Raw genomic sequence first — 72,089 nt, 5'->3', positions numbered from 1 at the left:
TACGCTCTGGTCACAATCAACACATTCGAAATGTAATTTCCCGCTTTTCTTCCCTAGGTTAACAACAAAACTCGAAATATATAGCAATAATTTGTAGCCTCCAAATTAAGGGTATTTAGCCATGAAATTCGAACCACACATAGTTTAGCAAGCCTTTAAGATTTTTCGTCTGGTGCTGATTACATCTGCGACTTTAGTAAGACTTCAGATAATAGTACATAGAATTAATTGTGAATGGGCATTCATGTCATTCTTCTGTGTACGGTTCGTTGAGGGCACCAAACACCTCAACTACCCATATTATAAAGCTAGGGGATGCTTAGGAATGTTACTTTCATGCTAGATATTGAGGAAATCCTATACAGAATCTGCTCTCACTGGTTTTCTTGATGGAAGGCAAGTACGGTACCAGTGAGCCAACCCGTTCCTAAGAAAATAAGGAAATATAGTGAAACAAAAATAAAAGCCTTCAAAACAACGTAGTAGTTATTATCAGATTATTTGCGAAAATGATGTATAATTCAACTTGTAAATCGTAACTCGTAACTTATAAGTAAGTTTCGAAATAAGTACAGATGTTATAATTCTCTACTTACAGTGTATTAATTTCTAGAAATCCCACATGGCTGAAGTGAAGGGAGCCTAATGAAATTCCAGTCACTAGACGACAAAACTCGTGTAAAATAGCTGTCAACAATTCAGAAATATTAAAAATATGATGTATTGTGTATATACATTGAATTAATTGGATCCAGTCAATGATATTTTGGTGGAAATTTGAATTTGCCATGGTATGGTAACATCGATGACTTTTAAAACGTTTAAAACTCTTAAAAAAATGTCAAATGTGTTTTTTTATGAACCAACTCCATATCGTAAAATTTAAAAATTCCAAGAACCTTCCACCCATTTCATCTCCGTTTACGAAAGCCACGCATCTTTTCCATTGTTCAAACACATCTACCCCTTTGACTTACATTTTTGTGTCACTTTCGGCCCTTGCGCTTCCATTTTTCAACTTTCGTCCCCAGTAGGCAGCATATAATAGTTATTTGTGTATCTGTTTTGGACGATCGTTTTTAGGCAATTTCGCGAATTGTAGCCCAAACGAAGTGAGGGCTACATGCGAAAGTGCCTAAAATCAATCGTCCAAAACAGATACTCAAAAAATTGTTCATGTAAGAACGGTCGTACATTTTTCAAAGAAATTGAAACCCATGGCACCGGCTGTCAAAAAAATGTAGTTATGTCATGATGTATGAAATATGTAAAAAATAATTCATTTTCGACTGATTCAAGCCAAACCAAGTGTAATTCTTTTTTTCTCCATGTCAAACTGACAGTAACGAAATTTTTTCACCAATGGGATCTTTTGACATTTTTTGTATTTATATTAAGAATGTTATTGTAAACAAAAAATTGTTCTACACTATTGCCGAATTTTCAAGTTTTATACTTTTAATTTATATTTCAATTACGACTACGACCCAAATTCAACCTAAAAGCAAACCTTTTTCGTGAGAGAATTAAGAAAAAATGGCATGAGAAGAATAGAGAGGCATATAATGGACATATGTTTGACTGATCTTTGAAAATCAGAAAACAATGTAAATGTTTATAATTTTACGATGGTGTAGAATAATTTTTTGCTTATAATAATGTTATGTTGTCTATCGTAATTATTGAAACTTCAGTCCCCCATTGGACCAATACTCTCTCTAACAACCAAACTCTCAGTGTTCTATGTCAAATTCACACCTTATTTCTTTGTATTATACAAACACCAATTTACATTTTGACTGACTGACACTGTAATGTACATGTAAATTCCAAATGCTACTTGATTCTTTCACCACCTTATAATAAAAGTATTTTGTTTGCTAGAGAGAGTATTGATTAGCCCCAAAATTGGAAATGTCATCGTATGAAATTTAAAAAAAAAATCGAAATAGTGTCAAATTCATCTGGCATGGTGTTTATCTGGTCCGGAAGGCTAAAATATTGGATCCGTATTTGTTTTTAGAATTTAAAAAAATAGTTTAGATCTGGGGAGCGAAGCATTTGTTCAAATGTATGAATGCGTTGGTTAGAAGAGTAAAAAAGATATACACCATCATTCTTCTCTCTTCTAACCAACGTATCGTACATTTGAACAAATGCTTCGCTTCCCAGATATAAACTATTTTTTTAAATTCTAAAAAAAAATACGGGTCCAATATTTTAGGCTTTTTTTTCGGACCAGATAAACACCATGCCAGATGAATTTGAGACTATTTCTCTAAAATGAACAGGCTTCAAGCATCCCATATGTAGACATCTATGTTAATCTATATACAGCTATATTTAGCTATATATAGCTAGTTTGAGCTATATAATAGCATATTTATCTATAATGTCATCATTTATAGTAAAATATAGGTCATTAAATTTGACTTCGTACGGGGCTGTCGACATTGCCTCCGGCAATTTCCTTGTACATGATAACAAGGCAAAGAATGGGTAATGTGCTTTTAGAGCTCATGGCTTTTGAGCAGAGAAGAGAATAGCTCCTTTGAATTGTTAACACGTTACTGGTTATTGTGACTTGTCAACTTTAGGCACACCGAAAAGTGCTAAAGGAGTCAGAGAATACCTCCTAATAAATTTCTAAAAATCAAAAATTTGACTTATGATTTTTAGAAATTTATTTGGAGGTATTCCTTGACTCCTTTAGCACTTTCCGGCGTGCCTAAAGTGCCTGTTCGAGCATTATACCCTACGTGTTAATCAACATACTGGAGCTATGCGGTTCTATGTTTTAGATTGGATTTTTTGTTAATAAAGAAATTTAAAAAAAAGAGAATGAAGTGAGAGAGATGATGCGTTTCACATTAAAGACTTTCGATCCGAAGGTGTTTCGTACGGGTCGGCGTTAGCTTATGTTTTTATTGGTATAGTGGTACGTCTATCATTTGCTGTTTCATTTTCACTGGAAAAATCGAAAGAAAGCGAGTTAATCCATACGCCATTCTTACATTTACATATTTATGATTCGTCATCTCTAGGCATAGACCAACATGGATCAATTAGACTTCAGCACCGAAACATCAAAGAAAACATTCATTAAAAATTCATTTGCACAAAAAATAATTTTTTAAATTTACGTCTTCATGACATTGAGCATTGCAAAAAGTGTCGATCCGCATGTGTAGAGTGCAAAAAATATATATTGTTTCAACAACTAAAGCTAAGGCTGCAATTATTTGATCAGATGGTCGAGACAACTAACATTTATTTTTTCGGGTACGCTTACGCATTTTCAAAGGCAAATACAAAAATTTAAATAAAAAATAATTATTTTCTTCAGTCAATGCAAACAAATATGTGGCCGAAATGCATTCAAGTTCTCGATATAAAAGGACCAACAAATTTTGGATCATTATCAGTTCGATTTGCAATCTGCATTGAATAGTACAATGAAGTTCTTTATTGCTGTCGTCGTAGTTGCATTCTTCGCTGTAAGTCACCGAAAAAATTGATGATTTGATCAACTTATCACTTAAATCTTCCATTTTGAATTCAGGCTGTCAGCGCTACCCCATGCGGCGGTCGATGTAATGGAGGCGGTGGTGGTAGCGGTGGTGGTGGCGGAGGACTTCTTGGTGGACTTCTTGGTGGATTTCTAGGAGGCGTTGGATGTGGTGGTGGAAGCGGTAGTGGAAGCGGTGGTGGAAGCGGTGGTGGAAGCGGAGGTGGACTTCTTGGAGGACTCCTTGGAGGAGTTCTAGGGGGTGATGGTGGACTCATCGGCACCGTGACTGGTGTTGTTGGCAATCTTGTTCCAACTCTTGTTGGAACACTTGGTTCAACTCTCAGCAGTCTTGACGTCACTGGACAACTCACTGTAGTTATTGATGTTCTTGTTGGCGCTGTTGGCAGCCTCACCGGTAGCTTGGGTGGTTTAACTGGAGCAGGAAACGGTAGTAGCTGCGGAAACGGTTCATTCGACTTCCTTGGAGAAATCTACTATCAACTCGATGTCGTCCTTCAGCTTCTCCTAACCTTTACATCTATCGAAACCTTCGATCTTGATGCAATCATCGCTGGTCTCAATAATGTTTTCTCTCTATTGTCAGCTGCTTTCGGTGAAGAAGTCATCAACATTTTCATTCAAATCGTAGGACAATTACAAGGCCAGATTGAAACTCTCTTTAATGCTGTCTCTAACCAAGCATTCCAAGTAATTGGACAAATCACCGCTCAAATCAGTGCCACCTTTACTGTTATCGTCGATTTGGTTGCTACTGTCTCTCAAACTGCATCTAATGCTGCTGCAGGTGCCACCGACGCTGCATCCAACGCTCTCAATTCTGCAGTTGCTGGACTTACGGGTGCCTTTACCGTGCTTACTACTGTCCTCGAAACCGCTACAGTTGCTATTCAAGGAGCCGTTAATCAAGCCATTCAAATTGTTGGTCAGCTTACAGCTCAAATTGAAGGTTTAGTCAAACTCGCCCAGCACGCCCTTGGACAACTTACTGCAGCTCTCGAAGGTGTAATCCAACAAGCGACACAGGTCCTTGGTCAAATTACCTCTACCGTCCAAGGATTTATTCAACAAGGTGTCACTGTCGTGGCTAGTGTTACTGTCCAATTTCAAGCTACCATTTCTGGTGCTGTTGAAGTTATTTCAGGACTTGTTGGTCAAGTCAGCGGTACCCTTAGTGGTCTGACTGGACTCTTGAGCAGTGACATCGTTGGAGAAATTTGCGGACAGATTCTCGGTTCCTTGGACATCGTTGGATCTTTATTCGCTCAATTCTCCGTTGTATTCACCCAAGTTACATCTGTCGTCTCTGGTCTTTCTGGTCTCGCTGGTGGACTCGGTTCAATCGGTGGAGCAGTCGGTGGAGCAACTGGTGGAGCAACTGGTGGAGCTACTGGTGGTTCAGGTGGCCCATGCCCATGCAGCGGTTAATTGACTATTCTTTGATGGTAAAATTTCAATGGGAATATGGCATGACTTTGGAACGTTTAGTTTGTAAGCGCATTTAAAAAAACGTAAAAAAAAATAAATAAAAAGCAACAATTTTGTCAATGTAAAATTTGTCTTTTATTCAATCCTTTGTCATCTGACATTTGTGGCAGAATTTTTTTTAGTAAGCTCCACCTTATTGGCGGGTCCGTTCCGTACTGATGAAGTTAGTTATAGTTAGTTCATTTATTGACGTTATACGCATAAGGCATTTTAAATAACATATAAACCCGTAGTATAAAGTAAAATATAAAGTTATCAAACGATGTCGATCCAATCTCTTATTTTAACTTTAAAACACCAATCTCTAAATTAAGACTATAAAATACACAAGCCCAAAAGCGCTTCATTGAGTTAAAAACTAGTGTAATAATTTTTTTTTTAACGTTTAAATTTTTTTTATTGTCGGAGAAAGCGTCCTCTCCCGCACTAAAACTCCGAAAAAAATATAATTAAATATTACAATTAAGTTTCATTACAAAACATTTCATTTAAATAATTAAAATAAATCTAAAAAAAAAAAAACTAAGTAAAAGTAACGAGTATTGATTGAATAAAAGTTCTTCATTGAATTTAATATCTTGTGCTCGAGTTAATTACCGAAAAACATGAAAAAGAAAACAAAATGATTAGTATGTTTCCAGACAAAACAAAAAGAAATTATAGCTAGAGCAAATAAAAATCATCAACTCTCTTTTCAAAAGTTCCTAATATACAAGCCGCATTGCGTCTCTGTATTGATATGGAAACCTTCTGAAGCAAGTAATCTAGACTTCTTCTCTCCCGAAGCCTTCTTCATCATCTTTCCTAAACTTACGAGAAAAGCTTTTGTCTCTTGACCACAACTACCTAAACTTTCGAATGCTATTGGCTTAAACAAGTGATTCTCTTTCAGACTGACGTAATGATTATGTTTCCTACGCTCTGCCTGATCAGCCACAGCTCCAGCTTTAGTTGTCGAAATAGATAAGTAAGACTGAGCTAAAGTATCTCGAACGGTCACGTCCCATATCAGTGATTTTCCTCTACTCCATGGTATTAACGTCATTCCGTCTGGCCTTTTTCCATCGTCTCTCGAAATTCCTGGCGGTTGCAAAACATTAGGGATACCGGCTGAAGAAAAAGCATGTGAGAATATATTGTTGATATCATCGTGTCCCGGAACCCATCCCTTACTATTCTTACAAGACAGCCCATGACGACCATATTCGTCGACTAGTTTCCCACAAACACAACGGTGTTCTTCACATATTTTGCAGCCCAACCTAAGTGCTACGGCTATTCTTGCCGCATTATTGTCTAAAAGCAGCCCCAGATTACTTGAAGGTACTACTTGCAACCACTTTGAAGATTCTTTTGTTGATGATGCAAGCAACCTAGCACGATCCACTGGAGAACTGGAAGCCAATAACCCGTCAAAAACCTTTCGCACACCTATTAAGTCCCATTTCTTTTGAATACTCTTATCTTTTTCACCTAACAAAGAGTATTCCGAAGGAAGACTTCGTAAGATCGACAAAACGTTATCGTTCAACACTTTCAAACCAAACCTGCTTAGGATCTCATCCGACAATTTCGAAGACTGATGGATAGACGACAAGTATGCAGGATAGGCCAACTCTGAGGATTTCCTAATTCCAAGACCACCGAAAGAAAGAGGGAGAGATGCCTGATTCCAGGAAACATCTCCGAGTTTCGTGTTCGTAATAACTTCAAGAGTAGCGCGAAACGATTCGTCTACTCTGTCTAATACCTCTGGTACTAAGAATGACTTGCATGTACGCAACAGATAATTGAACCTAGGAGCTGAAAGAGAACTCTTAAAAATACACAGAGCAGGATGAACGTCCAAAAGCTGTAAACGCTTGGACAACAGCTCGACGCTTTCAACCTTAGTCGAAAACATACCATAATGACGCCTTCCTCGAAAATAGGAGTACCAAGCAATTCGAAATTAGTTTTGTCAACTTTACGGGTTGTCACACAAAACATATTTGTGTTTATCCAGGGTACCTTTTACCTCATTGACCATATCATTCAACGGATCATTCAAACATTCAACACATTGCCCTTCGTTAATCGTTTTCAGAGCAATTCTATCATAGTCATCTCTCTCCATTACTACAATATTATTGCTTTTATCAGCTTTGGCATAAACCACACCTTTCTCTCTCAAAGATTTTACTGCATCATACAATCTCTCGACGCTTTCTCTTGGTTTGTTAGATTTTGGTGCCATTTTATTTTTAATCACTGACATCTACACACATGTTTTCAACCGGTGACTTTCTTGGGGGTAAAACGAGTTTCAAACCTCTGTTGAGCAATGCCATTTCGTTAGTAATACAGAAAATATCTACATTGTATGTACTGATTTAAACAAATTGATCTAAAATTCATAAACCCTAGAGCCCTATTTTCAATATTTTCGGGAGACGAGATTTTATAAACTTACGTTTATTTTACAAGATATTTTCTCCCCTTGTGAATTTTTTCTTTAAATTCACCTAAAACTTAAGTTTCAATTATCGAGAGATATTTAGAGAATGGTGAAACAAAATATGTTTATGTTGAAAAGAAATTACGTGTGTTTTGTTTTAAATATCGGTAATGAATAAACAAAATTGTAAAGTTATCGCACCCTTATCGATTCACGTAATGTATCATTTTGAATTAATAGTTATTAATAGTTAATAAAAAGTTGAAAAGTAGAGTTTTCGTGTGAATTTTGTTGATCCGATGTCAATAAACACATGAAAACGAGACTTCGCCTTCGGCTTAGCATACAAACTCCACACACTTCAAAACAACGATTTTCCGCACAAGTATGTAATCTACTATTACATGATTTTGAAACCTAAATCAAATTTCTTGTTTCCCTAGGTGTGTAATAAGCCACTTTTGACCCTAGGGAAAACAAAAGCATGTAAATTAAATTGTGGTCGCACAACAAATTATGTTAATGAACTGTGAGGCAGTTTTTGGCGCATATTGAAGAGTTCTGTATTTTAGCAAACAACGGAATCTCATATTTAGGATTCCATATACTATACATGTCGTAATTCTCTTCTCCACGTCTAGAAGGTTCCGTTTCAAGTGGCTTCGGTGGCAAAGGTCGGTTTTCAAAATTCCGTGTGTGTCATAATTTTTAGCCCCGTACGAAGTACTGGGGGCTTATAAGATTAATATGCCGTTTGTAACACGTCGAATTGGAAGCAGACAGTAAGGGCAAAGCATTTGGTTATGTTCATAGATGACGAATCCGCAATAAAAAAAATGTCCGTCCGTCCGTCCGTGACCCCGCTAGCTAGAGTAAATCACAACCTTTTTTCAAAATTCTTTTTTTCCCCGATTGGTATCGACAAAAGTAAGGTCAAGTTCGAAAATGGGCATGGTAGTGTCGGCCCTTCCAGAGCTAGGGCCCTATAGGTGTTTTTCAGTCTTTCGACGATATCTACCGAAATACGCACGCAATAGCTGCTTGTGATATATCAAATGAAAGGTATTGACGAGTAGAACAAAGTTGCTGAACATTGTTTTTGGGTAAGATGCAACGTGGGCTTGTTGGGAGGGCTCAAAGGTCGTTACTCGGCCCTAAGTGTTTTTTGCACATAAATCGAGTAAATCTCATCCGATTTTGCTAGTTTTAGTTTTTTATGGAAGGTAATTGAATACCGAAAAGAACGTGGCGAAAAAAGTTTCAAATTTGGGCCCTTGGACTAAGGCCGCTACTCGGCCCTAAGTGTTTTTTGCACATAAATCGAGTAAATCTCATCCGATTTTGCTAGTTTTTGTTTCATTTGAGAGATAATTGAATGACGAATAGAATGATGGCAAAAAAAGTTTCAAATTTGGGCCCTTGGACTAAGGCCGCTACTCGGCCCTAAGTGTTTTTTGCACATAAATCGAGTAAATCTCATCCGATTTTGCTAGATTTAGTTTTTTATGGAGTCTAATTGAATACCGAAAAGAACGTGGCGAAAAAAGTTTCAAATTTGGGCCCTTGGACTAAGGCCGCTACTCGGCCCTAAGTGTTTTTTGCACATAAATCGAGTAAATCTCATCCGATTTTGCTAGTTTTTGTTTCATTTGAGAGATAATTGAATGACGAATAGAATGATGGCAAAAAAAGTTTCAAATTTGGGCCCTTGGACTAAGGCCGCTACTCGGCCCTAAGTGTTTTTTGCACATAAATCGAGTAAATCTCATCCGATTTTGCTAGATTTAGTTTTTTATGGAGTCTAATTGAATACCGAAAAGAACGTGGCGAAAAAAGTTTAAAATTTGGGCCCTTGGACTAAGGCCGCTACTCGGCGCTAAGTGCTTTTTGCACAAAAATTGAGTAATCTCAACCGATTTTGCTAGTTTTTGTTTCATTTGAGAGGTAATTGAATACCCAATGGAAAGTTGGCAAAAAATTTTGGGTTTCTAAAATAATATCGTAAATTGTTGGTTTTATTTGAGAGGTACTTCGTACGGGCTTTCGTAATTGCACTATGCGCAATTTTAAAAATGAACACTTTCAGTAAATTTGACCATGCCCAACTTGACTTGCATTTTGGTAACAGACGCATTAGAGGGTTGTAGACGTATTAGGGTTGCGGGCGTATTACGGCTACGGACGTAATAAGGTTACGGACGAAATAGGATTACGGGTCGTACGGGGCTAAGTCGCAGCAAACGCTCCGACTGTTCTGATGCCTTGTTTTAATATTGAAACATGAGGACAGTCGATGCAACCAACGCATCCAGGAAAGTTGTATTTTTGTGAAAAGTGCAAACGAGTTTCGTTTAGTTCGTCGCAACTTTCTGGAAATGTAACCTAATCTTTGAATACACCTGACAGATCAATTGCATCCATTACTTCGTGAGGGCTTTTGCTGATAGATGACTGCCTCTGACTCATTGCACAGTGTATGCTATTGGCAATGTCTCATTGATGGCAAAAAATCTTAACGACGCTCAAATGTATGAAATGAAAGGCATAGGCATTTTACAGTTTTCCAATTACTTTGTCGGTCGTATGCAACGCCCAAGAAATTTTCCTTTCGCGCATGTTCAGATCAATTCTTTGACCCAAATCCTCGACTTGTCCAATCGAAAACCCGATCATGAAACACAGATCCGATGTTAAATTGAAATGTGAAAGTTTTCATTTAAGTTAAGTTAGTTATTCCATTGAAGGGAATTTTAATTACCATTTACGAATACGAATTTGAAGGATATCAAAAAATACAGATAATACGTAATTGAGCTACAATTTCGATGCAAAACAGAAATGTTCTAAGATTTTATGGTCGAAGCCTGGAATGAATTTGTGATCCGACAATTACGGATTGTATCGTTGATTTAAATGACGACTATAACCAAACCATTAAGATATTCCGCTTCCTCTACAGCTATTGCGTCAGGTGTTAAGGAATCTCGCGCCGCGTCATTCACAATAATTCATAAAGTGACATCTTCCTTATACAAAATGTGTCAAAATGTGAATAATTGTGAATGAAGCGGCGCGAGATTCCTAGCAACCATTGCGTCATGCTGTCATGCATGAACATATCTATTGACGAAATCTTTTTTAATCGGTGAATCTACACTAATTCATTTAAATCCATTTACAAATAAGAAAATACTTTAAGAGGATTCTTCACTTGGTAAATTTGTAGCCTACATTTGGGCTCAAAAATGTTATATTTTACATGATAATTTTGCACTGGCATCCTTTTTGGAAAAAGTAAAACCATCGTTCGGTGTCAAAATGTTTTAGTTTTGAATAAAAAATAGAAATCAGACAAAAACACTCAAAGAGTAAAAGTGACGCAAGTCCCTGGGCATACTTCCAAACCAACTGATATCGCTGTAGGTGACGCATTCTGCGCTTGTACGCAAAAATTGTCAAAGCAAAAATTAGGCCAAAAAAATTGTGGCGTGAGTTCAATGTAGCAAAGGCATTGACGTTATTTCAACAAAATAAAATTACAAAACTGAAAGTGTCTGCCCTTTTTGCTCTACAAATAATTTCAATGTTCGTAATGAATACTTTGCTTATATTAGACACAATTCACTTCACTTCACTGCAAAATTTTTAGTCTAAATAACGAAATTATTGCTCAAAAATTATGCATTATCATAAAACGAAAAACAATTCAATGGCAACGTGCCACCAATTGTTGCTATCGTTGTGCTTATAAAGCTACTTCAGCAGTTTTTTCTAAATATTCAGCGCGATTGATTTTCGTGTATCTAAGTGTTTTTTAGCTAAAATATCAGTAAAAATGTGAATACAAAATATTGCAAAACACATAAATTTACACATTTGCAAAGGTTTCTCCAAGTGGAATAAGTTATCATCCATAAACCAATTTTTCCCTTAAAAGTAACACATTTTTGCATGCTTTAATGGTTTTACTTTTTCAAAAAAATATTTGGTTTAGAGAAATGATCAAAAAACGAATATTTTTGCGTACAAATGTAGGCTAGAAAATTGCAAAGGGGTGAGCGCCCTTAAGTCATCGTTTTCAGTTTTTAAAATAATAAGGCGACCACGGTCCAAAATCGCTCATCACTTTAAGCTTCACCTTCGATCGAAAAATCTCAATGTTATTGCACTGTTGCAGCTCAGAATTAATCGCTGATTGACTGTCGGAGAGAAGGATGAAGTTGCGAACCATAGACTGGACTCATTCTTCTCGACGATCGTTGATAAACGGTACGGTTGAGTATAATGTCAAAACTATGCTTTGTCATCATTTTAATCATTTTGGAGATGCGTATCTCGATCAACAACAGCTAGCTGTCCGAGCGCAAGTATGCTGGTGCTGTAGAGATAGGTCGTGGAGGTTCTCTTGTGCAGTCGAAATAGAGCCTTGATGCAACCGTTCTGGAGAGTTTGTAGTTCATTGAGTTTAGTATTGTTGCCCGAGCGAAAAAATATGCAAGAAAAAGTATTAAAACGTATATGAGAATTTCCTTACACGTACTGCAGTGTATACATACCCTTTTTTCGACTTAAGCCCATACAAAATACGTATATGGAAGTATATGAAATTTCAGTATATCACCATATACGTTTTTATACGTGATCAGTATACCAGCATATACGTTTATATCCGTAATCAGTATATCTCCATACACTTTCTAATACGTAATTTCTTCTAATCATTTCTTTTGTAATAAAATTCTGATTTAATTTTATTTAATTTTTGAAGAAATGAAATACGTTTCAAGGAAATGGGTGTTCGTGTATAGTCCTGATTCAGCGTTTAATACATCAAATATATCGTTAGTTGCCTAGCCTGAAAGATCTTACCTCATCAAGGGTTCCTCTTTAATAAACCAACGCAACACGCTTCAAGTCAATCCAAAATGGCGACTAAATCATCGGAAATTATGAAACAAATTCTACTTTTCAGTGTCATATTATTTGCTAATTCCTAAGACCTAACAAGATACAGAAGATATCCTAGCGATAAACAATACACAGACACCTAACGAGAAATGAACCGACACCGAGACCTAACTAGAGAAATCAACAATAATATGAAAGCGATAAGTAGAATTTGTTTCATGAATTTCCTGATGATTCAATTTAAAATGTTAAGGTGAATATTGCTCTTACCTCGTAAAATTCATGTGACAGATATGTTGCCCCGACAAAAGCTCATCATAGACTGATTGTTACATTAGTAAGTACACAAACGTATTTGATTAAATACTGGTCACAGTATAAAACCGTATATGTTTAAATACTGATAGCAGTATACAAACGTATATATCATATTAGGCCTGTTCATTTTATAGAAATAGTCTCAAATTCATCTGGCATGGTGTCTATCTGGTCCGGAAGGCTAAAATATTGGACCCGTATTTTTTTTTAGAATTTTAAAAAATAGTTTAGATCTGGGGAGCGAAGCATTTGTTCAAATGTACGAATGCGTTGGTTAGAAGAGTAAAAAAGATATACACCATCATTCTCCTCTCTTCTAACCAATGCTTTCGTACATTTGAACAAATGCTTCGTTCCCCAGATCTAAACTATTTTTTAAAATTCTAAAAAAAATACGGGTCCAATATTTTAGCCTTCCGGACCAGATAGACACCATGCCAGATGAATTTGAGACTATTTCTCTAAAATGAACAGGCCTAATATCATATGCTGAATGCTAACAGGTGAATTTTTTTTTTGAATCGGACACACCATTTTTGTTTCCCGACGTTTATGGTGCTATCGATAGGGAATTTCAAGGTGATCATTTCGTAGAAGAAGTTTTTTTTTAGAACGACCTCTCCAGCTTGGGGCGACTCTAAGAAAATTTGAATATTTCAAAATCATGACCTTTTCAAAACATTGTACCCCGGAATTGACCGACTCGGTCGGTTTTGATTTACTGGTAGTTTGTAGAGAATTGACGGACGTTTCGTTTAAAAATATCATCGGTTCGAAAGGTTGTAGCTGTGAGTCAGGGTGAGGCATCAAAGTCCAAATTTAATGTTTTGTTAATGAGCTGTTAATGATTTTTCATTTTATTGGCTTAAAATGAAGGCTAGCACATCCCATTTAACATATCAGAAAATTGGGAGGGGGTTTTTCAATTTTTTCTACAAATCTTAAAAAATTTTTTTTTTGGTGCCAATATTCCTGAGATTTTTTTGAGGAAATGTATGGAAAGTTTGACTAAAAAATAAATTAATTGCTATGTATTTATTTATTTATTTATTTAGATCAAACGAACAGGCATGACGCCCAATTATACATCGATCGGAATATAATAATAATAATAATTCAATTAACAAGCAGTAAAGAGAAAAGAGAAAGCAAAAAAAACTTATCAAAGTCACACTTCACTCATCAAAACTGATACATACTCTTCACAAGCCTTTTGTACTGATTAAGCGTTAAACTGAAAACATCATTGGACTTAAAATAAATGTTATGGTGATTCTGTAAACGGTAGATTGGCGAGTTGAGTTGTACATTGGATGAAGGTGTTGATAGGTGAAAGAGAATGTGGACATTTTGTCGAGTAAACCGTTGGGGTTGATGAATTGAGATTCGTGACGACAGGTTGGTAACAATCTTATTATGAATTAGCTTGTACAGAACCAACTCATCCATTTCTAGTCTCCTGGTCTCAAGGGTTTTCATTTTGAGTCGTTTAAGCCTAGCCGGATAGTCTGGTTTGGCCCAGTTGAACCTGTAGTGGAGCATCCGCGTAAATTTCCGTTGTACCTTTTCCAATTGTTCCTTGTACTTGTCATAGTGCGGATTCCACACAGCACAACAATATTCCAGTCTACTGCGGACGTAAGTGTTGTAAAGTTTAATCAGGCTCTCCGGCCGCTTGAAATGCTGGGTTGATCGAAATATGAAGCCAATCATCTGATAGGATTTCTTTGTGATTTCCGAGAAATGTTCGCTGAAATTGTGCTTTCTGTTGAATGTGACACCCAGGTCATTTTTAAACGACATCTTTTCAACAGCCTTATCTTCGACGTGATAATGATACTCTATCGGCTGAGGTTTGTACATTATAGACATCATAGAACACTTTTCCGGATTCAGTTTCAGTTCATTATTAATGCACCATTTTGATAAGGATGAGATGTCTGATTGCAGGTTGAAACTGTCTGCTGAGCTTTCGATCTTGCGAAAAATTTTGTTGTCATCAGCGAATAGCAAGCAGGACGAAGTAAAGACATCAGGTAGGTCGTTAATGAATAGTAGAAACAGTAGTGGTCCCAGAATTGATCCTTGGGGAACCCCGGAGGACTGTGTGATTCCGTTGGATTTGCTGTCACAACAACTACAACAACAACTACGTGGATGGTGCATCGAAACCGTATTCAACCCTGGACTGGATGACTGGATGTAAAGTGGATGTAGCTGAGCAATTTTGACAACAAAAAGTGGATGAAGCTAAGCAATGACATATTTTAGCATAAGAATTGATTTTGACAACAACAACCGCAAAATTCCATCGGATACGGACCTAGATGAAACTCAAAGTTTTCACGAACCTCCTCAATGCCGGTGATATAACACAAACCGAGTAGCTGTTGAGACTTCTGGACACAGTTGTCATCCGGTTAGAGGGCGGTACCGACGCAGATTTAAAAGTTTTGGATGAGAAACCAGCTGACTAAATGCAAGCTGACAAAGATCGGATGCCTGTCGAACGTCGATAGATGCTAGTTCAGCTACCGAAATTTTTGGACGTTTTGCGGCACAAAGTTATCAACGATGATTCACCCATCTGGGATCCAAATTTCAAACATTCCGGTAGTCAAAAGTCAAAAGTGAATTCTCGGACTCGAAACGTTCTGATCAATTTGATGTCACGTCAGTTGCTCTACTGCTACAAAGAAAACGCGAACGTGAAAACAACAATACTATGCATGGACATGGAGCCAGTACATCCGGTAAAAAATACAATAACGAGCCGTCGTCTAGCAAAAAGTATAAGAAAGCCGATCCGGATAGCGAAGACGTTTCGGATGATGTGATTTTGAAGGCCATTAAGCGCATTAACGAGTCAAATTATGCCAACAAAACTGAGCTCATCACATCTGAAATAGCTCCGGTTAGCAAACAATCAATGCAACGCACATGATGAACCATTTGAAGGACTATAGCACACAGCGGGGTATTAAACACTTTTTAACTTATGCAGATGAGTTCGCCATAGGTAAAGTGTAGATTGGTCCACATCGGATGTTTTACATACTAAACCTTAAAATTGAGTTAGGTTAATTCCGCAAGCAAGGCTTTTCAGATGATATTAAAGTTGTTCGGCCGGTATATGCTGGTGTGTATTTGCGTCGTCATCGACTCTAAGCCGTTTAGCACACGGATCTTAACCTTACGCTTCGTCGTTTCAGGTTACATCAAAGAATATGAAGGTGCCACATTAATGCACTATGAACTACATCCCAGTCTCGTATACACACAATTCAGTTCGGTGATCCGCAAGCAGAAGGAAATCGTAAAAGAATTAATATCGCAGCGCCAGCAAGACGTACAAAAGGTTCATCCGGGCTTAATCTGCTGCAAAGAGACGGTGCGAAGTATACCGGTCGATTCGATACCCGGTTTACGTGAAATCGGTTGGAAACCACAAGCTGATCCGGACAAATTAATGATCACATTTAACACAATATTGGGAACGGTTCGGACACACCCAAATGCCTGGCCATTTTTAAAGGCTGTTAGTGCTGTTACCGTTCCGGATTATTACGATCTCATCAAGTATTCAATGGATTTGAAGACTATGGGTGACCGACTGAAAAAAGGGTGAGACATTGAAAACGCAATTGCATTCATACAGACCCGTTGAATGAACGTTTTTCGTACAAAAAATCATTTAGATACTACGTAACACGACGTCTGTTCATGGCTGACATGGCAAGGATATTTTCCAATTGTCGCTTGTATAACTCCCCTGAAACTGAATATATTCGGTGGGATGAGCATTATTCTCAATTTAACATGTAGCAACACTTTACGCTTACATTCGTTATTGCAGATGTGCCAACATTCTAGAACGCTATTTTCAAACCAAAATGAAGGAGTTTGGCCTGTGGGACAAATGATGTTTGGAGATGGTGTTAGATGTACGGCAAAGTACATTGGTGAGCGATGGACCAATCGAAACGTTTATGGAAGATGGTAATTTTAGTTGATTTTTTATTTAACAATAATTTGATTCACACTTAAACGAACAGTGTATTGGCGTTATAATTTCAGAAAGGGAATAACCTGATGTTACCAAGCAAGGCTTTTCCGATGATATTAAAGTGGCCCGGCCTGGTATATGCTGTTGTGTATTTGTGTCGTCATCGACTCTAAGCCGTTTAGCACACGGATCTTAACCTTGCGCTTCGTCGTTTCAGGTTACATCAAAAAATACCATGTAAGTGCTGGGAAAAGACATACATTTGCCAATATCGGTACTGGATAAGCTAACTTGCGTATTCGGCTGACTTTTACAATTATTTTGAATTACCGTATGAGGAGGCAGTGACGCCCAAAACGAGACGTGTTTACCAAAGCCATTCAACCAAAGCCGAGCATCGGCGGTTTTAGTAAAGCAACTGATATTGGAACGAGCAGCATTAAAGCCAGTTACTTCGTTAAACTGATTGTCTGTCACTTAAATTGAATTAAAATTGGAATAACGTTGTAACGCTTTGTATCAAGAAATTTGTTAAACCGAAAGTCCAATGATTAACTCGTCCGTACATTTCGTATCATCTGAAGCCACCCAGAAGCCATACACTTAACAACGGGAACAAAAAAAGGGAACAAATTAATTGCAAGCAATTGACAGTGACAACTTCAAATTTTTTTATTCAAAAAGAATCAAATTCAAAAATTTTCACTTTTCGATTAAAAGGAAATCAAACGGACACCGTTTACTATGTTGTCCTGGCGTTCCTGGCGATTGCGCCGAATTGCTGTTATCCGTCGTTGGGCTCGGTAGCCGTTGCGCTGCCGAATCAATTCCGAACGAGTTTGGTCATTGCTGCGCCGCAATGCCGACGTCCGAATGGATTGACGATGTTGATGACCGCATTCGAATTCTATTCGGTCCATTATCCGATCAATTTTGGCTTTTTGATGTTGAAAGATGCGCCGGTAGTGCGTATTACTGTGCTGCATCTCATCGGTGATTGTTTTTCTCATGTCATTCATTTGGCGAATGACTTCATAGAACTTGCAACTTTCGCCCTGGTTGCCGAAAAAACGAGTACGAACGAAAGTGGAAAGGAAAACACGGGGAAAAAATCGCGTTAAAATCACACCGTACATTTTGAACAGTTTTGTGCAACGCGTGTAGAATGCGAACGTTGTCAAGTGTTTTTCGAGCAACCCAGTGTGGAAATACTGAAAGGACTTTCAGTTGGTGGTAACAGTGGCAATACACATTTTGTTCGATGCATTCGTGCTGTGATTTAGAGCATAATCCACGGGGCTTTCAAGTACGCTCCTTTTTCTCAACACTTCGATGTGTATATGATTTACGCGCAGTGTGTATGGGTGGTTTTTATTGTTCAATTTCGCATTCGTACGGTTTGAGAACGCTTTTTGATTAATTTTTTTGGTTTTTTTTTTTGATCGGGTGGAGCAGTACGATTGAAGAGTGTTCATTGAAAAGACACATTTACGAAACAGTTTTACGAAAGGAATGAAATCTTTGACTTGTTTAAATTACTTAGTTGAAAAGTGTACAGGAGTTGACCTCTCTACTGAATGTTCAATCCATTCTTGAAATTTTCATTTGCTCCGTCCATGTCCATGTACCGGATGCTATCCACGTTTTGTGAATTGATCAATTATTTTATTTAAATTTTATCAATTTCCATAAATGCAGAGAATGTCGCGCCTATACAAAATCAATGCAGTCAACTCTTTTCCATTTTAAATAAGTCAAATCGAAAATTAGCTGGAATGTGCAAGAAAAATCAACTGAAAAATGTTAAATAAAAAAAAGTTTACCCATCCGTGCCGTCTATCATTCAACTCGTACAGCAGCTTTAGCATTTTATTATGGATGCGTCGAACGACAGTGCGCCTCTCTACCTGTACAGGCGAATATATTTTCACGAATTTTCGGAAGTGTTTCACGATTTTCTCAAAATTTCGTGAATTGTTGTGTGATAATGATGATAATGATAGGGATGATAGAGATACGGATACGGTGTGATTCCGTTGGATTTGCCACCACCAATTACCACAAATTGAGTTCTATCCGTTAGGTAGGACTCAAACCACTGCAGGACGTTCAATTTGATACCAAAATTCTGCATTTTAAGCAGCAGCAACCTGCGGGACACCTTGTCAAACGCCTTGGAGAAGTCAGTGAAAATCACGTCCAATTGACCGCCATTGAGTATAGAGTCAGTTATTCGTGTTGCAAATTCAATTAAATTTGTTAGAGTCGATTTTCCAGTGACGAAACCATGTTGAGATGGTGTAATGAATCTCTGCACATGCTGATAAACTCTGTTGAATACGATCCTCTCGAAGACCTTCGATGCAGCTGCAAGTATACTAATCGGTCGGTAGTTACTTACATCTGATTTCTTACCTGATTTGTATACTTACAGTCGTTGATTACGATGTGACACTTATACATCAATTGACTTGAAACACTTTGAGGTTATGTGAGCAAAGAAAAAAATTTCGGACGTAAGATATAATTGAAGCAGGAACTTAACGTTGCAAACTCCAACGATTAGGTACACTCAAAAGCTTCATTAACACTGCCGATAGCAATTTATATAGCTTATAATGACTTAAACGCTGATCGTACTCGATTTATTGGCAGTGATAAAAAGCAAATGTTTATCTTCTTCTTCTTCTATTGGTTGACGCTGGTCTGCCAAACAATTATATGCACTAAAAAGAACTTTAACATTTTTACTTTGTGAATAGAAGACAACTTTCATAGATTTTGTCACCATCGGGAAGCTTTCTGGCCATCTCTGGCACATCCACTGCTGGCTATAGCTTCAGTTGCTACTATATATGATAGCCTGAGACCGCACCTTTCCAAAAATACCAGTTAGCGAATAGGGCAAGTTTGGTTAAAGTTCTTTTTTATGCCAAATACTGCGAAAGTTTGTATTTTCGGTCCTCAAATGGTGACCGAAAGTAAAAAAATTCAGGCCTTGGGCCGAAAGTAAATGTCACTGTCATCATTTTACTTTCGCCCCGTGGGCTTGCGTATTTGCGGGCCGAAGGTAAATGTCACTGTCATCATTTTACTTTCGGTCCTCATATGTCTCGAAAACACATGTTCACTTGATTGAAAGTACGCATTGAGTGTAGTGTTGTGTTGACGATAGCCAAATGTTTTGTGAGCAAGTGAATGTATGTTTACAGTAATTTCATTTGTTAAATTGTTTTTATTTTTATACCAGGGGGCTGCTGCCCCCTGGACCCCCGCGCTTTTCGGCATTTTGGTGTTTCTACAGCAAATTTTGTTGATAATAGTATGCATCACTCGGGGCAAAAGTAAAAAAATTCAAATCGTGTGATTGCCGCCCTTGCCTGCGGCGCGGGCTGCAAACTTCACACGTTTGAATTTTTTTACTTTCGCCCCTTGTTATGCAAAATACTATTTAGTGCATATAATTGTTTGGCCAGCGTCAACCAATACATAGCAATTAATTTCATTTTTAGTCAAACATATGGGCTTGGGCACCCAAAAGAAAGTTTTTTAAGATTTGTTGAAAAAATTGAAAACCCCCTCCCAATTTTCTGATAAGTTAAATGGGATGTGCTAGCCTTCATTTTAAGCCAATAAAATGAAAAATCGGTTAGGGTGCTCATTAACAAAACATTAAATTTGGACTTTGATGCCTCACACTGACTCACTGCTACAACCTTTCGACCCGACAATGTTTTGAAAAGGTCATGATTTTGAAATATTCAAATTTTCTTAGAGTCGCCCCAAGCTGGAGAGGTCGTTCTAAAAAAAACTTCTTCTACGAAATGATCACCTTGAAATTCCCTATCGATAGCACCATAAACGTCGGGAAACAAAAATGGTGTGTCCGATTCAAAAACACCAACAGTATTAGTACATTTTCTACCTTGGTGTATATTTCGAGAATAACTTCGTATGTATGTATAAGAAGTGATTCGAGAAATATACACTAAGGTAGAACAATGTTTTATCTCCTGCAAGCTGATATTTCATACATTAGCGAAATAACCACAAAAATTTGGATTTAAAATTAATTAATTAAGCATGTTGTTTTAAAACGCATTCACAACAAAAAAAACATCATACAGAGAATCCTTTATTTACTTACTCACAAACATATACTATCCACCTCGACATTTCGTTCAAATCACATCATTCCGACTACTCTGATTATTTGATCGATGTAGAAGTGACTAACGAACCACTACGGACACCAATTGCATCGCGTTATGTGATTTGTTGGCGTAGTGGTCAGCATGTTTGGTTGATATGCTGCTGGTCCCGTGTTCGCTTCCGCCTTTCGGCGATTTTTTTTTTCAAATATGTAGATGGAAAGTAAATTTACCCTAGGTGGGTTTTGTGTGAATTATCCAATCGTATATGCCGTGGTTATGCATGTGTTTGTGTTTATATGTAGAAACGCGTAATGTATGAAATATCAGCTTGCAGGAGATAAATCAACATATCCTTACTTATACTGAAAAAATACGTATATGCTTATACGTTTTGAGTCATTTTTTTCGCTTGAGGTCGGACGTGTTGATTTTTGTTCTGTCGATTTTGTTATTTAATTTATTACTGGTGTTGAATTGTACATCTCCCTTTTACTTGCGTAATTAGAAGACGTAAGACGTGTACAGGATTGACGACCCAATGGTCGAGGCCCAAATTAATGTGCTGTAAGCATCCTTCTTCTGGTCAGTTCGTGTGGTTTAACTCGTTTTAGTCTCCTTACTTCATTTGTAATATCTAGTAATAGGATGGCTTCTACGTTGGTATGGTTTAGAAGTCTCTTCTCGTGTCTTATGGAGTTTTCCCGAATTACGTCGACTACCCATTGCATTTTTAAATCTCTGTGTATTTCCTTATTTGTCACGTAACGATAAGCATTAGTTATGCGATCATGCGTAGGAAGTTGTTTTGACTTGTTTGTATTATATCTGTGTTCGATTTCTTAGCACAGTCCCAAAGCGCTGAGACGTACTTCCAGATTGGTGCGAGTACCAATAGAATTATATTCAACCAACCAGTACATTTGTCTCGTTTTGTGTTTCATTTGTTGAGATTTTTGTTTCACATGATGTTTCTAGTTAAGTCTGCCATCTAGATTTAGACCTAGATATTTTGCTGCTTCTGCTGGACTATTTTTTTGTGAACCAACTTCATTTTGTAATAATTTGTCAACAAAAAAAAAAATCAAAAAATTTTTGAATTTTTTTTTTGTGTAAGAAAAATGGCATCACGATCAATGGTAAATGAAGGAATATCTTTGTGATTCAGCAATCGTGTTAATGTTGTGGTTCTTGCAACGGACCATCAAAGTACCAAATAAGTCAGTGTAATGTGTTGTAGTGTGCTCGTGGACATGTAATTTGAAATGATTTAAATTTTATTATTAATGTTCACACAGGTTCTAAATTCACTTATTTTTGTAATACAAGTTGCGGGTCGGGTGAGACAACTAAAGTGAATTCAAAAACACCTAGAGAAAGGTGTTTAAATAGGCTTGATATTTGCTGGGGAAGTCCAAACAGATAGTAGGGAATATCTCTGGATTTAAATGTGCTTCTCCTGATTGGTTGGAATTCGATCATTCTCCCAAGACTGGGCAGGGATTCTGTCACATTGATATCGTTGGCTTCAATCAGATCTGCACCTCGTCATGTATATTCTATACTTCTAACTCCGTGCCACGCTTGGGAATTAAATTTCTCATAATTCACTGGCAGGTGCATTGTTTCTGTATTCAATCCTATTTTCCCTGTTGTATAACATTCGAAGAGATTGAAATGCCGATAAGCAGATGTCCTTTAATGATATTTTTTTACTCCCGTACACATTCCTCATAGACATATTTAATTGATTCCTATGAGATCGAAATGTTTAAAACATCAATAAGAAAACCCTTTAACGTTTTTAATGAATACGCCTTGAAGAAGACTTAGAGAATTCGTTGAAGTTCCGTTCGAGCTTAAAATAATGGTAGGAGACATAATTGTTCCTCCTAAGACACACTCCAACATGATTCTTCTTAACAATTGATACTTGCTCCATCCAACGATCACAACTCAAATCAACTAGGAAATTCGGAAAAGCGCAATAATTTAAATTCGAACACACAAAATATGTTGATTTTCTGTCACTTATTTGCTGAAATGAACTTCTACAATGTATGCACTGGTAATCAGCGTATAAATAAAGGCTGAAATCGTTTAAATTATCAAAAAATTATTTTATTATAGATCAGTGTCAAATAACGGTTTCTTGCCTCAAAATGTCAAATGAGTTGTCAATAGAGTGTTATGATGAAAGAGAAAGAAATATTTGGACAAGTACCCCATGACAACTTATACAGTGTTTAAGGAGAGCGATTTTTGACCACTTTGTTTAAACTGGTCTCGGGGTCACACGTCAAAATGAGAGAAATCACATAAAAATTTAAACTGGGCTCACCTCTCAATTTCTTTTTTCATTGATGAATATTTGACAGCTGACCCCGATACCAATTAAATTTAACTGGTTTTCGCTCTCCTTAAACACTGTATAATAGACTGGTCTTGAAAGAGAAAGTAATATTTTGACATGTACCCCAAGGCAAGTTATAATTAACTAGTCTTCTAGTCTTCTCTGATCAAAACAGTCTATTTCACAAAGCTAACCTCAAACAAAGACAGCTCCATATAAATTTGTGTAACATTGTGGTTAGCTTTGTGAAAATGACAGCTCATTTGACATCTCAAACGACATTGACAATGATCTACTTACATCAAAAATTTGGCTGGAGATGCGGGAAAAGGCAATAAAAACGCATAAGATTCAATACGGTCCAATTAAGCTGTGTCACAGCACATTCTTCAAAAGAATTACAATTTCTCAAATAAGTTGACATTTTCCTTCCGAACATTTCTAACTACAAACTTGGTGTAAGCCTACACGCTAAATTTTTCAGTAGTTCAACAAACTAATTCGCACTGAGTTAATACTGCAAAATACGAATACAACACATAATTTTTGACTTGGACTCTGCCAAACAAAAACAAATTGACAATATAATAGCATTACAGTTGATCGCTAACAAATCTTCATACAAAACGAAGTGTTATTCCAGTTTCTCGTCAGAGAAACGGGTCTTCAAAAAAAAATTGAGTCTGTCTGTCCGCACCCCGACATCAGTAGGTAATACAGAAATATAGCAGTATTGTCTATCTATATATCTAGATCTATCTATCTATATATCTAGATCTATCTATATATCTAGATCTATCTATCTATCTATCTATGTTTATCTACATGTATCAGTTATTACTACTAATGAGTTATGTCTAGGGCTGGTTCAAGAAATTTTTTGAATCTGTCTGTCCGCAGGCCTCCTAGAGGTCCCCTCGTATATCATCAGTGGCTGAAATTACAATTTTTTGTAATTTTACACATTTGTTTACGTTAATTTACAACAAGTGGGGTTACGTTGACGAGTACCGTATAATGAAAATGATCTATGGGAAACTGCAAGGGTCCTGCATACCATGACACCGTAAAAAAGAAACGAGAAGTGTTGGAAATGATTTCAATTAAAAGAGCTACAAATGCAGTCAACAAACAAACCATGCTTTCGTCCGCTTACAGCAATTTAATTCAATCAAATTCAGCCGCCAATTAATAATTCAAACACTCAGATCATGATCTTAAATCCGGTCATGTTGGTCACGATAAAGTCCTTTGTTATCACTTCTGTCCGAATTCTGCAATTCAATAGACGTGCAAAGTCAATTTGTTTGTTTACACTGACCAACAATGTTTCATTGTAGTGACGAGGTTTAATTGAAGATTAAACTCATTAATTTAGTGTCTTATTCTAAGGTATTCATTGATTGTTGTAAATTAACGTAAACAAATGTGTAAAATTACGAAAAATTGTAATTTCAGCCACTGATGATGACCTCGAACTGAGTGTCGAAAAATTGGCAAATAAAAAAATCTGAGCAACATCGAATAAACTTTTTAAATTCTTAATCTGCTCATCACCGAAAGAAAATAAAATAGAGTGAGTAGAATTGGTAATGTTTCCTGACGAATTGTCAATAATGGTTAAAGGAACTGACACTGATACTTTCGAAACAATAATAAATGAAGCATTCAAATCTATCAACGTGGGTAACGAAAAACGAAATGATTGCCTAAAACGAAATCGCCTAAAAAACTATATTCCAACTATTCACAATGAAAACAATTTGAGAAAACCAAAACTATTCTTCAATTAAGTCAATGTCAAAGGAACAATTTCGTAACGCTACTTGAGAGTAATCTTAGTTTAAAGACTCACATTTCGCTCAAACATAAATGGAATGTGTGAAAAAGATATTAAACGACTCACTGGCAGATGTTGACGTACCGCATGTACCTGAAAGATACAATCGAATTCATTAAGACCCGAATAAACACCAATATCAATATTTGAGTTATCTCAATGTCAAGCCAGGATCGAACTATATGCGCAGTTTCGTCTTGTATATCATATTCGCCTGTGATTACACCTATAAAAATTTTGTCCAGCTCAGCTGTAGTCGAATTTACGAATGTCAAAAAATACGTTTATAGTGTAACAAAATCATTTACCAAGTCATTTATTAAAAAAATTTCTTGAGCCTTCATTATTCAAATACGTTATTATTCAAAACTTGAATTTCTGAATTTAGTAGGGGGGCATTTCGTCAAAAAAATTGATTTGCCTTCCTATGGATTTTATAAAAAATGTTTTGATGGGATTATTTTGAGTATTATTAGTAGTCAAAAAAACACTAATTAGAAAAATTCAAGGTCAACAAGGTTTTTTTTTAACAAACAAAATTTCACCCGCCAATATAAAATCAGCGGTACAATATAAACACTTCATTTCTTCCATTATTTTCAACGGAGATTGTGTATAAAATATAAAATTAATTAAACAACACGACATTTACGTGGAATCATCATCGAAAATTAAACTTTCGCGTACTTTGTTAACGTAGGTACTAGATTCGAAAAAACGATTCTTCTTCTTCTTCTACATATACGTCGGTTCTTTATTCGTATGTACAAATGCACGCATGAATGAAGAACCGACGTATAGAAGAAGAAGAAGAATCGTCATTAAGTGCATCTTGTACTTACGTTAACAAAGCACGCGAACGTTCATATTTCGGATTCCACGTAAGTGTCGCGTTATTTAATTAATTTTATATTTTATATACAATCTCTGTTGAAAATCATGGAATGTCGCCGAAGAAACGGATTGTTTATATTGTACCGCCGATTTTATATTGGCGGTCGAAATTTTGTTTGTTAAAAAAACCTTGTTGATCCGCGACCTAAAAAATTTCTAATTAGTGTTTTTTTTGACTACTAATAATAATACTCAAAATAATCCCATCAAAACATTTTCGCTAATAATTTAGGATGGCTAGACACCAAATGCCCCTCTACTAATTACAAATAGTTCCTAAATTGTCTCGAAAGTTCGTGCAGTGCTTAGTCTCATTTAACATTATGGAAGTTTTCACGACCACTACATTCAAACTGGCATTCATTCAGCTATAGTGTACATTGTCCATCTGAATGGTACTTTGAATCTGTCACAAATCATGTACTGCTCTGCTGTACAAATTCGGGACAAGTACATTTGTTAACGTAACAGAACAGTAGTACATCTTAGCTGTACATAGTACTGTCATTACGTTCAAAATTCAGCAATTACGTACAATATACAGATATGCTGAAAACTAATGTTCAGCTGTGTAGTAAAAAGAACTGCACGGGTACCATACCCAAATATTTTTTTTATAGGTGTAGGCTTGTCGACTAGGGTGGGTCGATTTTCCCAATTTTAAAATCCACAACCAGTAGGGTGTGTGGCTTGAAGAGACGAATCGATCTGCATCATTAGTTTTTGATGTCCGATTACTTTTGAATATCCCATGACAACTTTTACGAATTCAGCGCCTTACTTAGTTTTGAGATTTTTTTTAGACCCGTACGAAGTACTGGGGTCTTATAGGTTTACGCATACGTTTGTAACACGTCGAATTGGACTCCCTGAGTAAGGGGAAACCTATTGTGGTTGTCCAGAGATGCCAAATCAGCAAGAAAAAAAATGTCCGTCTGTCCGTCCGTCCGTCCGTCTGTCTGTCTGCACGATAACTTGAGTAAAACGCATCCGATTTTGAAAATTTTTTTTTCCCGTTTGGTAATGTCAAAAGACAGGCTAAGTTCGAAGATGAGTGATTTTGGATCGACCCCTCCTGAGCTGGGGCCCAATAAGTGCTTTACGGTTTTTCGAAGATATCTCCATTTAAACGCTATACTCGTAAATGATACATCGAATGAAAGATATTTACAATACCGTTCGACAAAAAAAAAGTTTATGGAAATCGGATGACCGACTTGTGAGTTAGACCCCTTGGTGTGAAACAGGCACAGGGCGGCAAGCAGTTTTTGCTTGTAGGTCGGCCAAATTTGAACATATTTCGTTCGTTTTAGCTTTATTAGATAGGTATTGACCGTACCAATCAGGGAAAAAAATGAAATTATGTTCTCCGGAGCGTGAGCTCTCTCTTGGAGTGAGCTCTTATCTGGCTACTCGGCCGTACAGTGAACGTGGAGTATTTTGTCAATATCTCGAGTAAATTTTGACCGAATTTCATGATTTTTTTTTTGTTTGAAAGGTATTAACGAATGTAAAGCGTCGGTACTATTTTCGGTTTCCTAACAAAATGGCTGCCGGCGGCCATATTGGATTTTATTAAAAGTGATATAAAGTGGGAAAAATTATGCTAAAAGAGTTTCTGTTAACATGGAAATAATGTGTTAAGTGTGAGGGGTTTTAGGGATTCCATATATGGACATCTATATGTCGCATTTAAAATAAATATCATCAAATGTTAAAAAAATATATACCTATATACAGCTATATTGAGCTATATACAGGCATATAGAGCTATATAATAGCATATTCCTCTGTGAAATGTTTATTTACAGTGAAATATAGGTAAATATAGCGGTATATAGCTGTTTAAATAGGAATTTATGAAATTTGACTTCGTACGGGGCTGTCTATATTGCCTCCGGCAATTTAATTGTATATGATAACAAGGCAAAGAGTGGATAATGTAAGTGATTTAAAAGGAAGAATAGTTTTTCAGCAAAGAAGAAAATGAAGTAAGAGAAATGAAGAGTTTCACATTAAAGGCTTTTGATACAAATAGGTGTTTCGTACGGGTCGGCGTTAGCTATGTTTTTTTTTTCGTTGGATTCTCTTCAAATAATGAATTTGAAGAATTGCAATGATAAAAAGAAACTAAGCGAAGCTTTTTGAGAAAAAATGAGCGAAATTGGCACACTTGTTCCACAATTTTCACATAAAATTTCATAATTTCCACACAAATAATCCATTTCGTTTCACATAAAAGTTCATAATTTCCACACAAATAATCCATTTCGATTCATAGTTTCGGTTTTTTGTTGCTATCTTGCAAAGAAAAAATAAAGTAAATAACAGAAATCAACAAATAGTGTGAGTGAGGAGAATGAGTGATCACATCGTTTTTCGAAACTCCTGTCGCGTAGCAAATATTGGCCCGATTGAAAAACTAATTACTGTTCCAGAGTCCCGAGGTCATATGCTAGACGCTAACACTTTATTTGACTAAAATCCTCCTTCCTATTGATAAGGTAAAAGAATAGTAGACGATAAACAATGACTGCCGTAGTACCGTTCCAGATGCTGTTCCAGCTGTAGAGCCCCCAGAAAGACGGAAAAAATCTGCATTTTGGCACCAACTTTTTTTCCAAGACTTCTGTAGGCTTGCAGCACAAAAGTACTGTGTTCATTTATATGTGGAGCGATAGTGGGTGAGGCCAGCTACAACACCACATACTCAGTTCCATGGAACACCGTGGAAGGCGGACTAAGAACATCTGCTATATTTTAGTCATAACTCTCGTGGATCTACTCGCACCAAGCAGTGCGTACACTCTACCTGTAGGTCTTTCCAAGGCCGATATTCGTACAACATTACAATAATTTAAAATAATCTTTTCTTGAGTTATTGCCGAAAAACTGTTTTCGGTACCCTCTGACATGTCTTTACTTTTGCACGCTTTTCACAGAAAATATTTTCTTTTCTTTTCAAAAAAGTGAAAGATACGTGTTTGCTAGTATTGAATGACGAGTCCAACGAGGTAACACTCATTAAAATCGGAGACTGCTTGTTCCCAAAGTTAATAAAATCACCTGAACTTTTGGCGGTATGGCTCCTAACTATAAAAAATTCCAATGACTCACTTTTATTTTCGTCTGCTAACAAGTCATCGTACGCCTGGCTTTTATACGTGAGAAGATATATATCTTTTCGCAATTCCGGTCCATAATCATCACTTTTCCATGCATCCATTTAATGTCGTTTTGAAGGTATTTATTTCACAGTGCGTTTTTGATTTTTTTTTTTCGTACTTGGGCTTTTTCACCTTTTTTCACACGCTACAGAGCTTAGTACCTTTAAGAAAGACTAAATTTTATAAATAAAAACTTTGCACAGACCAGGATTTGAACATCCAACACCAAAATTCTTTCAAACATCAAGCAACGACCATAGCCATTCGGCTACAGAGTCACACAATTATACAGAACGTATTGTTGAAGCGTACATACTAAGCATTGACTACTTGATTTTATTTGGCGCGTCTCTATACATCACATTGCAATGTGTATTTTTTCGCACACGACGTCTTGTCGACCTCGGCTTCGCCTCGGATCGACAATCGACATCTAGTGCGAAAAAATACCTTCATACCTACCTTGGTAGATAAATAACTATTTCGCAATTCCGGGCCATAATCATCACCTTTCCATGCATCCATTTAATGTCGTTTTGAAGGTATTTATTTCACAGTGCGTTTTTGATTATTTTTTTCGCACGTGGGCTTTTTAACATTTTTTTCGCACGCTACATAGCTTAGTACCTTTAAGAAAGACTAAATTTTATAAATAAAAACTTTGCACAGACCAGGATTTGAACATCCAACACCAAAATTCTTCCAAACACCAAGCAACGACAATAGCCATTCGGCTACAGAGTCACACTTAGAGTAATTATACCTAGAGAGGAAATTACGAATAAAATTACGTAAAAAAAGTGGCCCCTACATCAAATACGAAATATTTGATAGTGTGAGTTTTTTCCTACTAATTTGCCCCCCAAAATAAGCGCGTAGAATTTAAATTTTCCTAATAAAATAATTATTTTAGTCGGACATTGAATAAGGGAGGGACTTATCGATTTTATTCGCGATTTCTTGTCAAATATCAATAGAAATACGAAAAATAAGAAACTCGTACATCGGGCATCCTCAAAATATTGTCTCATTTAAAAGATTTTACAAAAAGAAAATCTATGAAAATAGCACTTCCCACTCAATTTCACACCCAAATCACATCCACCTTGAACTTAGTCAAATATGGTTTAACGAAGAAAATCATCGTAAAAGTCGTTCATCGGAACATGATTATAGTTTTTCAAACGTCAAATCGCCAGCACAAAAATGTAGTGTTTGTTGTGAAAATGTCATAATTTCGGTGATTTCGGTGTGATTTAATTCAGATTTTGTGAGGAAATGTGCTTCTTGTGTTGTTTTTAACAGTTCACTTATCGGTTGACTTAAAATATTCGTCGAAGCAACCAAAATTATGAAAAAAAATTTATGACCAATCATGTAAACAAACAACAATATTGTCGTTTGGTGGGACGTGAGTTGCAGAAGAGATGACCCAGTAGAAATAAAATGAAGGCGGTAATCTTAAAAATTACGTTTTAGCGGAAACGTTTTGCTTTAAATGTGTATCCGTTTCCGGTAAAATAAATTAGTGCGAAAGCAACTACTTTTCATGAGCTTTATAATAACACCTTTAGTTAGGGGTGGGTCACATCCCTTATTGCATCGAATCCAGTGTGCTTACGTTAGGCTATGTTTTGTAAAATCTATAACACGATGATTTTGGTCATTTTATTCAATTTATTTAGAGACATTAGCGCGGAAATTAGAGGAAAGGGTGTAACTGTATACATAGCTTGAATTGAAAAATTGACGAGCAGCATGATAAGGCACTTCCAGTGTATATTGTTGCATAGCGAAGGGATTAGATTGAAAAGTTTCAGAGAAAACTACATCAAACGGGCACAATGAAATTATGCGATTTTACTTCTACATCTCTTGAAAAACGATTACGAATAAGATGGGAGGCATTCTTTGGGAGTCTTCCAAATTCTTCCAAATGAAGCAATCTTTTTAACAAGAAAATTATTTTTATTGACCTGCAAATAATGTCACTTTTGTGTTTTCTGTGCGCACAAATTTTTTGTGAAGTTCGGCAATTCGCAATTTTCCAATGTGAAATAGTCTCACTCGCAAATATTCTTGCAGTATTGCCTTGATTAGTAAACAACAGTCATAAAACGGTTTTTATTAAGCACACAAACTTATACCGGAAAAATGAACATTTGATGCCTCTCACTAAATAATTCTGCAGCCTTTAATAAAACATGCTTGCACCATGTTTTAATATTTATAATTGATGAAACATTTAAAATCAACGCGGAAGAAAAACAATATGGAAAATTGACAACTATCAAAATAGTCAACGCCTACACTGTAACATGTAACATGTGTTAGTGTAACGTCTTACGAAATATGAATATTATACAAACTGATGTAGGGGCCACTTTTTGCCGTCCGTAATTCCTGTCTAGGTATGGTTAGTCTAAGGAGTCACACAATTATACAGAACGTATTGTTGAAGCGTACATACTAAGCATTGACTACTTGATTTTATTTCGCGTGTCTCTATATATCACATTGCAATGTGTATACAGTGCTGGTTGCTTGATCGTTCAAATGAATTCAGTTTGCATGTGAATGTTTGGTAGAAATTTTGGTAATATTTTGCATTGGAAAAGTGATTATGGCCCGAAATTGCGAAAAACGTTGTATCTACCACGGTAGGTATGCCGGTATTTTTTCGCACACGACGTCTAGTGCGAAAAAATACCTTCATACCTACCTTGGTAGATAAATAACTATTGCCGGTAGCTTCTCTTCGTTGAAAACACATGAACGAATAAAAAACAAGCTTGAGCATGTATTGGCCCCTCAGCGTCGCTACTCACTTCCATTTCTGCCATTATAACTACTCTTACTCACTAAGAGTAACCAAATGTGACGATTGTTCATTGTTAACAATGTAATACAGAACAATGAGAATGTTAAGTTTAATTGTCGGAAGTAATAGAATGCAAGATGAAAAACATTAAATCGATAGTACTATTTGTTGCGTTCTGTTATTTACTTTATTTTTTCTTTGCAAGATAGCAACAAAAAGCGAAACTATGAATCGAAATGGATTTTGTGTGTGGAAATTATGAACTTTTATGTGAAATTTGTGGAACAATGTGCCAATTTCGCACATTTTTTTTCAAAAAGCTTCGCTTAGTTTCTTTTTATCATTGCAAGTCTTCAAATTACTTATTTGAAGAGAATCCAACGAGTTTTTTTTTTAAATCTAAAAACTAAGTAAGGCGCTGAACTCGTAAAAGTTGTCATGGGATATTCAATATTAATCGGACATCAAAAACTAATGATGCAGATCGATTCGTCTTTTCAAGCCACAAACCCTACTGGCTGTGGATTTTAAAATTGGGAAAATCGGCCCACCCTAATATCGACTCTGCTGCATATTATATCGTTATAGTCCAGTAGTGTGTGGTCGATACACCGTAACTAGTAACAATAAGCAAAATATAGAAAAACAAAGACAAAAAACTCTTCGTCACCAAATGAGGTATGAAAAAGACCACTTTTTGCAGCGCTGTTTTAGAAATTCTTTTATATGCCTTGGGATCATAATTCGACGTTTTTCGTTGCTGCAACTACGATCGAAAAATTCTTTTTAAAAAAGTATTTTCTAAGAGAGCAGTCGATAATGGAATTTATATTAGAGCAAGTTGAGCAAGTTCGACATTGACATATTTAAAAAAAAAAAATGGTGTGCACGGGTGAGACACGAACTCACATCCTTCAACTTGACGGACTACTGCTTTACTCATATTTATAGGCATATAGACATAAATTTCCCTCAGCATGAAAAGTTGTTTGTGCAGCTGAGTTGCGAAAAGTGAACATTTACATGCCTACTTTGATTAGCGTAATTGTGGTCTTTTTTTCACTTGTTGCGAAAAGTCTTTTCGCAAATAGTGGCGAAACCAAGGCTGTAAACTTTTGGGGAGGTCATGCAGACCGCCATTTTATTTATTAGATACGCGGGAACACAACCACGTCTGATGATTTTACATACAAAAAAAATCTGCGTGACCTCCCCAAATTTTACAGCATTGGGCGAAATAGTATGTTGTGTTACAAGTATTGAGCGCGACTATGGAAAATAGGATCGTGTGCTGAAAAAATCTCATTACAATATGTGTAACACATCATGATTTGTGCCAACCGAGAATTGAAATAGACAAATGCACAAAAAATCGTAATTTTCGTTGCAAACAACCACTCTTCGAATTTGATCGATCACATTGCTTTGCATTTTGATTTTCTAAAACCAATATTGTACTAGCCCATGCAAATTCCATATCAACACTTAGTTTTGTAATTTTGGACTTTTCAATCTAGTTATCGGTACAGAAATCCGTCGTATTTTAATTCTCGGTGGCACAAAGTACTTTTCACCACTAATTACGAAAACATATTTATTTCAATAAAATTCGTATTTCAAAATACAACAATCTAAAACGGAGCCATGGCTTGGGTTATTTTGATTTCAACACAACTAAACCGAATTCGTTATAACTGATGTACCATTTCCAAAACATTTCGCACGATATTAATTTCCATATTTACAAACGAATTGAATTAAGGTAAATCTTTAAAATAAAAGTGGTTCCATTGCAACATCGTTCCAAAATCGATGAGAAATTCAAGTTCAAAGTTGGGATTTGTTAATTTAGGTCAACTCTTCATCTTTTACCTTATATATGCTCAAAACAAACGAGGCATTGAAAACGTGTTTTGGTCCTATTTTTCATGACGAAATTTTCAAAACTGTCAAATGAAGTTAGAACTTTTTCTATTCAAAATCGCGACTGCTGCATCTGTCAATGAAAACTAGGACCAAAACACGTTTTCAATGCCTCGTTTGTTTTTAGCAATAAGAAAACAGTTATTTATACAACCAAGTGATAAATGTTTTTTTAGGCAATAGATGTGAAGATTGTCACTCGAGGCCGTAGGTTTCGTCTCGTCTGATGAACTCACATCTAGTGACGAAAACAACCGAATATTTTTTCATGCTTCGGGGCCGAAAATGAGGGCAATTTTTCGAATTTTCTCGGGTTTCCGGCCCTCTGCATGAAAACTCACATGTGCACCTGTTTGGGACGGTTGATTTAAGGCACTTTCGCTTGTAAGCCTCACTTCGTTCGGCCTACAATCCGCGAAATTGCCTAAAATCAATCGTCCAAAACAGGTACACAAATGACTATTTCATCACACGAACTACGAAAATTGTAATTTTCGGTTCCCAAACGGGAAGCGAAAGTAAAAAAAATGCAAGTTATGTATCGACATCGGTTAATACATAATACGAAAGTCTATGAATATAATGCGAAAGTCGATGTACATAATGCGAAAGTCGAATCTTGTCAAGATGTTTACTTTGATCAATATTGAACAAACCGTGCGCCAGTGCTCTGATTAATGATTGTTGTGATGGTTGATAATATTAATATTTTCTTTAACCCCCGCAAATGTCAGCATCTCTTGGTTTAATTCATCATATGATAACGCATTTCTTCGAGTTTATGTTCCTCAATTACAATTTTCGTAGTTCTCGTGATAAAAAGTTAAGTTAAAAGCAACTCTCGCACACGGCTGAATTTCTTTACTTTCGTCCCTTGTGATCCAAATAACTATTTTTTATGAAACAAAATGGCGTCGAGATTTTCACAAAATATTACCAAAATTCCTAAGCTTTGAAGTTATCTTACACCGGCAATTTTAAACCGATTCTCTGTGGAAAGCTGATGTCAGTATCTATCGAATGCTGAATGGCGGTAAGCCGCTGCCCGGATGTTGAGATATAAACAAGTATGATAATTTCCAACATTATTCAGAAATTTCCTTTGGATGAAGTAGTGACAGGATCAATGACATATTGTGTCAGGATATTAATATTTTTCGGTTAAGTTTATAGAAAAACCTGCTATAATTTAAGAATGTAATACTGGCTACAAAAAAAAGTGCCGAATACGGTAGATAACTAACAGCAAAATCGTCAATTTGATCAAATAGTTGCAAACACAGCTTTTCAGTTGTTAAAACAAAACAATTTGGTTTTTTTCAATAAGGTTATACACGTATGTGTAACGAACACGTTTGAATTGTTTAACGCAAATATGTTTAAATTGTCATAAAAACGTAAATTATTGAAAATAATTTTTTTCAAAAATTTTCTTTTAAAAAACTGTATTCAATATACGTAAAAAGAAATATTACCAGCCACCAAAGAATGAATAGGAGGAACCGCGTAGACCGCGTTCAGCTATTGCGCAAAGAAAACTCTGTAAAATATTACATATACAAAATTATAGTAGATTACAGCAGAGTTTGCAGAGCGCAAAGTTTGCGTTTAATGTAATTAGGCCATTTACATGGTCTCTTCTGTATTTCGCTTTATCGTGAGGCAAGTTGACACAACAACAAAATCTTAGTTCTTCTACAAATTTTTAGGTCTTTTTCTTCTAGAAAAAATACCCTATTATGGCTGGTTTGTCTGTCTTTCACAAATTTGGTAGTTTTGGTAGCTCTCAGTCTATAGTTGGTATTTTTGGTAGTTGTGTTAGTTGATAGTTATGGTAGTTGCGGGCTGGATTGACATTTAAAATGACAAAGCCACCATGAGCATATAAACACCAGGCAAATAATAATTATTTTTTATCTGAAAGCTCACAGTTAACATTGCAATTCGAAAATTTGGTAGTTGGTAGCTAACTACCAAGGCTATAATTGACTACAAAGAGTAATTTTTGGAGGAGAGATGTTTACTAATCGAGAACTACGCACCGACTGTCGGAATTATTCTACAAGATCGCTTATTAATAAATCGAAAATTTGGTAGTCGGTAGTCTTGGTAGTTGCGAGCTGGATTAAACTGATTAAATTAAGACTGCTTGCCTATTTATAATTTGATAATTTGGTAGCTGTCTAACAAACTGGTAGTTGAATATCAAATTGGTAAAAAGTTAGTGGAGATGTTTACTGTTCAACAGCTTAATATCGACTAATGAAACTGTAATTTCTGCTTGCCTCCAGAAGAAGATCTCACCAGGCTTTAGCCGGTCTCTTCTTGTTTTTTTAGAATCAGCGAAACTTTAGTAGGCGACAGCCGTAAAAATTATTACCGACTAAATAAATAACCTGAAAATCGAAAAAAAAGAAAAATGTAATTATTTAGCCATCATAACAATAACACTCACAAAAATTAACAAATAACTAACAAATCATTCAGCAACAATAGTTATTTGTGTATCTGTTTCGGACGATTGTTTTTAGGCAATTTCGCGGGTTGTACATGCGAAAGTGCCTAAAATCAATCGTCCAAAACAGGTACACAAATAACCATTTCATGTAAGGGGTCGAAAACCAGAGAAAAATCACAAAACTCCCTCATTTTCCTCGACACATGAAATGGTTATTATTAGTTATTTTCATGCTTCGGGGTCAATAATGAGGGCAATTTTTCGAATTTTCTTGGGTTTCCGGCCCTCTGCATGAAAACTTTCATGTGCACCTGTTTAGGACGGTTGATTTAAGGCACTTTCGCTTGTAATCCGCGAAATTGCCTAAAATCAATCGTCCAAAACAGGTAAACAAATAACCATTGTGCAACGGACAACTGAAATACGACATATTTTGGCATGATTTTTGTTATGAACTGTCAGGTTTTCCCGAACGATATATCGTGCGGGACAAAATTCATTTCCTTACGATTTATTGTGCGTGAATTACATGAATGTTACCATTACATGACTATACGATTGATCAAATTTAATATGGTGTATGTGAAGTGTGTATGTTTTCCAGTAAATTTATGTGTTTCGTTTATTTCAGTTGTCCGATGCACAAAACGTTGTTCGTACCCATCGATATAATATACTGTAGATAATGAGACACGAAGAACAAAATTTTGGAAATATAGCACACATACAAGTGCAAAAAATACGAATCACAACACAAAATGAAGAGGAAAAGGAAATTGAGAAATGCAGTATTTCAATTATTTTCAAATATTTGTAAGACATTATTTCGCGCGCTTTCTCAAAACGTAAGTTACGTTACACATACATCCATGTGATCTTTCCGCATAAAGTTACTTTGACATTACCTATCTACCCTGTATCATATCGATGTTCGTACCTCGACAGGAAATGGACTTTTTCTGTCTTGGTACGAAAAATATTAATGTTTAACACTCGCCATATCATGAAAACACTGAATATCACGCGCCAAAAGTTATGGTAAATCACAATCTTTTGGTTCTCTCTCAGCAGACCTTGTAAACAGGTCTTGCAATGGGAACGACGTTTTACTCAATATTGGCATTTTCTGTGGTTATTTACATTATACGCCGAAGAACGTAGCGTTAAACAAACTGTCGACGTGGGTAACTGATAATGAAATGACTGTCAATCTTCAAAAAACAAATTATCAACTGTTCACAATGAAAAACAATTTGAGGAAACCAAGATTATTCTATAAAAACATCGACGTTAAAGAAACAACAGCTCAAAGATATCTGGGAGTCATCTTAGATCAGAGACTCACATTTCGACCTCATATAATTGAAACATGCGAAAAAGCAAGCAATCGTATAAAAATCTTAAAACGGTTGACTGGCACAGCTTGGGGAGCGTCGATGGATACACTTAAGTTAACTTATACAACTTACATCCTACCGATATTACGTTTTGGCGAAGAGTTGTTAATATGTGCCAGCAAATCAAATTGCAACAAACTTGATGTCGTACAAAACCAAGCACTGAGAATCATCACCGGCGGAACGAAATCAACACCGATAATGGCGATGGAAATGTTTTCTGGTATCAGACCGCTCAAGTATTCTAGAGAAATAGCATCATTAAAAATGTACGAACGTATCCTGAGAACACCGAATAGTATCTGGAAAAATCACAATTGTATAGAAAATCGCCTCAAATCTAAAATATCGTTTGTTCACCGAGTACGAGCACTATACGACAAATACTCTATACCACTAAACGAAAAAGTACGAAGGATCTGTTACAGAAAGAAATTTTCAAGAGTAAGAAAGTTCCGTTTAACTAAACAAAATATCCAAACATCGATTATAAAAGAACTACAATTGGAACAGCAAAATGATTCAAACGGTAAAACCTGGCAGGACATAAACCCATCATCTATCCGATCAGTAAGTCGAAAAATCTACGTAGCCAACTTCAGAAAACAAACGGGGCACGATCTGTTATATAAACACCTTGCAAGAATTGGAGTGAAAGATTCACCACTGTGCAGATTATGTAATCATTCAGAGCAAACCTCGGAACATCTCCTAGAATGTAACAACCTCCGTGGTTTCAGGGAAAATATTGAAAATCTAGAAGAAGAAGAATTCTTTGCTGAGATCTATTGGCACGTTCGAAGCAATCAATAATCTTTGATTTAAATAAATGTTCGAAATAAATGCATATGAAAGAAAAAATACGCCGAAGAGAAAAATTTGATTTTAAATAAAAACGAAGACGGAGCTTAGTATGGTTAAAATGCACTTCAAACGATCGACTCTTTCGGCTTTGTATCGCGTATTTTCGGTTTCGTTTCTTCTTATATAACCTTTTTACCTTGAACGATGTGTAAAAATGTGATAGAAATGCTTTGTATTTGTTTTTGTTGTTTGTGTATTTCATAGCCAGTGGCATAGCAAGTATAAAATTGTACGAAATTTTACGAAATACGAAATTACAGTATGTGTTTGAAATTACATTATTTGAAAGATACATATTTATGCAAAAGTTATTCTCTCGGCATACGAATTCACACGTTTACTGTAATTTCAAACCAAGTGATTCAAATAACTATTTACACAAATCAGTCTTGCCTAATTTGTTCGAAGCGGAGACTTGAAGCAGTAGTGTTCAAACATAGTGGACGCTTCGATTTCTAATGACAGGAGTACGGTATTCTTGAATGCTACATGCACGGAGGGCAGGACCCATAAACGACAATTAAGCAATCTTGAAAAAAACTACCTACAAGATGACAAACAATTCAACTGTTCTAGCACTGAAAATCTGTCAAAGAAGCGTCGGCAACAAAAAGCTTCTAAATCGGCATTTCAGCAAAAACACTTCCGATGGCCGTCCGGTAAAATTTCCCACTATCAAGGATGGGAAAATTTCTTGTTCAATTCAATGAAACGCTCAAATCGGGAACACATTGTTTGAGTGCAAATCAACGTTTACATGTGGAACGGATCCAAAAATTTGGCTCACGGGTGGGGACCGAACCCACAATCTTCTTTTCAAACCTAATTTTGAACGTAGTATTGACGAAAGAGATAGAAACCTCATGTAAAAGACAAATCTTAGTTTAGGGGCCATTAAAGTCAAGGGGAAGTCAAGAGGTTGCTGTAAATATGCTCTGCCGTCCCCATTTTTTTTTTTTTAAACTAGTGTACTTGCGTTACGCCTGCTTACTAACGTTCGGGCATGATTTATATAGTTTTAGATTCTAGTCGACAAGTGATTCATGGATTTCCTAAAAAGTTTATTTGGGAGCTATGAGCGTTTTAAGTGCGAGTTATGTTAGCCATAACTCGGAAAATACGGAAGATAGAAACCTCGTGTAAAAGACAAAGTTATAGAGTTTTAGATTCTAGTCGATAAGTGCTTCATTGTTTCCCTAAAAAGTCGCTTATTTGAAGGCTATGAGCGGTTAAAGTACGCAAAATTTTTAAATTTCGTCAAATTTTCGATTGTCAAATTTTTAAATTTCGTCAAATATTCGAATTAAGTACGTCAAATTTTCGAATTTCGCCTAATTTTCGATTTTCATCAACTTTTTGATTTTCGTCAAATTTTTAATCTTCGAATTTCGTTAAATTTTTGAATTTTGTCAAATTTTCGATTTTCATCAAAGTTTCGATTTTCGTCAAATTTTCAAATTCCGTCAAATTTTCGAGTTTCATAAAATTTTCGAATTTTGTCAAATGAAAGCTGGAAGGTTCAGATCAAAGGTAAAGTTATGCAGTTTTGTAAGAGGAATATTTTCGTTCAAACTGCACAATATGACTGTCTATTAGCTGCGACCAAATTCTAAAAAATCACAACTTACAAAAGAGCTGATATCGCCCAAAACCACTTAGAGTGGAGGTGTGACGCAAGGTCTGTTACAAAAGAACTGATATCGGTATAGGTGACGCTTACAGATTCGATTAGAAAGAAAATTATAACAAAAAAAAATTGCGTCATAAGTGGCAGATGTTGAGCAAGGAAAATTTTTGAAGTTGTGGTAGAATGGAATTCAAACGAAAGAAAGCCGAATCATCTGCCACTTTTAGACGATTTTTTTTTCAATAATTTTCTTTCTAAAATGTTTCGGGTACAATTTTTGTTGATTAAACTTTCGCGTGCTTTCCTCATCAGCTGCCATTTGTGACGCATATCTTTTTGCGTGTCGAATCTGTAAGCGTCACCTACACCGATATCAGTTCTTTTGTTAGTGGCAGAACTTGCGTCATACCTCCACTGTAAGTGGTTTTGGCCGATTCCTCCACTGTAAGTGGTTTTGGCCGATTCGCGTTATTAACAAAATGCAACTAAGTCTCGTACACATTTTTACTTGGCTTATGATGGGTAATTAAGAGGAGTAATTCATATAGGAAGTATACTCATCTAATCCGGCACACAGCCTTATTCATTATTCATATTTTTCCATCAAGGGGCATACACCAAATTTCAAACTGAAAGGATTCGAAAAACTCCGTTAACGAAAGAAATGATTTTTTGTTTTTGTTTTAAAGTTTCAAATTTTTCTCTATTACAGCTATGCGTATATTTAGAATTGAGTAGTATGGTTTACACTAAACAAAAAGTACTTCGTTAAAGAGCGAAATGCCAAGTAAACAACTAATAAAAAAATCAATTTTACTTTTTTGGTAAGTGGAAATCAAGCATTACTGTCGTATTTTTTCTCCAGCGAGTATACGGAGAAAAGAGAAGTAATCAAAAGAAGAAATTTATAATAATCGCGGAATTTTGAAAATGTGTCGCTTTTCAAAATTCCATGTGTGTATAATTAAGGGTAATATTGTATTATCTCGGAAATAAATGAAGAAAATCATTAGAAAACATTTTTTAATTTTGCACAAAGATAATTTTTTAAATTGACGCCTTCACGAATTTTTAAATTTACATATCAGTGTTGAGCAATACAAAAAGTATCCGTCTTTGATCCACATGCGTAGAGTGAAAATTACTTTGTTTCAACAAGTGAAGCTAATGCTGCAGTTATTTGATCAGATAGTCGAGACAACTAAAATTTATTTTTTTTCGGCTACGCTTACGCATTTTCAAAGACAAATATAAAAATTGAAACAGATAAATAATAATTATTTTTTTCAGTCAATGCAAACAAATATGTGGCCGGAATTCCAACAAATTTTCGGTATAAAAGGAACTAATTTTTTTGAATCACTATCAGTTCGATTTGATTGAAGTGACAATCTACAATGAAGTTCTTTATTGCTGTCGTCGTAGTTGCATTCTTCGCTGTAAGTCACCGAAAAAATTGATGATTTGATCAGAAAAGTAATCACTGAAACGTTCCATTTTGTAATCAGGCTGTCAGCGCTACCCCATGTGGTGGTAGATGTGGTGGTGGTGGTGGTGGTGGAGGCGGAAGTGGTGGACTTCTTGGAGGACTTCTAGGAGGTGGTGGTGGTGGTGGAGGTGGTGGTGGTGGTCTTCTTGGTGGACTTCTAGGAGGCGGTGGCGGCGGTGGAAGCGGAGGTGGACTTCTTGGAGGACTCCTTGGAGGAGTTCTAGGGGGTGATGGTGGACTCATCGGCACCGTGACTGGTGTTGTTGGCAATCTTGTTCCAACTCTTGTTGGAACACTTGGTTCAACTCTCAGCAGTCTTGACGTCACTGGACAACTCACTGTAGTTATTGATGTTCTTGTTGGCGCTGTTGGCAGCCTCACCGGTAGCTTGGGTGGTTTAACTGGAGCAGGAAACGGTAGTAGCTGCGGAAACGGTTCATTCGACTTCCTTGGAGAAATCTACTATCAACTCGATGTCGTCCTTCAGCTTCTCCTAACCTTTACATCTATCGAAACCTTCGATATTGATGCAATCATCGCTGGTCTCAATAATGTTTTCTCTCTATTGTCAGCTGCTTTCGGTGAAGAAGTCATCAACATTTTCATTCAAATCGTAGGACAATTACAAGGCCAGATTGAAACTCTCTTTAATGCTGTCTCTAACCAAGCATTCCAAGTAATTGGACAAATCACCGCTCAAATCAGTGCCACCTTTACTGTTATCGTCGATTTGGTTGCTACTGTCTCTCAAACTGCATCTAATGCTGCCGCAGGTGCCACCGACGCTGCATCCAACGCTCTCAATTCTGCAGTTGCTGGACTTACGGGTGCCTTTACCGTGCTTACTACTGTCCTCGAAACCGCTACAGTTGCTATTCAAGGAGCCGTTAATCAAGCCATTCAAGTTGTTGGTCAGCTTACAGCTCAAATTGAAGGTTTAGTCAAACTCGCCCAGGATGCCCTTGCACAACTTACTGCAGCTCTCGAAGGTGTAATCCAACAAGCGACACAGGTCCTTGGTCAAATTACCTCTACCGTCCAAGGATTTATTCAACAAGGTGTCACTGTCGTGGCTAGTGTTACTGCCCAATTTCAAGCTACCATTTCTGGTGCTGTTGAAGTTATTTCAGGACTTGTTGGTCAAGTCAGCGGTACCCTTAGTGGTCTGACTGGACTCTTGAGCAGTGACATCGTTGGACAAATTAGCGGACAGCTTCTCGGTTCCTTGGACATCGTTGGATCGTTATTCGCTCAATTCTCCGTTGTATTCACCCAAGTTACATCTGTCGTCTCTGGTCTTTCTGGCCTCGCTGGTGGACTCGGTTCAATCGGTGGAGCAGTCGGTGGAGCAACTGGTGGAGCTACTGGTGGAGCTACTGGTGGAGCTACTGGTGGTTCAGGTGGCCCATGCCCATGCAGCGGTTAAATGACTATTCTTTGATGTTAAAATTTCAATGGAAATATGGCATGACTTTGGAACTTCTAGTTTTTAAGCGCATATAAAAAAACGTAAAAAAAAATAAATAAAAAGCAACAATTTTGTGAATGTAAAATTTGTCTTTTATTCAATCCTATATCATCTGACATTTGTGGTAGAATTTTCTTTACTATAAACAATTAGGAATATGACCCACCTCTAACTAATGGTGTTATCGTAAAGCTCCTCAAAAGTGGTTGCTTTTGTACAAATTTATTTAACCGGAAACGTACGCCCATTTAAATTAAGGTATTTCTTCCATTTATTACTGTACATCTCTTTTGGAACTCACATCACACCAAACGACAGAGTTGTTGTTTGTTTACATGACTAGCACTGTGTCCCGGCTTCGGATGGATCGTACTGACCCCAGGAGTGTTTGACGCAGGCATCAGTCGACTATAAAATTTACAAATAATCGGTACAATATAACGTTTTATCCATAATTGATATATATCGACAAATAGTCCACATTTACTTTTTAACAGTAATTTTTTACGGATTGTCAATCGCTTTTTATCGATTCACGTTAAACGTTCGATTGTTGGACTTTTAAAAAATATCGACAATTGATTCTAAGGCAATAATCGATTTTTTATCAATCGTAAGAATTTATGAACACGCCTTGTTTAGCATTACAAAGAAAGTTTTAGCGGTTTTTACAGGTGAGGCTTTTTTTTTAATGGTTAGCCGTTTCTACCTAAGAAGTAGGAAACACTGTACCTGTACTAGAGATATAGTTCAGGATGTCCCTAGGATGCAAATTTCTTATCAGGTCATACCTGACAGTGTATCCGCCCAAGTGTCTTCGCCTGCTGTTGATAAAAGCTGGGCAGGTGCAGAGGTAATGTTCAGCTGTGTCAATGTCAGATCCACAAAAGTCACAGCCTGGATCCGTTCTTTTTCCGATGGTAGTTAAGTGTTTATTAAAGCCGTAGTGTCCTGTAGTAACACCAGTGAAAATCTTCAGTCTTGTGCGGCTGATGTTTAGTAGGAATTTTGAATTTTTCTTGCTGATACTAATGCAGCACTTTGCTTGACGACAACTAGGTAGTTTGTGCCAATAGTTCTTGAAAGCATAGTCTCTCAGTTTATATACTATCTGTTTAGTAGCCGAGTGAGGACTCCCCATGATTATCTCCGGCCCAATCGGTCTGCTACTAGCGCCGATCCTGGCTAGTTTGTCCGCTCTTTCGTTACCGCTAATCCCACTGTGACCTGGGACCCAGATTAAGTTAGCCTGTCTGTTATATGCTACTTTGTTTAGCTCTTCCCAGCATTCCAAAGTAAGTTTCGAGCTGATTTTGAATGACGATAGGGCCTTTAAAGCTGCTTGGCTGTCAGTGCATATTGATAAAGTATAATCCATAGCGATTCCCTCCCAATCAAGGCGGCAGCCCTCCATGATAGCTCTAATCTCTGCTAGGAAAATCGAAGAGCACTCCCCTAGGGAGAGGGATACTTCAGTCTCTGTGTTGGAACAATAAACACCCGCACCAGCCAGATTTTCTATCAGTGATCCGTCCGTGTAGACTACCTGACCCGTTGGTGGAAGTTTGCCGGTCACCCAGTCTTCTCTCGGTGGTATATGAACATTGAATTTCCTGTCAAATTTGTACTTGGGTAAAATCTTGTCTGAAGGCATTCCTACGGCCGGTATATCTTTGATTGTCTTGAACCAAACTTTGGAGTGGTCTGTTTCTCTGAGATTGTGATCCGCTTGACCCGTTATTCCACGTAATGCGTTAATAGCTTCAGTTTTAATAAAGATGTGAAGTGGTGGGAGATTTAGAAGAGCTTCCATAGCAGCTGTTGGTGTCGATTTCCACGAACCTGTTATCGCTTTACATGCCATTCTCTGAAATTTCTCCAGTTTTTTTATTACCTGTGGACTGTCACATTTGTGGTTCCAAAGGAAGCAAGCATATGTTAGCATGGGTCTTATGACTGTGGTATAAATCCAGAATAAAATTTTAGGAGAGAAGCCCCATGATTTGCCATAGGCAGGCATTCCTACATTGCCATAGCGCTACAGTCGCCTTATGTAATCTTACGTCGAGGTTATCGATCCAGAGCAGTCTGCTGTCGAGAATAATGCCCAGGTATTTCACCATGTGCACAAATTGGATGGGTACTCCCTTAATTTTTGGAATTCTAATGCCGTCTAATTTATGTTTCCTAGTGAATACGATCATTTTAGTTTTTACCGGATTTATTTTCAGCTCGTTCATGTCGCACCAGTCGCTGATAATCAATAGGACCTGTTGAAGTTGGTCGCAAAGAGTGTTGACGAATTTACCTCTCAGTAGGATAGAAAGGTCGTCCGAGAAACCTTCTGTTTGGAATTTTTTCTCGTTGAGAATTATCAGAAGTTCACTAATTACTAGACACCATAATAGCGGAGGTAGAACGCCCCCTTGAGGACAACCCTTGGAGACCGTAACTATAATCACAGTGGTGCCACAATAAACGAATATGAGCCTACTATGCAGTAATGCGAATATCCAACCGGCTATGCCGGGATCTATTCCGTGTTTGGAACATACGTTCTCGATTGCCCTGTAGGTGAGATGGTTAAACGCTCCCGATATGTCTATGAAGCAACCCAGTGCAAACTCTCCATGGCTCAGTGATAATTCTACATTTTGTACGATGTTATGCAACGCATTTTCTGTTGACTTGCCGTTTTGGTAAGCGTGCTGATTTGCTAATATATTGGTGCCGCTTAGTGGTTCGTCTCTAAGGTATCTATCAATTAGTTTTTCTAATGTTTTTAGCATGAAAGATGAGAGGCTTATCGGTCTCTAATTCTCCGCTAGGGAGTAATCGGTTTTGCCCGGCTTAAGTATGAATACTAATTTGTATCTTCTCCAGCTTTTAGGTATTAATTTCAGGTGCAGCGATTTCTTGAATATGCTAGTCATCATTATGCGAACGTCCTCAGTAGAATTTTGTAGCATAGCTGGGAAAATATTATCCAGGCCTGGTGATTTGAATGGGGCGAATGAGGCCACGGCCCACTTAATTCTTTCCTTTGTAACTATTCTATCTATAAGTTCATCGTTCACCACCCCATCGAAGGAAAATTGTAAGCTATCGTGTTCCTCTGCGCTGGTTGCTTTGCAATTCGGGAAATGAAAGTCCAGCAGATATTTGTAAGTCTCTACTTGATCCTTAGTGTATGCGCCGTTTGGCAGCCTAAGCGAACCTACCATTAGGCTCGGATCTTTTGACAGTATTTTATACAGTTTGGATGCATCATGAATTTCCCCTATTGCACTGCACTGGCTCCTCCAGCTTATCCTTTCTCTAGCCCTGAGGTTTTTGTTGTATATACCCAGTTCTCTGTAATACGGGTCCCAAATGCCTGACTGCTTACATACATTGAATAACTTTCGAACTTTTCGTCTCTGCTTTTTATCCTTCATGGAATAATACGGAACTGAGTTACCAGCCTTGTACCTGAGTATGGGGCATGCCTTATCGTATGCATCAGTTAGGATCCGCTGTAGGTAATCAACTTCGTCATTCAGTTGTGCCTCTGATAGAGGGGATGAGGAGTACTTATTTGTATCCAGTGTGTTAGAAATGAGTGCTGTGAAATACGGCCAATTAGTAGTTGCAGGGTTTCTGAATACAAGGGGTGGAAGGGGAGTCCAGGTTAATCTTGAAAGAGATGCATCTGTGGTCGGAAGTAAGGATGTGGTCAGTGACCCGCCACCCAGTGATAAATGGAGATAGTTCCCTCGAACATAATGTAATGTCCAGTACTTCTTCCCGTAATTTATTCCTAAAAGTTGTTTCGTTCCCTACGTTTGCTACCATCAGATCAGTTGATACTGTGGTGATTCCACAATATGCATTCATCAAAGATTGCCATTGAATTGATTTGCATCATGTTGCCTTTGCATTCCCTTTATATACAGAGTTCATTCGAAATACAATTCATTCCATTCCCGGCTTCGGCCGAAGACACATCTAGTGTTTTATTGTAGATAGACATACAATCTCTCTCTACAAATTGGTGACCCCGACATTGAACAAATTTCAAGTCCGGCAATGACTTAACCAACATGAACTTTAATTTTCAGGTTTATTGCCTCAAAATAAATTTCATTTGTCTGTTAACATTTGAACCATCTTGAACATTCCAACATGGTAAAATTATTGGTATTGTTTAAAGGAACATTCCTTTACACAAATTAAGCCCATGTTTCAACATGGACTGCATGGATTCGCTTTTTAAAAAAAAAAAAAAAGAACCACAGTCGTCACACATGGCACAACTAAGTTTTATTTGCAAAAACAAATAAAATTTACAACTTTTGGTCAACAATATCAATATATTGCCCTGAACCAACCAAATAAATGTTAATGGACTAAAAGCAAAGTGATTCAACACATTCACACTTTTACTCTCAACACCAAACATACTTCGCAACCAGACTTACACGTACACTTAGCTGTCAGAATTTTGTCTAACCAGAAGTATCTCAACGTCGCTACCTGACTACGTGCAAATCACTTAGTCTAAGACATGACGTACATCACATTCACTCTACACTCAAATCACTTTGCTGTAACCCAAAGTAGATCACTTGAATGTTGACAACTCAAAATTTAAATCGTTTTTTAAGAAAAAACTTAACGATAAGCACGAAAGTAAATTTAGACTTAAGTTTTATCTTTAAGTTATGATTAAGCAATTCAGACCAACGCAAAAGTTGTCACTGCGCCTCTAGTACCCTTACTACACGCGTATTGCTACTTCCCAATCAAAAAATGATTTTGGAATTGAAGTTTTGACCACAAGACAATCTTCATATAAATTTTAAATCTGCAAAATACTTGCACATTGTTTTCTACAACTACATTTCGTTCAGAATGTATTTGAAAGTTTTAGAAAAATTGTTTGGTTGCCTTCCCCAATTTATTCGACTCACTGAATAACTTGGTTGTCTAGTTCCGTTAGTTCCAGGTAATGCTGTGTAGGAACGATTCATTCGGAATTCAATCAGATGATTTCAATAAAATTTTGATAATTTATTCAAACGAACTTTATGTAGTTCCTTTTCAAAATTTCAGTACTACTTTAGCAAACAAAACCTCAACCGAATCAATCTTTCGAATTCGAATCACCAAACATAAAAGATTTGCGTCATTCATGGAAAGTTAAGGTATAGAGCTTTTAGTCAAAATCGCTAGTCAAATACTAGTCGGCAATTGTTTTCTAACGAGGACGGGTGCTATCATAACATTTGATCACTCTGCTACTCTACTTAACTTCACTCTGTTAAACATTATTTCGGAAAGTCACTAACGACGTACTGTTAGAACTTATACCCCGTCACGTTGCGCAGGACAATAAATTTTGTAGAGGATTTTTTTAAAAGAATTCTATATGACTAGACATGTTCGACTAGACATTTCTTTTCCATTCAAAAATATTGCTCACTAATCCTTAACAGTTTCGACACAGAACTGCTACAAAGAAATAGCCAATAGTTTTTGAACTCAAGTTACGGACATAATCGTACACTTGACAACCAACAATCCTACCATCCGATTGTTCATTTAAATCAGAAATGATTTAACATTCTACAAGTCTCACAAACTTGTACAAAAACCTTTGTCACCACTGAAGAAATTCTCTAAAGTGTTGCCAAACAACAAGAATCTGATATCACACAACCACCGGATCCAACATCACGATATCAGTCGAAATAAAATGTATTTTACTGCATGCCTTTTATTTCGCACATAGACGTGTCTTCTATGCAACTCAGAGCCTTGCTCAGAGCAGTACAACTTGGAAACATTTACATCTCTTTCCACAAACTAAAAAAAATCAAATCCAAAACCTACAGTGGATTCACCCTTTAAGTCAATTCACTCTAGTCAATCATCGAGGCTAAAACCTCGACGAAATTGCAGATCAGTCAAATTATATCAAAACTGTTAAACCATTTTAAACAACAACTCAAGAACAATTCGTAGACTGAACTGACTGAACTGACACTCTACACAAACTGTATTGCAAATTAATTTTCCAATAAAATCAAAATTTCAAACACCCTAAATTCTTGTCAACCTACTTTTCATCAAAAAACTGTAGGAAAAGGGATGGACTACCTCTTGTTTCTTCAAGGATTTCTTTATTACTGACGAATAAATATTTTACATAAATATTCCAGACACAAAGTTGCTTACTACGATCCATAAAACTTATTTCAATGATCAGTTGCTTTGACCATTCCAACACTCCTCCTCAAAGCATATTGTTCATTCTCCTCCTCAAAATTATAATTTAGAAGCTCTTTCTCGATGAGTTATAGTTTTGCGTTCCGGAAATATTAATTTAAATTTTGAAGATAAATTTTAAAACAAATAATCATAATCATCATCTGATTCCACAGATGCAATGAGATTAACTGCTTCTTTCGTAGTTTCGTTATTGGTATTTTCGTCTTTCTTCTTCTTGCCAGCCAACCAAATATCAAATTTTCCGCAGAATCTCTTCAAGTGACCCGACTCTCTGCAGAAGTCGCAATACTTCTTTGGCAAGTTTTTCATAGCGGATATAGATTCCCCTTCGAATGGAAAATCATCGACTTTCTTTTTTCGTTCATACTCGTCCATTAGTTTTGATTGGACCAGATCGAAGGTTAGATCGTTTTCGTCTCTGCAATCCAATGCTGTGATGAGACCATCGTAATCTTCTCCAACACTCGTCATAACGATCGATACAAATTGTTGATCGTCTATAACGTGGTCGATTTCGCACAAATCGTCATAGTATTCCATTAATTTCGATAGATGTTCCTCCATGTTGCCATTCTTGGGAAGGATTTCGTGGTACAATTTTCGTAATAGACGTATTTTGGTGGAGAACGTGGCTTTCTTATGATGGTTACATAACGTATCCCAGGCGCCTTTCGCTGAATCAGTTCTTTTGATGAATGGTAGTTGATTGTTTTCGATTAGAATGCTAATGAAGTATGATGCGCGCTCCTCCATTTCGTTCCATTTTCGGACAGTCACGTTTGCTGGTCTAACGGCATGTTCAACCACATCCCAACATTTTTCGGTTTTAAGAAATAACTTCATTCGGTAGGACCAGGTGGTGTAGTTTTTTCCGTTTAATTTTTCGAACGCTGATTTCGTTCCTTTTTGCTCCGTCATATTGATTTCAAAAATTCAGATATATCGGTGGTACACGTTGCTATGCTCCGCTAGGTTCAATCCTGTGCGTACGACTATGCTCGGCTATGCTTTTAGCTACGCTCACAGCTAGGTCTATTGCTATGTTGATACTACGCGGCTAGGCTTGATGATACACCAGATTATTTACTGAATTTGTAACAAAGGTGAATATTCCTTGAATGTTCCTATATGCCCATAACCTGTAGGAAAAGGGATGGACTACCTCTTGTTTCTTCAAGGATTTCTTTATTACTGACGAATAAATATTTTACATAAATATTCCAGACACAAAGTTGCTTACTACGATCCATAAAACTTATTTCAATGATCAGTTGCTTTGACCATTCCAACAAAAACTAGATTACAAATCGACTAACATTCCAATATCTTAGTCCATTTACGTGAAGACTCTTAAATTACAGTCAACTCACTAATCAAGATTAAAATTATGTATTTTCCTAGTCCTGACAACACATCAATACTAGCTAAAAACTTAAAGGGAATTTCTTTAAAATTCAAATATATTCTCTTTCAAACTTGAACTTGCTTAAAGCAACTTCTTGAGTCTGTGGGAATAAACAAATAAACATTCGTCACATGCATCGTTTTGGACCCATACGATTTGGAGCACTCAACAATCAAACCACCCTACTGCGGTGCCTGCCAGCATTAGACGTTAGCTGCTGCAACCACAATACCATGGAAAATCCTGCTCAACCCTCAAAACAAATGTTCATGCTCACGAGTGAATTGAACCAGACCATCAGAATCAAAACGGACCGTTCAAAGTTTTTCCAACGGGGGAAGTATTGTGGTGATTCCACAATATGCATTCATCAAAGATTGCCATTGAATTGATTTGCATCATGTTGCCTTTGCATTCCCTTTATATACAGAGTTCATTCGAAATACAATTCATTCCATTCCCGGCTTCGGCCGAAGACACATCTAGTGTTTTATTGTAGATAGACATACAATCTCTCTCTACAATACAATGAAATCAAAGAGATTGTCACCCTGGTCATTAATGTTAGTGCTACCCCAAGCGTAGTGATGTGCATTGGCATCGATACCCGATACAAGTAGTAAATTATGCATTTTACAATATTCAACTACTCCTGCAAAGTCAGAGTTCGGTGGCCTATCTGCTGCCTCGTAGGGAAAGTAACCGGAGCATATTATAATGTTTTTGTCTGAGCCATCAATCTTCGTAGAGAGCATAGCCACCGACTGGTCTAGTGTACAGAAGTTATATAGGGGGTGCATACTGCATATTGATATTCTTTGAGCAATAGATAGCTGCTCTGACTATACCATTACCGCCAACGTGTATGATATTTCCCAATTTCCTGTTGATTCCCATTATTCTACCGCTTCTACATACCGGCTCTTGAATAAGCACAATAAACGATGACAGACCTTTTACTAATGAGTTCAACTCTGTAGTAGGAGCGTATGCCTTATGCAAGTTGATCTGGAAAACTCCTAGTTCAGAATCCATGACATGTGATGATGTTGTTAGGGTAGGCTAACCCGTTGGCGTAGAACCCATATCTATCGTACAAAATCCAATGAAGATAGAGTGGTCTCTAATGCTCACTTGATTACTTATATGCTTACCCATCAAGACATTGTCGTTCCGTTGAGCTGTGCCAGTAAAAGACGAAATATTAAGCAAAGCTAAATGAGTTTTATTGGAAAAGCGATTTGGAAAAAGTTGTGAGCCTGAAGGCCTCGAAAGTATGACGAGAGAGACCGAGCTCTCATGACTGGAATCTAATAGTTTAATCAAAGTTGATCCTGGTGCGGCCATTCGCAAAATATGGTCTGAAGCCTATTCCTCGTAAATTCTCCACCGATTTTTCATCCACGCCAATGAAGATAATCGTCTTGTTGCCACGAAGCTTCTTTTTTCCGTAGATTCTCCAGTCGTTAGTATCAATAGTTTCGTTTTTTAAGTCGACGTCTTCGAAGAAATCGAGCACCTCAGGTGCCGGATCGTTGAACATGACCGACGCTCTAACGAGTCTAGGGATTTCGCCCTGATCAACAGCCTTAATTTTGGGGTCGTTCCAGCGTTCCTTGTTCAGCAAAGGGATAATTAATGGCACGATCTTTGTAAAAATTAATAAATTATTGGCAACGTTCTTTTCTATCACAACAATCACAGCGATCACAACGACACCAGACGGAACACATGTTGTTGCTGTCATTTACTTTCGCTCCTCTGTTGTTGCTGTCATTTACTTTCGCATCCTCGTTTGGGGGGCGAAAGTACTTTCGCACCTCTTGTGATGTCGTGGCTTACTGAGAGTTGAATTTTTAAACTTTCGCATCTCATTCGGGAAGCGAAATAGTCATTTTCATGCTTCGGGGCCGAAAATGAGGGCAATTTTTCGAATTTTCTCGGGTTTCCGGCCCTCTGCATGAAAACTCACATGTGCACCTGTTTGGGACGGTTGATTTAAGGCACTTTCGCTTGTAAGCCTCACTTCGTTCGGCCTACAATCCGCGAAATTGCCTAAAATCAATCGTCCAAAACAGGTACACAAATGACTATTTCATGCTTCGGGGCCGAAAATGAGGGCAATTTTTCGAATTTTCTCGGGTTTCCGGCACTCTGCAGAGTTTTCATTCAGAGGGCCGGAAACCCGAGAAAATTCGAAAAATTGCCCTCATTTTCGGCCCCGAAGCATGAAAAACTTAATACGTAACTCTTTCGGCCTACTCAATCGATACGTAAATAACTATTCTACGATCGAAAAGTTCAATATCCCTGTACTTCTCGTAGAGATGAATTTGCGGCCAAGAAAGTACTTTCTCGGACGCTCTCTCCGGCCGAAAATGGATTTTCATATATATTTTTCCTGCCGCGTTCAAGTGTGCATGCTTTGTTGTTGAAATGCAGACCTCTTACATGTCCGATTTGTACGATTTGTCCGACTTTTCATAAAAAATTGTCCAACTTTGTACGACTTATCTTCAGAAATAACACTTTCACAACTTTTTCAGATATGAAACTTTTAATCTTTGCAATATGAATAGGAAAAAATTTCGCTCGCGTTCATTTCATTTTATTTGCATAAAATCTAAAGCAATGTGTGGTTAAATCACCCAATAACAACACTGGTATTTTCTTGTTAAAAGAACAAAATTCGATTATTTAATTCGATAAAGGTTAGAAGTTTCAGACAAGGGATTCCTTGACCGACGTCGGTAAAAGTTCGGTAATCATTATCAACAGACTTAGGTTTGCATTTTAATGACTTGAAAATGATGTAATCACCGTTGTCACCGTTATCTTAGCTAGAGCTTTATTTGAATGTGCATAGATTTGCTTCAGTATTTGAACTCGCTATAGGAATATATTTTGAGTTAAAAATTCACGGTAATTTACCGTCCGGTAATTTCATGCATAAAATTGTTCTGTAGCTAGTGAACATGATCGAGCTAATAACCGTAGTACATGTGTGACAGTTTGGATCAAAAGTCGGTCTATTCAATCTGACAAGGTGACGTTTTAAACGTCAAACCAACAAATTTTAGCCAAATAATCACAAAATTATTTTTCTGAGTCTATTCCACTGATAGAATTGAGGAAAAATAAGCGAGTTCGTAACTATTTTGCATACAAATTTTGGTTTGACGTTTAAAACGTCACTTTGACAGATGGAATAGACAGACTTTTGATCCAAACTGTCACATATGTAGGAAGAAACTGTACATAGTATGGTAATGACAGCATTATTACTAAGTCAGCATCGGGGAATCTGGCACACGCGATCATAGTATGCGTCCTTTTACCACATGTAACGAAAAGTCATGACTGTGCCAGATTCGCCTCTTAGAGGTAATAACTGTGTAGTTAGTTTAATATTAGTCGTCGGATTTTATATGACAATAGACAACTTGCATGGTGCATGGTATATTTTCTAACATTGTTACTCATATATAAGTTACCACTTTACAGCTAAAATACAGTCGAATATGATCTAATATAGCTCAATATAGTTGAAAATAGCCATACATCGTTGTATATGGATGTCCATGCACACCCAAAACATCATCGATCTTTTTCCAAGTTGCAGGAACTTTCTATATGTACCAATTTAACAAAGTTATATCATTTTTACCCAGAGTTAGGAGGTCAGAAATAGAACGGCCTCTTTACAGTCGTTAATATCTTTCAAACAAAAAAATTCATGAAATTCCGTCAAAGTTTACTCGAGATATTGACAAAAAACACTACCTTCACTGTACGGCCGAGTAGCCGGATATGAGCTCACTACAATGGACCTAGCTCACGCTGTGGTGAACCGAATTTCATAAACTTTTTTTCCCTGATTGGTACGGTCAATACATATCTAATAACTTAGCGAAAGTATTTGAAATTTGTTCAAATTTGACCGACCTATAAGCAAAAACTACTTGGCACCCTGTACTTGGTTCACAACAAGGGCTCTAACTAACGAGTCGGTCATTTGATTTCTTTAAACTTTTTTTTTTTGATCGGCATAGTCAATACCTTTCAAAAAGTACTGAAACTGTGAAAAATTGCTATACTTTTCTCGACCTACACGCTAAAAACAACTAGGGCCTATTGTCCACCCCACTCTTAGAGCTCTATCTTACGAGCCACTGACGACTGACTTGATTTTAACAAACTTTTTTTCTCTGACCGGCATTGTCAATACCTTTTATTTGACATGCTACACGGAGTTGTAAGCTTCTTATTTGGGTAAATACACTTAAAAAAAAACTCAAACACTTGTAAAGCCCTAGCTCAGGTAGGGCCAGTCCTACCATGCCTATTTTCACTTTTATTCATTTCATTGCATTACTGTACAAATTGAGACTTATTGCAGCAATAGAAAGTCGTTAATAATCTGTCAAACACTGTAAAACCAATTCCACCCAAAAAGGGGGTAGTGGAAAGTAAGTGGAGTTAATTCAAGGTCTGTTAATCGTTTTCGAATCAGGGTGGCAAGCTGTGGCACACTGGTCCAAATTTCACAATTCTACTATGAATTGAACTATTTTTGGACTTTTACACTAGCATGCTACTATAATAATTTAACAAATCAACTAAATATGATGAATTGTCAAGAAAAATCGCCAAAGTGTGAAGAAACTCCAAAATATGACGAATCGTCAAATAATACAATCTTGTCGATTTGACTTTGGCGATACTTCACGGCTGTGTGGATGGAGGGGGACTTCCAGAAGAGTTTTTTTTTTGTTAAAAACGCAACAATTATCCACTTTAGTAGAGGTCCTTAGCATAAAAATAGTTCACTTTATAGTAGAATGGTGAGCTTTGGACCAGTGATTGATATTGGTAGCCTGAGTCCAAAAAGATTAACACCCCTCAAAAAACCCCACCCCACACCCCAACACCCCTCACCAAAGATTTTAGTGTAAGGGTCACTTCAATGAATTATTGTGATGCGCCTGTCAATACTAGACTGTCGATATGGGGCTTAAACGAAAGGTAAAGGTTCATACTTTTTTTATATGACCAAACGCTTTTCAATTTTTCATTTTCCACATCAATTTTCCGAGCTTTCCATGAAAATCTATGAAATCTCAAATATAAAGGGTGGTGAATAAGTTAAAAAAGTTTTTGTGCATACTTCCTTCTGCAATATCCACTCATAAATGATATCAAAATAATTAAACCACATAATGTGGAATGTGAGTGATAATTGCTGAATGTGGGACATTTAAATCATTTTTACTACGTAGACAGAAACTGCCTCTGGAGCATTTTTGCAGTGTAATCGCACAACAATATTTATTTGAAAATGTAGTATCTTACATACTTACTCTTAATTATTTGCACTGTCCACTTGAAAAAGGTATTGCAGGCAATATTCCAAACATTTACAGCGTAAATTTGTAAGTTCAAAAATAGTCTGCTTTCTATTTTAAAATTTTTCTACAATTTGTTCAATAATAGGAGAGTGGGAGGTGGGTGACTTGAGGTTAATGGTGTATTGACTTCTCCTAGAGTTCAATAAATGCGTCAATAAACTATCCTATGATAATCTCGCAAATTCAATGACACAGCTCGCATATTTCATCAGTTATATGTAAAAAAGTATTTCAATGAAATTTTCCGGCGGTGGAAAACTGAGCTTATCTCCAAGTCTATGACACATTATTTAATTTTTTTTCGTCAAATTAGCGAAGAAGTCATTGAAGAACCATATTGCAGAAGGAAGTATGCACAAAAACTTTTTTAACTTATTCACCACCCTTTATATTTGAGATTTCATAGATTTTCATGGAAAACTCGGAAAATTGTTGTGGAAAATGGAAAATTGAAAAACGTTTGGTCATATAAAAAAAGTATGAACCTTTACCTTTCGTTTAAGCCCCATATCGACAGTCTAGCATTGACAGGCGCTTCACAATAATTCATTGAAGTGACCCTTACACTAAAATCTTTGGTGATGGGTGTTGGGGTGTGGGGTGGGGTTTTTTGAGGGGTGTTAATCTTTTTGGACTCAGGCTACCAATATCAATCACTGGTCCAAAGCTCACCATTCTACTATAAAGTGAACTATTTTTATGACTTTTGTTCTACAAGGACCTCTACTACTTACAAAAGAACTGATATCGGTGTAGGTGACGCTTACAGATTCGACACGCAAAAAGATATGCGTCACAAATGGCAGCTGATGAGGAAAGCAAGCAATTTTTTCTAAATTTTCTTTCTTAAATTTTTGGGGTCAATTTTTTGTTGATAAAACTTTCGCCTCAGACAGCGTCACCCTCAGCGATATCATTTATTTTGTAAGTAGAAACAGGGACTTGCGTCACACTTTTACTCTTTAGGGTTTTTTGGCGGATATCAGTTCTTTTGGAAGTTTATGGGTAAGGGTCACTAGTTTTGTAAGCATCTCATGTCGACAACAGCTCAAATCCATCGAAAAATCCGATGGAAGTTGGAAAGTGCCAGAGGAATCGTCTTTCATTCCAAAATTTAGGAACCAACCTTGGAACACCTCACTTATATCGAAAATAACTCAAACCCATCGAAAAATCCGATGGAAGTTAGGAAGTGCCAGAGGAATCATCTCTCATCCCAAAATTTACGAACCAACCTCGGAACACCTCACTTATATCGAAAACAACCCAGATCCATCGAAAAATCCGATGGAAGTTAGGAAGTGCCAGAGAAATCATCTGTCATCCCAAAATTTAGGAACCAACCACGGAATACCTGACTTATATCGAAAACAACTCAGATCCATCGAAAAAACTGATGGAAGTAAGAAAGTGCCAGAAGAATCATCTCTCATCCTAAAATTTAGGAACCTTGGAACACACCACTCATGACGAAAATAACCCAAATCCATCAAAACACTTTTTCCCAAAAACGCTTGCATAGCCCCATTTTTAAAATCTTATTTTAATCTAGGGCCCGACCTATAACCAAAATTTCAGGAAAATCGTTAGAAACGTTTAGGAGTTACGAAATGGTCCTTTTTCATAGGAACTAATTAACTAGCGTAGCCAATTTGAGTTCTAAAAATACGAAATTTTGCTTATTTTCATACAAACATCAATATCTCGGCCAATTTTGAAGCTGCAGTAACGTGTGATAGCTCGTTGAACTCGTATGGATTCCTAGATTCCAGATATCTTCGTTTAGGGGTCATTGAAGCCAAAGGAGAGAAGACAAAAAGTTGCTGTAAATATGCTCCGCCTTCCCCAAAAAAAAAATTGTGAAACATTTTTGGTAGTGGACTTGCGTCACGCCTACTTACTAACGTGCGCGCATGATTTAAATTTGTGTATTCCATTTGGGATAAAGTGTGGGTTAAATAAGGTTCATACCTTTGGAAAACAAGAAAACTATATTTCTTCGACTGTAATCGATAATATCGATAATTCCTTTCGATTGATAATATCAATAATTTTTACGTCTCCCATGCCTAGAATGTGGATGATATTGAACTGAATGATATTAAAATGCTGTGTATTAGGGGTGTGCGATGGATAAAGGGTCGAGACTGGCGTAGTCCACAAAAAATTGTAATCGTCCCTAGATGTCAAAAATCGATTTTAAAATTTTTGAAAAATTAATTTACAACTTGCGTCAAATCATAGAAGCTAAATTTTCGAGTTTTCTGCCCCTATACCCCCACCTATTTCGACCTCTACCAAAAAAACTTCTTTGAGATTTTTGCTAGTTGTATCAGTCCTATTCTACTAATTGGAGTCTAATGCAACAGAAAAAAAACTAAAATCCGGAAGAAGTTTGTCGGAAAAGTTTTCTTCGCAAGTCGTCAAAGTTCGCCGACTATGAAAAATTGAGTTGATCTCGAACTTGAAAATTCGGAAATTCATCTAAAAAATGATTCAATTTTTGGTCAAGTGGACTTAAATTCTTGGGTATGTTGTAGGCTATTCAGAACAGAAACGTTTTTGAAAATCATCAGAAAAACGTTTGTCGTGAGTGTTTGTTTGTTCTAAAATTGGGGCAAAATACCTCAACAAAGAAAATCGAATTTTTCCGCAAAACAGCCGTTCTGTAAATTAGCGCCTAAAACAATTTGAGATTTGCTGTGTAACTTACGGGTAGCTTCACAGCAGTCTTGTCAAAAATTTTGTTTACCTGAATGGCCTGAATGGCAACATATTTCTTCTTTGATTTCATCAAAATTATACGACTGAATTTGCAAAAAAATTATTTTAGGAAGCTGCACATAAATTTCGAAAATTGAACATTGGAATGTACAACAAATATTGATAAAAATAGTATATTATGCTGGAGAATATTGCGAGCGTTCAATTTATCAATTTATTTGTTAAAAGGTAGAAAAAAATTTCTACAGTCGAGGAAATTTAGATTTCGGGTTTTCCAAAGGTATTAATCTTATTTAACCCACACTTTATCCCACAACAATAAAATCCACAAATTTAAATTTAGTTAACACAACGGTCACAATGACGGCGCTGCAGTCACGATTTCAAAATGTGATATAGGGTGGCTAATTAAATTTTTGTCTTAGCTACATTTTCTCTTGGTTTTTAATTATTACATCAGGCTTCTAAACTAAAAGTAAATTTATGCAATATAAACCGTTTGAGTTTGAAAAAAGATGTTTTGTATCAGTGAACGATATAGGAAAGCGTTCAGTGCGTCTCAACATACAAAAGAACGTAAAATATAATTGTACATTTAGCCACCCTACGTCCGTCATCGCTTCTATTGTCTTCAAAAACATATTGTGTGCTTGTCATGATATGTATCAGACGTTTGTTTATTTATGTGTCTCATCTAAAATGCTGGCCAGCAAAATTTTGATCATTAAATTCAACGGCAAAATTGATCTAAATGTTAAATTAATTGTGAATAATAGTGAAGTTAATGTGGTTTTGTTTTCTCTTCATAAAGGAATTTGCATCAGTTCGATGTAAAGTGCGGAGCACCATTAGAAAAAAAAACTTGTCGCTGAAGAATGATCAAAAAGTTGCTGGACGCAATAGCTTCAACTAATGCTTTGCAGGATATAGAGAGGGATTCTTTTGAAAAACAGCCTACCGAAATCGGACGCATTTTCTATTGGAATTTTTTATATGTGCCTAGAAAGGACTTCGACCCTAGTGGCCAAAACCACTTTCAAAAAAATTCTTCGAAGTTTGTGTGGCTAGTCAAAGGTGAGCAAAAACCGAAAAGTTGCAATTTTCTTACAAAAATTGCTCCAGTTACACGAGCCGTACAGGGTCGTGTGGGGTGTCATTAGAAAGGTAATCACATGTACTATTGAGCCGAATAGGGTCTTATTGGGTTTAAAATTCATCGACACTGAAATATGTGCAGTTAAAGTTTTCAACCGAAGACGTACACTGTTCTTACTGAAATTTCTCGAGGTACACAAAATGTACATGGTCGTGTGGGGTATCATTTGAAAGGTAATTTTATGTGCTTTTGAGCCAAATAGAGACTAATGTGGTTTGGATGCATCTATGATGAAATATGGACACTTAAACATTTCAACTTCTTTTTCATCGCATATGTATCCAAACCACATAAAACTCTATTTGGCTCAAAAGCTCATAAAATTACCTTTCAAATGATACCCCACACGACCATGTACATTTTGTGTACCTCGAGAAATTTCAGTAAGAACAGTGTACGTCTTCGGTTGAAAACTTTATCTGCACATATTTCAGTGTGGATGAATTTTAAACCCAACAAGACCCTATTCGGCTCAATAGTACATGTGATTACCTTTCTAATGACACCCCACACGACCCTGTACGGCTCGTGTAACTGGAGCAATTTTTGTAAGAAAATTGCAACTTTTCGGTTTTTGCTCACCTTTGACCAGCCACACAAACTTCGAAGAATTTTTTTGAAAGTGGTTTTGGCCACTAGGGTCGAAGTCCTTTCTAGGCACATATAAAAAATTCCAATAGAAAATGCGTCCGATTTCGGTAGGCTGTTTTTCAAAAGAATCCCTCAGAATCAAAATTAGAGAACCAAGAGCCGTCCATTTGAAATCTTCATCATCATCATTTCAACTAAAGGTTTTTTTTAACGAAACGGAAGTTCGCTCGCAGATTCGGATCGGAACATCTCATTCGTTTTCGCTAAAGCTCGTAGCCGTCAATTATCATGATTCCCATGAAGAATCGCCAAAAATAAAAAATTGGCAAGGGATGAAGAAACGCCGGCAAAAACAAAGATGATAAATTTGTCTTTGTTGCGTTTCTTCACACTTCACCACGAAGATTAAACAAATCCTTTGAAATTTATCCTTTTACGAAATTTATCTAAAATGCGTTATTTGTTCGAAGCTAGTGAATCTATCCTTTTATAAAAGTTACGAAATGCTGCCTGGTTCGATCCTAAGGAAACTCTTATTTTACGTCAGGTAACGGCATCTTGTTCGATCCTAGGGAATTCATACTTTAACGAAAGATCCCGAGGACACTATCATTTTACGAAAGATAATGTAGAGACATTTCAAAAACGTATTTTTACACTTTAGCGTTTCCTCACACTCTGGCGATTTTTCTCTTCTTCTCTTCACACTCTATCGATTTTTCTTGGCAATTCATCATTATGGTTGATTTGTTAAATCAACAAGAAAAATCGCCATAATGTGAAGAAAAACCAAGAAATATCGCCAAAGAGTAAAGAAACTCCAAGGATCATAGAGAATTCAATTGAAAATTTGTCTTTATGGCGTTTCTTCACACTTCTGAGACTTTTCTTGATGATTTAACAAATCAACTAAATATGATGAATTGTCAAGAAAAATCGCCAAAGTGTGAAGAAACTCCAAAATATGACAAATCGCCAAATAATACAATATTGTCGATTTGACTATAACTTTTATTTAGAAAAAGATTGTACGGGACAGTATGTACTGCATATCATATAATTCCTCTCTCTTGTGTTTATCTGTGTTCTACGAAGCCAAAATATAATTTCGGACTACAAGTAAACCGTCTCGACTGCCCAGTAGTTATTTTCCTTTATTAAAAGGAAGCTATAGCTGACATACACGGTTTATAGTAACAATAATTGTTCATAATTGTTCATTTATTGTAACTAAAATTTCCAAGAATTTGTCGGATGTGAGAGATCCAAAAAAAGCTGTATGTGAGAGATACAGCAACAAAACAAAAAGCGAGTTCTAACAAGTGACGAAGAAGTGTATGTGCGCTCGTACAATTGAAATGATTGCTCATTTCAGTTTGTGTCGTGCTGATATGCACATGGTCATCGCGAGACATAGGTGCACTGATGAGGTGTGATACACCGAAATCAGCATTGTTTGTCCTTGTTGTTCGTCCACTTTGATTGTAAACGGTAAAACGTTTCGTCATGAATTGTAAACGGTAACACGTTTCGTTCACCGGTTGAACAAAAGAAATTTTTTCAACAATTTGGTCTAATAAAAAAGCAATACAACATTTAGTTAATGTCGAATTATTGGCCAAGCAATACAACAATTTTAAATAAAAATAGTTATTTTCCTAAGTTCCTAATGAGTGCAAAAAGGCTATTTCAACATTAGTTAGGAAAGCATAATTTTTATGTGAATGTTTCTGAGGTTTTCCATCTTAATATTTTCATGAAATTACAAATAATCCACAGAAAATTTTATTACCCTAGAACGAGGTCGGAAATACATCAAATAAATCAAATAGAAAACAGACTTGGAAATTGTTATTTTGTCTAAAAGTTGATATTAAAATTCTTTGGAAATCGTAAATCGCATAATTGCATGAGCAGGCATCTCAGGATTATAAATCAGGAACTTTGAAGTTCGTCATATATTCATATTCTTATCTTATTCCTGACCAGATTCTGTTTTCATGATTGAGCTCAATCATGAGCTTCACTTATACAAAGAGTTGAATTTATTTCCTATGCCAAATTGTAATTTGGCGAAAAAGAATGTTCCGAATCTGCGTTTCGTTTAAAAAAAAGCCTTTAGTTGAAATGATGATTGTGAAGATTTCAAATGGACGGCTCTTGGTGTTTCTCTAATTTTTATTCTATATCCTGCAAAGCATTAATTGTAGCTACTGCGTCCAGCAACTTTTTGATCATTCTTCAGCGACAAGTTTTTTTTTCTAATGGTGCTCCGCACTTTACATCGAACTGATGCAAATTCCTTTATGAAGAGAAAACAAAACCACATTAACTTCACTATTATTCACAATTATTTTAACATTTAGATCAATTTGGCCGTTGAATTTAATGATCAAAATTTTGCTGGCCAGCATTTTAGATGAGACACATAAATAAACAAACGTCTGATACATATCATGACAAGCACACAATATGTTTTTGAAGACAATAGAAGCGATGACGGACGTAGGGTGGCTAAATGTTCAATTATATTTTACGTTCTTTTGTATGTTGAGACGTACTGAACGCTTTCCTATATCGTTCACTGATACAAAACATCTTTTTTCAAACTCAAACGGTTTATATTGCATAAATTTACTCTTAATTTAGAAGCCTGATGTAATAATTAAAAACCAAGAGAAAATGTAACCAAAACCAAAATTTAGTTTATCCACCCTATATCACATTTTGAAATCGTGACTGCAGCGCCTTCATTGCGACCGCTGAGTTAACTAAATTTAAATTTGTGGATTCCATTGTTGTGGGATAAAGTGTGGGTTAAATAAGATTAATACCTTTGGAAAACCCGAAAACTAAATTTCTTCGACTGTATATACGGCAATGAGATCGATTTTCTACATGACAAAGAGCACTTTCGTTCGAAATTTCGGGAACGGTTTAAAATCTTTCGAAATCTGGCTCACATAAATGATGTTGTGCAATGGTCTAAAGAGAGAAACAAAAAAGGAATTTAGAAATTTGTGAATTTGGATATGGGAAGACTGACTTGAATCTGAATGACTTCAAATTTGAAAGTTACACTTAGTCTTCATTCTCATTGTCGTTTTCTTTTCTTTCTTTCTAATTTTGTAAACGATCAACCTTTTGTATTTTTTTAAAAATATTTTTTATTAAAGGCAGGGTAAATTGAAATGATCGATTATTAAGACTTTTTCGCAATTCCGGTCCATAATCATCACCTTTCCATGCATCCATTTAATGTCGTTTTGAAGGTATTTATTTCACAGTGCGTTTTTGATTTTTTTTTCGCACTTGGGCTTTTTCACCTTTTTTTCACACGCTACAGAGCTTAGTACCTTTAAGAAAGACTAAATTTTATAAATAAAAACTTTGCACAGACCAGGATTTGAACATCCAACACCAAAATTCTTTCAAACACCAAGCAACGACCATAGCCATTCGGCTACAGAGTCACACAATTATACAGAACGTATTGTTGAAGCGTACATACTAAGCATTGACTACTTGATTTTATTTGGCGCGTCTATATACATCACATTGCAATGTGTATATGAATGTTTGGTAGAAATTTTGGTAATATTTTGCATTGGAAAGGTGATTATGGCCCGAAATTGCGAAAAACGTTGTATCTACCACGGTAGGTATGCCGGTATTTTTTCGCACACGACGTCTTGTCGACCTCGGCTTCGCCTCGGATCGACAATCGACATCTAGTGCGAAAAAATACCTTCATACCTACCTTGGTAGATAAATAACTATTAGCGTATTGTGATTTGAAAACGAGGATAGATCTAAATAACAAGCTTTCGGTCGTTTTGGCTTTTGGTCGATAAGGGCTTTTCGATTTTACAGGTCAAGTTTGAAAAAGAGGATAATTGGTCGAGTAGATCAGTAGCAGTGAGGTTCTGTTTAAAATGTGGAATTGACGTCAGCACATGTTTGTTGACATGATAGAGCGTGTAATTTCGAACAAAAATCTACAAATTTGGTTTCAAAAGAAGCGCATTTCGATTCAACAGGTCAAGTTTGAAAATCGGTTGTGAGGATCAGTAGCAGTGCAGTTTTGTTTGACATGTGGAAATTGCAGCTTCATGTCTCTAGCATAGAACTCGTTTATTGTATAGGGCTCGTTTAGAGAAGGCGAATGAGAGTTTGAAGTTTTGAAACATGTTGTTTTAACATTTTAGCGAAGACTAAATGAATGATTCTTTTGAAAAACAGCCTGCTGAAATTGAAAGCATTTCTCAGTGGATATAAAAAAATGTGTGTAGAATTTCTGTTTGAAATTCTCTCAGGAACATAAATTTGCTTACATACCTCGTAGGCAATGATAGTCAAAACCGCCAGACAAAAATTCAGTTTTTGCCCTAATTTCGAGCAGACGTGCGCATCCCGATCTTCTCGCCATTGTTTTAGATATAACGATTTTGAAAATATTAATCAGCAGCTGAAATTACTATTAGAAAAAAAAAATTGTAAATTTTTTTCTGTGGTTGGAATTTTTTGAGTAGCTAACTAGGTGTCAAATTTACACTTCAAATTCACACTCATCGAGACACTAACCTTGCATCTTGGGTGACATTGAAAAGCTTAGACCAGTCCCGGGTGAAAATTAAAGTCTCAAAAGTTCGAAAAACGTAGTCTCACGTCTCAAAAGACAATAGATTTGAGACCGTGAGACTACGTTTTTCGAACTTTTGAGACTTTCATTTTCACCTGGGGTAGCAATCAGAGGCAAAAGTTCTTGTGTTTTCGATACGATTCGGATGGTCAGCAACCGTTAGAGATTTGCCGAAATTATCAAATTTTTTCCCCTATTTGCAACTACTCATATCTCATCGTAGGTGAATTCTACCCGCGTATAAGACGGTTTGCCCCGAAAGTACATATAATCACATTTATAACGACATCATACGACCTTGTACGTTTCGTGTATCTGGAGAAATTTTCAAAAGAAAAGTTCTTGTTTTTGGTTTTCGATCACCTCTCGCTGGCCACACAAACATCGAGGAATTTTTATGAAAGTGGTTTAGACTTCTAAGGACCAGGAGCTATCTAGACACATATAAAAAATTGGCATCGGGGAATCTGGCACACGCGATCATAGTATGCGCCCTTTTACTACATGCAACGAAAAGTCATGACGGTGCCAGATTCGCCCCTTAGAGGTGAATTCGTATGATGTGCCCCACGTCACAAAATTCACTGGATGATGCGTCCGATTTCGGCAGGCGGTTTTTCAAAAGAATCCCTCAATATATTTTTAGAGTTAATACGTAATTTGGGGCTAGTTTAGGGCTGACGATTGAAGACGATTGCATTTACCCTGCTTTTAAGTACCGTAAAGTTAAACAGAGTTCTTTGGCTAGTCCTATATTTAATGATGATTGATTTGCGTAGCGTTAATAGGATCTGGTCCGTAAGCCATGATCAGTTTATATATCGCGAAAACTGCTACAATGCATGGCTAGTGATTGCAAATTTGGATAACTTTGTCCGATTAGAGGCCCTAGACCGGTTCCAAACGTCAGCCCTAAATGAGCCTTAAACATTATACTACTAATTAGCGCTGAAACACTTAGCGTATTGCTAAAACATCATGACATGGTTTTTCACTTAAAATGTAAACAACTTCGCCAAATTAGCAGCACTAAACTCGGAACAGGTTCTAATTGTCAGCACTAAATGAGTCTCAAATTACACAGCAACTGTAAAGTCAAATTTATAATAAGTTAAAAACACTAAAATGATAAAACGACACGTTTCAAACATTTAGGGTTCGTTTATTTGGGCAGCCCTAACCTTGAGTCCGGTCATTCGTCATCCATAAACGAGTCCTTAACAATGAGCTCTAAGTGGACACAGCATAACGTCAGTAAATGTTTGTGACCACGATAGTGTGTAATTTTGAACCTAACTAATTTGGTTTCGATGGAAGCGCATTTCGAAAACGAAGATAATCTGTCGAGTAGTTCAGCAGTGGTAGGGTTCTGTTTGAAATGTGGAATTGAAGTCAGTAAATTACATCTGTAAATAAATTGCTGATTATTGATCAAAACTAACTCGAATAGGAACGCCTTTAATTGTTTCATTAATTTTTTTTTATATGTACACAATAGTCAAGGGATCTGACCCACCCATACCGGGAAGATGCGGGAAAAGGCAATAAGAACGCATAAGATTATATTCAGTACGATTAGGCCGTGTGTCACCGCACATTCTTTAAAAGAATTAAAAAATTCTCAAATAAGTTGACATTTTTAGTCCGAACATTTCTGACAACAAACTTGATGTAAGCCTACACGCCAAATTTTCCAATTTTCAACAAACTAATCCTCGCCGAGTTAATACTGCAAAATACGAATACGACACACAATTTGTGACTTGGACTTTGCCAAACAAAAACAAATTGACAATATAATAGCATTTCAGTTGATCGCTAACAAAAATCGAATAAACACAACATTGTCCTACAAGTTCACCACACTAATTTTAACTGAAAGCCAGACTTCCACTTCCAAGGTCTTTAGGCAATATATACCTTGCGCTTTGCGTATTTGTGGGGAACATGCAAAAGTTCATCACAGTAGGCTATTGAACCCACTAAAATCTAATTTTAAATCGCTAGAATAATTCCATAAATCTAAATGTGATACTAAGAAACCACGTGTTTCAGTAAGTCCTGGGAGCGATCCTGAAGACATGGACCTAATCTTTTTGGGCTGAACGGCGTACTTTCGTTCACTTTTCCAAGCCCTCTCAAGAAATATCACTAAATAACTAAAGAAATCCAACATTACATCTACATTACACATTGCACATTACATTACATTACATTGTAATGTAATGTAATGTAATGTAGCGTTACAAACTGCATCTTTGATTTCTGAAGCCAATCGGCGAGATAAAAGTTTTTGGTTTGCGAACTTTTAAAGTACTCACAAAACTTCACCAAAGTGCGCTGCTGAACCCAGAAAAAGTTGGGTATTAGTAGCTAGATTCGCTCACTGAACCTTGCAATATTACGTAATATTACGTAATATTGCAAGGTTCAGGGAGCGAATCTAGACAGTCGGGCTTAACTTTTTCTGGGTTCAGCAGCGCACTTTGGTGAACTTTTGTGAGTATGTTTATGGATTTGTTTTTTAATCGATGTCTAGCTAAATCAAGAATCGCTTACTTAATAGAATTGCTGAAGTGTAACGTTAAAATGAATCGAATGTAATATCGAATGTGTGGTTATATACGGTATTTCTCATGTAAGGGTTCGAAAAGCTGAAGGACTTTAGAAATACTTTTGTTTTCGACCCTGAAACATGAAATAAAACTATTCATACAAATTATTTTGCACAAAAATAATTTTTAAAATAACATATCGGTGTCGAGCAATACAAAAAGTATCCACATGCGTAGAGTGAAAATTACTTTGTTTCAACAAGTGAAGCTAAGGCTGCAGTTATTTGATCAGATGGTCGAGACAACTAAAATTTATTTTTTTTTCGGCTACGCTTACGCATTTTCAAAGACAAATATAAAAATTGAAACAGATAAATAATAATTATTTTTTCCAGTCAATGCAAACAAATATGTGGCCGGAATTCCAACAAATTTTCGGTATAAAAGGAACACATTTTTTTGAAACACTATCAGTTCGATTTGATTGAAGTGACAATCTACAATGAAGTTCTTTATTGCTGTCGTCGTAGTTGCATTCTTCGCTGTAAGTCACCGAAAAAATTGATGATTTGATCAGAAAAGTAATCACTGAAACGTTCCATTTTGTAATCAGGCTGTCAGCGCTACCCCATGTGGTGGTAGATGTGGTGGAGGTGGTGGTGGTGGTGGTGGAGGCGGAAGTGGTGGACTTCTTGGAGGACTTCTAGGAGGTGGTGGTGGAGGTGGTGGTGGTGGTCTTCTTGGTGGACTTCTAGGAGGCGGTGGCGGCGGTGGAAGCGGAGGTGGACTTCTTGGAGGACTCCTTGGAGGAGTTCTAGGGGGTGATGGTGGACTCATCGGCACCGTGACTGGTGTTGTTGGCAATCTTGTTCCAACTCTTGTTGGAACACTTGGTTCAACTCTCAGCAGTCTTGACGTCACTGGACAACTCACTGTAGTTATTGATGTTCTTGTTGGCGCTGTTGGCAGCCTCACCGGTAGCTTGGGTGGTTTAACTGGAGCAGGAAACGGTAGTAGCTGCGGAAACGGTTCATTCGACTTCCTTGGAGAAATCTACTATCAACTCGATGTCGTCCTTCAGCTTCTCCTAACCTTTACATCTATCGAAACCTTCGATATTGATGCAATCATCGCTGGTCTCAATAATGTTTTCTCTCTATTGTCAGCTGCCTTCGGTGAAGAAGTCATCAACATTTTCATTCAAATCGTAGGACAATTACAAGGCCAGATTGAAACTCTCTTTAATGCTGTCTCTAACCAAGCATTCCAAGTAATTGGACAAATCACCGCTCAAATCAGTGCCACCTTTACTGTTATCGTCGATTTGGTTGCCACTGTCTCTCAAACTGCATCTAATGCTGCCGCAGGTGCCACCGACGCTGCATCCAACGCTCTCAATTCTGCAGTTGCTGGACTTACGGGTGCCTTTACCGTGCTTACTACTGTCCTCGAAACCGCTACAGTTGCTATTCAAGGAGCCGTTAATCAAGCCATTCAAGTTGTTGGTCAGCTTACAGCTCAAATTGAAGGTTTAGTCAAACTCGCCCAGGACGCCCTTGGACAACTTACTGCAGCTCTCGAAGGTGTAATCCAACAAGCGACACAGGTCCTTGGTCAAATTACCTCTACCGTCCAAGGATTTATTCAACAAGGTGTCACTGTCGTGGCTAGTGTTACTGCCCAATTTCAAGCTACCATTTCTGGTGCTGTTGAAGTTATTTCAGGACTTGTTGGTCAAGTCAGCGGTACCCTTAGTGGTCTGACTGGACTCTTGAGCAGTGACATCGTTGGACAAATTAGCGGACAGCTTCTCGGTTCCTTGGACATCGTTGGATCGTTATTCGCTCAATTCTCCGTTGTATTCACCCAAGTTACATCTGTCGTCTCTGGTCTTTCTGGCCTCGCTGGTGGACTCGGTTCAATCGGTGGAGCAGTCGGTGGAGCAACTGGTGGAGCTACTGGTGGAGCTACTGGTGGAGCTACTGGTGGAGCTACTGGAGGTTCAGGTGGCCCATGCCCATGCAGCGGTTAATTGAATATTCTTTGATGTTAAAATTTCAATGGAAATATGGCATGACTTTGGAACGTTTAGTTTGTAAGCGCATTTAAAAAAACGTAAAAAAAAAATAAAAAGCAACAATTTTGTGCATGTAAAATTTGTCTTTTATTCAATCCTATGTCGTAGGTACTGAATTATTTATTATGGGAAGCTCATGGAAATGTTCAAAATAAGGAATGCTCATCATCTCAAACTAATACATACAATTTGAAAGCTCCTTAAACGTTCAAAATTATCGACATTATCAATCGAAAGAAATTATCGATAATTGAATCAAATCATTATCTCTTATTTGGTAATTAGGTCCGATTGGGTCACCGCGGCTGTTATGTAAATATTTGAAAATTTAAATGCTTTCTTATTCGGACAAGTTTTCATCATGGCACTACGTTACTGCCGTAATTTGCAAAAGAAACAAGTGTCTCTTATGCAAATTATTTGTAACCATTTTTCAGCCAGTAGTTTCTTATGAAAAATTAACGAAAATATGCAAAAATTTGCATAAGAAACTTTTGTCAATTTTGTTCTAAACGAAATTGTAAGAGAAACTACTTTCCTAAAAATGACCACAAATAATTTGCATAAGAAACTGATTGTATGGAATTTCTATGTACTGAAATTTCTAGGTACTGAAATTTCCTAGTTGTTTCTTATACAAATTATTTGTGGGAAAAGTTTCTTTTGCAAATTGGCATTTTTGATCAAGTAGTTTCTTATGAAATTGAAAATTGCTAAAAAATAAATGGAAATTTACCGTTAAGTGTTTTTTATGCAAATTACGGCAGGTTAATGAAGGGGCCAGGCTAAGTCCCGACAGGTTTTTTTTTAATTTCAACCATTTATTGTTCAAACAAATTAAGTCCATTTTAGCGAACAAAGGCGAAATTTCCCTTCTGAGGTCTTTCTGTTACATTTTAGGTCTTTTTTATTCTATAAAAAATACCCTATTATGGAGGCTTTGTCTGTCTGTTCCACAAATTTGAACATGAGCATATCAACACCAGGTAAATAATAATTATCTGTTATCTGATAACCAATAGCTCACAGTTAACATTGCAATTCGAAAATTTTATAGTTGGTAGCTGACTACCGATATTATTATTGACTACCAAACGTAATTTTCGACAGAGATCTTTACTGTTCAAGAACTAAGCACCGACTGACGAAATGATTCTACTTGTTCGCCTATTTATAAACAGAAAATTTGATAGTCGGTAGTCAGTAGTTTTGGTAGCTGGATTGATATTCCAAATTGCAAAGCCACTATGAGCAAATCAACATCAGGCAAATAATAATTATCTGTTATCTGATAACCGATAGCTCACAGTTAACATTACAATTCGAAAATTTGGTAGTTGGTAGCTGACTACCGATATTATTATTGACTACCAAACGTAATTTTCGACAGAGATCTTTACTGTTCAAGAACTAAGCACCGACTGACGAAATGATTCTACTTGTTCGCCTATTTATAAACAGAAAATTTGATAGTCGGTAGTCAGTAGTTTTGGTAGCTGGATTGATATTCCAAATTGCAAAGCCACTATGAGCAAATCAACATCAGGCAAATAATAATTATCTGTTATCTGATAACCGATAGCTCACAGTTAACATTACAATTCGAAAATTTGGTAGTTGGTAGCTGACTGCCAAGATTATTATTGACTAACAAACGTAATTTTCGACAGAGATGTTTACTGTTCAAGAAATAAGCACCGACTAACGAAATGATTCTACTTGCTCGCCTATTTATAGACAGAAAATTTGGTAGTCGGTAGTTTTGGAAGTTAGTAGTTTTGGAAGTTGGTAGTTTTGGTAGCTGGATTGATGTTCCAAATTGCAAAGCCACTATGAGCAAATCAACATCAGGCAAATAATAATTATCTGTTATCTGATAACCGATAGCTCACAGTTAACATTGCAATTCGAAAATTTGGTAGTTGGTAGCTGACTACCAAGATTATTATTTAAAGATTCAAATTTTTCTCTATTACAGCTATGCATATATTTAGAATTGGGTAGTATGGTTTATACTAAACAAAATGTACTTCGTGAGAGAGCGAACTGTCAAGTAAACAACTAATAAAAAAAATCAATTTTACATTTTTGGTAAGTGGAAATCAAGCATTACAGTCGAA

At 36.7% G+C, this 72,089-nt stretch overlaps 4 protein-coding genes and 1 long non-coding RNA gene across 7 annotated transcripts; 4 read left to right on the top strand and 1 right to left on the bottom strand.

Annotated features, from left to right (window-relative positions):
* Positions 1-3,356: 3,356 nt before the first annotated feature.
* LOC119066062 (keratin, type I cytoskeletal 9-like) lies at positions 3,357-5,084 on the top strand. The gene is made up of 2 exons (XM_037168288.1): positions 3,357-3,497; positions 3,563-5,084. Exons 1-2 carry the CDS (start codon positions 3,456-3,458, stop codon positions 4,955-4,957), a joined length of 1,437 nt encoding a protein of 478 aa, XP_037024183.1. The 5' UTR covers positions 3,357-3,455; the 3' UTR covers positions 4,958-5,084.
* Positions 5,085-15,405: 10,321 nt separating this feature from the next.
* Positions 15,406-17,174, top strand: LOC119066055 (histone acetyltransferase KAT2B-like). The gene is given in 8 exon segments (XM_037168280.1): positions 15,406-15,513; positions 15,600-15,699; positions 15,760-15,819; positions 15,893-16,304; positions 16,379-16,471; positions 16,537-16,679; positions 16,758-16,820; positions 16,904-17,174. Coding segments are annotated over 6 exon segments (840 nt in total). The 3' UTR covers positions 16,604-16,679; positions 16,758-16,820; positions 16,904-17,174.
* A 24,289-nt stretch (positions 17,175-41,463) lies between these two features.
* Positions 41,464-43,223, top strand: LOC119066061 (PE-PGRS family protein PE_PGRS30-like). 3 transcript variants are annotated; one of them, XM_037168287.1, is made up of 3 exons: positions 41,464-41,620; positions 41,690-41,781; positions 41,827-43,223. In XM_037168287.1, exons 1-3 carry the CDS (start codon positions 41,579-41,581, stop codon positions 43,094-43,096), a joined length of 1,404 nt encoding a protein of 467 aa, XP_037024182.1. In that variant the 5' UTR covers positions 41,464-41,578; the 3' UTR covers positions 43,097-43,223. The 3 variants fall into 3 exon arrangements, with proteins under 3 accessions (XP_037024182.1, XP_037024181.1, XP_037024180.1); XM_037168286.1 differs by having other exon boundaries at positions 41,690-41,801; positions 41,835-43,223; XM_037168285.1 differs by having other exon boundaries at positions 41,690-43,223.
* Positions 43,224-44,741: 1,518 nt separating this feature from the next.
* LOC119066064 lies at positions 44,742-71,576 on the bottom strand. Its single transcript, XR_005085688.1, has 4 exons — positions 70,937-71,576; positions 54,959-54,964; positions 50,640-50,650; positions 44,742-44,751 (listed from the first exon to the last, which is right to left on the bottom strand). It is a non-coding gene; the product is annotated as an uncharacterized LOC119066064 (long non-coding RNA).
* On the top strand, positions 68,380-69,998 carry LOC119066059 (PE-PGRS family protein PE_PGRS30-like). The gene is made up of 2 exons (XM_037168284.1): positions 68,380-68,436; positions 68,506-69,998. The coding sequence occupies exons 1-2, from the start codon at positions 68,395-68,397 to the stop codon at positions 69,922-69,924; spliced, it is 1,461 nt and encodes a 486-aa protein (XP_037024179.1). The 5' UTR covers positions 68,380-68,394; the 3' UTR covers positions 69,925-69,998.
* Positions 71,577-72,089: the final 513 nt, after the last annotated feature.

This window comes from Bradysia coprophila, chromosome IV (genome assembly GCF_014529535.1).
Source record: "Bradysia coprophila strain Holo2 chromosome IV, BU_Bcop_v1, whole genome shotgun sequence".
Taxonomy (NCBI): Eukaryota; Metazoa; Arthropoda; class Insecta; order Diptera; family Sciaridae; genus Bradysia; species Bradysia coprophila.
Note: the sequence above shows the minus strand (reverse complement) of the source record. Positions and strands in the feature narration are given on the sequence as shown.

Coding starts and splice junctions, on each gene's coding strand:
- LOC119066062 (XM_037168288.1), top strand. CDS start 3,456: ATGAAGTTCTTTATTGCTGTCGTCGTAGTTGCATTCTTCGCT. Junction 3,498..3,562: donor TCGTAGTTGCATTCTTCGCT/GTAAGTCACCGA, acceptor TTTTGAATTCAG/GCTGTCAGCGCTACCCCATG.
- LOC119066061 (XM_037168285.1), top strand. CDS start 41,579: ATGAAGTTCTTTATTGCTGTCGTCGTAGTTGCATTCTTCGCT. Junction 41,621..41,689: donor TCGTAGTTGCATTCTTCGCT/GTAAGTCACCGA, acceptor TTTTGTAATCAG/GCTGTCAGCGCTACCCCATG.
- LOC119066059 (XM_037168284.1), top strand. CDS start 68,395: ATGAAGTTCTTTATTGCTGTCGTCGTAGTTGCATTCTTCGCT. Junction 68,437..68,505: donor TCGTAGTTGCATTCTTCGCT/GTAAGTCACCGA, acceptor TTTTGTAATCAG/GCTGTCAGCGCTACCCCATG.